The 72,089-nt window shown below is 37.5% G+C and overlaps 3 protein-coding genes across 6 annotated transcripts; 1 reads left to right on the top strand and 2 right to left on the bottom strand.

Moving 5' to 3' along the window:
• Positions 1–28,060: 28,060 nt before the first annotated feature.
• On the bottom strand, positions 28,061–34,365 carry LOC121994060 (serine/threonine-protein kinase BLUS1-like). The gene is made up of 20 exons (XM_042548236.1): positions 33,977–34,365; positions 33,196–33,450; positions 32,962–33,086; positions 32,833–32,877; positions 32,592–32,673; positions 32,415–32,483; positions 32,156–32,326; positions 31,999–32,064; positions 31,449–31,517; positions 31,243–31,371; positions 31,099–31,160; positions 30,261–30,494; positions 29,832–29,929; positions 29,606–29,703; positions 29,495–29,533; positions 29,235–29,351; positions 29,028–29,153; positions 28,550–28,611; positions 28,414–28,465; positions 28,061–28,329 (listed from the first exon to the last, which is right to left on the bottom strand). Exons 1-19 carry the CDS (start codon positions 34,148–34,150, stop codon positions 28,414–28,416), a joined length of 2,073 nt encoding a protein of 690 aa, XP_042404170.1. The 5' UTR covers positions 34,151–34,365; the 3' UTR covers positions 28,061–28,329.
• Positions 34,366–35,746: 1,381 nt separating this feature from the next.
• On the bottom strand, positions 35,747–40,620 carry LOC121996531 (vacuolar protein sorting-associated protein 22 homolog 1-like). Of its 3 annotated transcripts, none has more exons than XM_042550524.1 (8): positions 40,354–40,620; positions 39,544–39,598; positions 39,166–39,276; positions 38,362–38,497; positions 37,331–37,419; positions 37,048–37,155; positions 36,304–36,393; positions 35,747–36,233 (listed from the first exon to the last, which is right to left on the bottom strand). In XM_042550524.1, exons 2-8 carry the CDS (start codon positions 39,592–39,594, stop codon positions 36,123–36,125), a joined length of 696 nt encoding a protein of 231 aa, XP_042406458.1. In that variant the 5' UTR covers positions 39,595–39,598; positions 40,354–40,620; the 3' UTR covers positions 35,747–36,122. The 3 variants fall into 3 exon arrangements, with proteins under 3 accessions (XP_042406458.1, XP_042406457.1, XP_042406456.1); XM_042550523.1 differs by having other exon boundaries at positions 37,331–37,485; positions 40,359–40,614; XM_042550522.1 differs by having other exon boundaries at positions 37,331–37,485; positions 40,354–40,612.
• A 201-nt stretch (positions 40,621–40,821) lies between these two features.
• On the top strand, positions 40,822–50,548 carry LOC121996530. 2 transcript variants are annotated; one of them, XM_042550520.1, is made up of 5 exons: positions 40,822–40,982; positions 47,487–47,571; positions 49,306–49,419; positions 50,061–50,162; positions 50,242–50,548. In XM_042550520.1, the coding sequence occupies exons 1-5, from the start codon at positions 40,909–40,911 to the stop codon at positions 50,284–50,286; spliced, it is 420 nt and encodes a 139-aa protein (XP_042406454.1). In that variant the 5' UTR covers positions 40,822–40,908; the 3' UTR covers positions 50,287–50,548. The 2 variants fall into 2 exon arrangements, with proteins under 2 accessions (XP_042406454.1, XP_042406455.1); XM_042550521.1 differs by lacking the exon at positions 40,822–40,982 and adding an exon at positions 46,162–46,882.
• The last annotated feature ends 21,541 nt before the right edge of the window (positions 50,549–72,089 follow it).

The raw sequence follows: 72,089 nt of genomic DNA, 5'->3' as shown, positions 1-72,089 counted from the left end.
GGTTTATTGTAGAGAGGAATTTAGTGTTTAAAAAATTTCCACTTAATTTTGAAAAAAAATTCAAATTTATAACAGGTTTTGAAAGCTAACTTTTATAAAATAATTTCAAAGTTTAAAGTTTTAAAGTAGCTTCCAAGATATTTTCAAACTAACTTTTCAAAATATTTGATGATTGGGTTGCCAAATACATTTTAAAACAATTTTTTAAAATAAACTTTTTCAACTAAGAGAAAAAAATTTCTAAGAATTTGATAGAGATGTTTTCAAAATACTTTTAAACAAGATTTTTAACTTAGAAATATTTTTAAAATACCTTAAAAAAGAGTTTTTAACTTAAAAATATTTTCAAAATACTTTAAGTTACTTTGAGTAAAAAAAAATTCTAAGTAAAAAAATTTTAAAACAATTTTCAAATTCAAAAAATGAAAGTTTCAAAATATATTTTTAAAATTAAAATACTCTCCCCTGAACCTGATATTATTTAAGAAATATATTCATCTAATAATTGTCCTTAAATGTCTAACTGTTAGTTACTAACTAACTATCAGAAGATAGCAGTGTTCACTTGGTTAGTCAAGTTAAGTAAATGTATCCAGGTAGTGTTTGACTAAAATAGATTACTTAACCTGATCACTATCATTTTGGTATTTTTTCCCCAGACTTGTGTTGATACACTGATATAAGCATTTGAAATCTAGGTAATAGACCTATGCATTTCACACCGTTCTAAATTCGTGCATACACAATCAAGGTAGACCTATTATGTTTGTGAGATACTCGATTCCTAGATCTATAGGAACATACTTTCTATGGATTTGATCTAGACTAAGGCTAGAGTCAATTTTGAAATTCTAATGAATTTGTAAACCATTTGCAAAATTATTTTGAAAATGGAAGTCCTAGTTTAAAAACAAATTTCCCAGATTAATCAAATAAAAGTGACAAAGAGTAGCTAACTGTATGGATCAAGTTAACCAAATATATAATGTACAACAGTGTACTAAAATAATCAGATATGATCATCATCGACTGGAGGAGGTGGAGGCTGCTCAGGTGCTCGCAAGGCCCGAAGAATCTGCTGAAATCCGGTGGTCATCTCCTCCCGGAGAGATGAGAATTAGGTGGTCATCTCTCCCTGAATAGTGATGAATCTGTCCAAGATTGACTGTCAGATTTGAGCAGAAGACTCCTGAAGTCGACCAAGTCGGTCCTTGACAGATAGCGAAGTCGAGGGCTCGGAGAACATCTAAAGAGCTCCTCAACTGTAAATGTTAGTAACTCCTCCCCCTCGGCTGCCATGATAGGTGGAAAATCATCCTCGGCCTCACTTGGAACGTCTAGCTATGGTCCTACTCTCTAAGCTAGGCCCCTTGAGCGATGATGTCTATATGCACAAATGCAAGCTGATGCTGACCAATCTCATCATACGCACTAAGGGAAGTGGACGTACCTGGGGTCATATATACCCTTATGGTCGAAAATATTTACGTCAAAATGTGAAATATAACATATGAACCTATCACTTAGTGATGAGACTGGATGCATGAACGACATTCTGAAATATGTGTAATGCAATATCGATGTCTAGATGTTGGCATAATGCATACATGAAGGAGTGGGAGTGTCGCATTATCACAATATCATGAGGTGTGATTGGAAAAATGCAGGTGGTCAGGACTCGATACAAGACATAGTCCTGAATCCTAAGAGAGAGCGACCTAAAGTCAATCACAACAGGTAGTCTCTCCTCCCCAAAAAAGTACATGTGAATAGTATCCAATGTAATGTGGGAGTAGGGTTTATCAAATGGTAAATCCCTACTAGGGTAATATAAAAATGGGTAGACAGACCTCCTAAGTCCTAAGCTATCATACAATAGAGTGGGAGAGAAGCTAAAGTCCTTCCCACCAACTCTAGTGGAGTATGTCAGGTTGTTGATCTTAACTAGATTATTATAAAACTAGGCATACAAGTCTAAGTTTACTAAATGACTATAGTAAACTAACCTATCTAACTAGTAATAGTCAATGACCTCTATGATAGGGGCACGATATCGGGTGAAAAAAGGATCTACTAAAAAATCTAGACTTAAGTATAATATATGCATGCTATAGAAAATCCAGCCTAAGTCGCTCAATGGGAAATCTAGCATCAATAGATGGGGCATTGCTTAAGCAAGGAGTAACATTTCGCCATTTCCTAAAGTAGCATAGTAGTGTATACACACAAAAATTTACAAAAGAAATATATAAATAGCCAAAATTAACTAGATAGATTGAATTAGAGTGTGCTAAAGATGCATTGTTGAGGTTTGGAAGTAGAAAATTGGAGAAAAGGGTTTAACTTGTCGCTGGAAGGCTCCTTGAAAGGGAGAAATATGCGAACAAAGAAAGTCTCTGTTCGCTGTGAAAAGTAAGGTTGAAGGCGCCTTCAACCGGATGGAAGGCGCCTTCCATGTGCTATGGAGGGTGTCTTCAACTGACTGAAGGCGCCTTCAGTCGGTTGGGGCAAGAATTTTTCCGCCCTTCTGAGGGCACCTTCTAATGTTTAGGAGGTGCTTTCAGACCTTTTTTTTGGTTAAATTTATTTAAGTTTAAAATTTTAATTTGAGTTCTAATTTTAATTTTAAGTTAAGTTTAATTAAGTTTTAAAGTTAAAATTTTGTTTTAAGTTGATTTTTATTTTAATTTAATTAATTTGAATTTGATTTGAATTTAATTAATTTAAATTTATCATAATTTAATTAATTTGAATTTGATCTTAATCCTTATTCGTGTCACCCGATATATATTTTCAATCAAAAATCCGATAATTTTGTGAGATGAGTTAGATTGAATTTCAGGGTTTGATTTAACTTGTGATAGATTCAAGTTTAGCTTTGGGTTAAATAACCAGACATTCTTTGGATAAATTTTTAAGTTGTGGTGAGCCACCTGGATATCATTAGAGTAACCACGCCTTTAAAATTTTTCAAATAATCCTATCCACTGAACTTAATATAAAACTTTAGTCTAATCAGTTAGGATCAGTAAGAGATAGTTTCAGTAAGTTCCACTAAGCCAAAACACTAGGTCGAAACCATATCTTCCTAGATATGTATAGACAGAGCTTACCTAACCAACTATCATCCAAAACTTCTTCAATATCGTTTATCATGTTAAACTTTTGTCTCTATTTATCTTAGTCCTAATTACTAGTCGAGTAAGTTATTATTTTGGAGGTACCAACTAATTTGGAGCCTCCTCCTGATTTATTGGATTTTGAGTTTAGAATTTAGGTTTGTGTCGATTTGCTTTATAGTTATAATTAACTTGGTTATAGTTTGAGTTTACACTAATTTTGTCTAATTTGGGTTTATTTGATTTTAGGTTTGAATTTATTTTTAGAGGTTTAATTTTTGAGGTTGAGACTAATTTATTTGGATTTATATAGTGAATTTTATTCTTTGATATATAATACCGATTGAGTCTTACTTGCGTGGTTAGGCATGCTTTTGGAACCCACACTTTAGTTAATTTTGAATTTTGAGTTAAAGTTAAAAATGATTTAAATGTTGAGTTAGACTTGTATCCAAGTCCATATTTATTATGCACAGCTCTTTGGGATCCGAGTATCATATGTAGATACTTGGATCTTGAGGTAAACTTTTCCAACTGCCCTTTGAGCTTGTTGACTTGACTTTTTATGATAGAGTTTTCTTCCTCAAGTTTTACAACTTGAGTTGAATCTTTGTCTTGAACTTGACTAGTTATCGAGTTCATGTTTAGTTATTCCTTATGGATGTTATTTTCCTTTAGGAGTTGTTTAGCATGTTCCTCAATTTTAATTAATCTTTTATTCAGGCAAGAAATTATTCTAAAAGAATTTACACTGATAAAGAAATTTATCTAAGGTCGGCCTGGCCCGGATGATGGTTCGTGGTTTAACACATTTTTAGACTTGTCGTCTTGATTTGTTTCACCTCCGGTTGCCATCAGTTTGAGGTAGCTTTCTTGCTTCGGTTCTTCTGCTCCCGATCCATTCGAGGAATACTCATCCCAAGTCACCTTTAGTGCTTTCTTCTGCTTCTTGATTTTTTCTTTGTTTGGACATTCATATTTGAAGTGCCCCTTTTTGTTGCAGTCGCAACATGTTGTTAGTCCCTTTGGAGGCCGGCAAGAGGGGAGGGGTGAATTGCCCTACAAATTAAAACACGAACCTTTCTCGGATTTCAACTATATAATGAACACTTGTAATAAATAAATAAAAGAGACTAAGTAAAGGAAAACAGACACCAGAGTTTTACTTGGTTTGCAATCAGGGGATTGCTAATCCAAGGAGTGTAAGCGCACTATCTGATTCTCCTCTGGGCGGAGTAGCCTCTTACAGCGTTGAACGTACAAGAAGAAAAGTAAAGCACACAGAAGTTGATTACAAGTTCGTCGTTCTGATTAATTGATTTGCTTCTGGACCAAGGCTATATTTATAGCCTTGGTCGGGGCGCCTGGAAGGGTTCCGGGCGCCCTGGGGGGATAAAACTTTATCCCTCAACGTTCAGATCGAGTTTGACTCGATCTGGTCAAAAACCTCATTCCTTGCGCCCCGGATGGTTCCGGGCGCCCCGGAGGGGTTCGGGCGCCCCGGACCCCAAAAGTCAACTCTGGTTGACTTTTTCCGTCTGGTCGCTCCGCTTTAGCTCGTCTCGGTCCGGGTCTTCTGTTCCGGCTCCACTAGCTTGGGTGATCTCGGCCATCCGGAATAGAGCTCACCCGAACCCATGTTCCGGCCTTCTCCTCGAGCAGCCTTCCTTCCCGGTTTCTCGTCCCTCGAACGCCGCGCACGTTCTTCTCGTCCACCGGTGTACTCTTCCGCGGACACCTCGTCCCTCGGACGCACCGAGCCCGTCGGCTCTCTCCCGTGCCGTCCTTCTCGCTAGCCGCGTCTTCCGCTCGACTTCCTGTGTTCCTAAGTTCCTGCACACTTAGACACAAGGGTTAAACAACGCAGGACCTAACTTAACTTGTTTGATCACATCAAAACACCTCGGGGTTCCAACAATCTCCCCCTTTTTGATGTGAGCAACCCAAGTTAAGCTAGGATAAAACAGATGCAATAAAAACAATTTATTTGTAATTAAGTCCAAAGATATTTCATAAAAAAGTTTATATACCTCCCCCTAGACTTAACATTCTTCTCCCCCTTTGATCACATTAAAAATAGGGGTTCTTTAAACAAGTCTAAGGTAAAAAAAAAAAAAAAATTTAAGTGAATTTTCATAAAACTTTTTAAGGCAATTAATATTAATTTCTAAGGCAATGTTTCAAAAGAGAATATTTAGTAAAAAAAATTCTAAGTCAATATTCAGAAAATTTTAACGTGAATTTTTATAAAAGATTTCTAAGGCAATTTTCAAAGAAAAATGTCTAAGACAGTATTCAAAAAAAATTCCTAAGTTAAAAAAAATATCTAAGTTAATTTAAAAAGATTTAAGTCAATTTCCAAAAAGAATTTCTAAGTCAATTTTCAGAAAATTTCTAAGTCAATAATTTTCAGAAATTTTCTAAGTCAATTAAAAAAAATTTTAATTTAAAAAAATTATTATAAATTATATAAATTGAATAACTCTTTTAAAGCATTAGGTAAATTAAATTAATGCTTTTTCAGTTAGTCAATTAAACTTTTCATTTCGATACTTGGCTTCCAGGTCGTGGCGAGGCACTAGGCCTTCTTGGTTATTGGAGCAACAACCACTTCCTTAGACAAAGCCTCATAATGAAATTAGTCGTTTAATTTCCTTGCTGAAAATGCTAAGTTAAATTAAACAAGTTTTTGGAACCCAGTAGAGGTTCCTACCTACAGGGTTAACCAAGTATTTCCTAGGTACATAGATTTTTGATATATTTTTAATTTGACTTTGATGAAATCTATAATACTAATTTAAACATCTATAATTTCTAAAAGTAGAAATATTTGAACTTTTATATTTTTTCAATCTTTCTATTTCTTCTTTTAGTTTTTCATTGTGAATTTTCAATTTATCAAAATCCTCTATTAGACATGATTTTGCTAAAATTCCTTTTGTTTCCAAAATTTCATTTTTTAATTTGGCATTTTCTTTTTCTAATTTATACATGGATTTAGTCATTGCCTTAATGCCAGAGTAAAGTTGATCAGGGGGTAAGAGGCATACCTCACTTACCATGTCAAACTTAAAGCCTGAATCTCCCCCTGCTTCGCTGCCTTCATCCGAGGTCGCTCCCTCTTCATCGTTGCTCGATTCTGATATACTTTGTCCATCGTAGCTTGCCATCAATGCTATCCCGGCGTATTCTTGAGCTTCTGATTCAGATGAAGAAGTGTCATCCCAAGTTGCTTTTAGGTTGTGTTTCTTGGGAGACTTCCTTTTGTCCTTTTTGAGTTCTGGGCAGTCTTCTCTTATGTGTCCCTCCTTCTGACACTGGTAGCATCGCACCTTTCTTCCTCCTTTTTGATTCTTTTTATTCTGTATTTTAAATTTATTAGACCTAAAGAATTTTTTAAAATTTCTTACCATGTGCGCTTCTTGATCGTCTTCGGAGTCTGACTCGAGTTCATCCTTCTGAGTTGTGTTCAGCGCTATAGTCTGGGTTGTATCCTTTGTCGTTCCTGCACATCTAGTTTCGTATAATTCAAGAGTAGAAAAACATTCCTCTAATGTACTTACCTCCAGGTCCTTTGAGATGTAGTAGGCGTCGATGATTGACGTCCACTCTGGAGTTCTGGGAAAGGCGTTGAGTGCGTAGCGTAAGGCGTCCCGATTTGTTACCTTTTCACCGAGGTTCTCGAGACCAGTAACTAGTTCTTTTACCTTTGCATGTAGACCGGCTACTTTCTCACCTTTCTCCAAGCGGATGTTCATTAGTTTGTTTCGGAGGATGTCCCTTCTAGCGAGCTTCGCTTCGGATGTGCCTTCGTGGAGTTCTAGAAACTTCTTCCAAAGATCTTTAGCTGATGAGTAGCTTCCGATGCGGTTTACTTCCTGAGGCGGTAATACGCTTAGCAGGTGATGTTCCGCATGGCTGTTTGCTACGAACTCATTGTGCTCTTTTTTTGTCCAATTGCTTTCTTCTTTTTCTTCACCATTCTGATTTGTTGGAGCTACAAAACCGTATTTCATAATAAAATAAATTTCAATCTCGGTTTTTAGAAATACCTCCATACGACGCTTCCAGTTTGTGAAGTTCCCCTCGAATTTTGGTGGAACGATGCTTGGTCCGGCCATCTTTGTTGCTTCGATCGGCGGTTAGTCCTCCTGAAGCGTCCTTGCTCTGATACCACTTGTTAGTCCCTTTGGAGGCCGGCAAGAGGGGAGGGGTGAATTGCCCTACAAATTAAAACACGAACCTTTCTCGGATTTCAACTATATAATGAACACTTGTAATAAATAAATAAAAGAGACTAAGTAAAGGAAAACAGACACCAGAGTTTTACTTGGTTTGCAATCAGGGGATTGCTAATCCAAGGAGTGTAAGCGCACTATCTGATTCTCCTCTGGGCGGAGTAGCCTCTTACAGCGTTGAACGTACAAGAAGAAAAGTAAAGCACACAGAAGTTGATTACAAGTTCGTCGTTCTGATTAATTGATTTGCTTCTAGACCAAGGCTATATTTATAGCCTTGGTCGGGGCGCCTGGAAGGGTTCCGGGCGCCCTGGGGGGATAAAACTTTATCCCCCAACGTTCAGATCGAGTTTGACTCGATCTGGTCAAAAACCTCATTCCGGGCGCCCCGGAGGGGTCCGGGCGCCCCGGATGGTTCCGGGCGCCCCGGACCCCAAAAGTCAACTCTGGTTGACTTTTTCCGTCTGGTCGCTCCGCTTTAGCTCGTCTCGGTCCGGGTCTTCTGTTCCGGCTCCACTAGCTTGGGTGATCTCGGCCATCCGAATAGGGCTCACCCGAACCCATGTTCCGGCCTTCTCCTCGAGCAGCCTTCCTTCCCGGTTTCTCGTCCCTCGAACGCCGCGCACGTTCTTCTCGTCCACCGGTGTACTCTTCCGCGGACACCTCGTCCCTCGGACGCACCGAGCCCGTCGGCTCTCTCCCGTGCCGTCCTTCTCGCTAGCCGCGTCTTCCGCTCGACTTCCTGTGTTCCTAAGTTCCTGCACACTTAGACACAAGGGTTAAACAACGCAGGACCTAACTTAACTTGTTTGATCACATCAAAACACCTCGGGGTTCCAACACATGTGACATTTACCTTTGAGTTGTTGGATGCAGATGTGGACATCTTCTTCTTGCCGTGTTTGGTGAAACTTTTCTTGCATCTGGTGAACATCTTCTTTACCATGTTCACCAGTTTCTCTTCTTCGTCTAACTCTAATTTAGATTCAGTTTTAGCTTCGGGTTTAGATCCCTTCAAAGTACTGCAAGAAAAGTAATTCTTTTCTCAACCTTTTGGGCCGTTAGTTTGTTTGTGTAGTTCAAGTTCGTAAAATAGTTCATCTAATTTTAACTTGGAGAGGTTCCTCGAAACCTTATAGGCATCTATGATCAATGCCCATAGTACGTTTCAAGAGAACGAGTCAAGAGCATACCTTATTATGCCCCAATTTTTGAGCTGGTGTCCGATTAGGTGAAGGTTGTTGAGGATGTCCTTGATTCGAGCATGGAGCTGATTCACGGTCTCACCTTCCTACATTTTAATGTTGAATAATAAATTAAGAAGTAGGTCATGCTTCATTACCTTTGAATCAGGAGTTCTTTCATGTAGCTCGATGAGCTTGTCTCATAGTTCTTTTGTGTTCTCGTGCGTGCCAACTCGGTTGAGTTCTTCTTTTGTGAGTCCATACTGGATCGTGTTCAATGCTTTGGAGTCAATCTGGGCTTTCTTTTTTTATCTTCTAGACTCTATCTTTCTAGGTCGAGTGATACTTTTGTTGTTTCATCTATAGGCACCCGGTACCCTCATCGGATGGTGAACCATTGCTCGATGTCCATCTTCAAATAAACTTCCATCCTTTTCTTCCAATATGAAAAATCATTTCCATTGAAGAGAGGAGGATGAGTGGTGCTGAATTCCTCAAGTTGGGCTATTTGATTTGCTAAAAAAGAAAACTAGAAGAAGGTACCAAGACTTGGTCTTGGATTAGCAGTGTTTGAGAAAAAGAATTATGTCGATGGCTCGAGTGTCGTTGCACCAATTTACAATAAAAACTGAATGAGAAAGAATTATTTGAATAAGTAAATTTTACTAATTCAAATAAGCTACGAAAAATAGAAATTTGGAAAAAAATTAAAATCATTCGCTTGGCTTGATTGGTGGTTCCTCTAATTCAGAGCAGAACCTGCTCTAATACCACTTGTTGGATAAAGATGCACATGGGGGGGGGGTTGAATCACATGGTTTTAAAATGAACTTGTTTTTTGATTTTGAAATCAAAGTGCGCAGCGAAAAACTATGTAAGAAAGAAAAAAATAAGCAGAAGAACACGTGTTCAGTTTTATTTGGTTTGGGGTCTTTGACGACTCCTACTCCAAGACCCAAGTCCCATGGACCTATCGATGGGTAATCTACTAAATGTCTCTTCCAGAACCACTGGAAGAGGTGATCGATATAAGAGATAGGGATAGTGTAATAACCTATGTTAGTGCAAGGTGCACCAGAATCGAACCTGAGTTTTGATGTTGTCAAAAGTTCAAGTTAAGTCTTGTTGTGATCTAATAAGTTAACTAAGTTTGAAGATATTTACTCAATCAGGAAAGTCTTAGCAAATCGTGGAAGCCAAGCAGGAAGCCCAAGTGAGTCGAGAGGATCCGACACTTGGTAGTGAAGCTCGATAGATCTAGAGGACCGAAGATCAAGAGGAAGTCCTAGTGAGCCGATCTGATGTTAAGCGGCAAGTCTAAACAGGTTTGGAGGACCAATGTTTGGTAGGTAGGTTGAATTAAGCAACTGGAGAGGAGTGACAGTGAAGTTGTGTTCCTGAAAGGAACAAACCCTAGGTCGCTGATCCAACTGAAGAAACTAGGAAGGTTTTCAAGTTGAGATCAAGACAATTTTACTGTCATTTACTACTTATGCATCTTATATTACTGTCTTAACTTTGTTTTACAGGAATATTTTGTTGGTCCCTATGGTTATTTTGGTGTGATCAACCAAGTTAAAGTTAGGTCCTATTTTGTTTTGATCCATGTGTCTAAGTGTGCAGGAGCTTAGAAGAACAAGAAGTCGAGTGGAAGATGCAGCTAGCGAGAAGGATGGCACGGGAATGGAGTCGATAGGCTCGGTGCATTCGAGGGACGAAGTACTGCGGAAGAGTACACCGGTGGATGAGAAGGATGTGCGCGACGTTCGAGGGACAAGAAGTCGGAGCAGAAGCCTGCTCGAGGAGAAGGCCAAAAATTGGGTTCGGGTGAGCCCTATTTCGATTGGTCGCAATCACTCAGGCAATCAGAGTAGCGGAAGAGGTAAAGTGGAGCTATGGAGCTGTTAGAGGCGCCTTCAACAGGAGTTGAAGGTGCCTCCGCGACCTTTAGGCATAAAGCGTCTTCAATGGCTGAATGCGCCTTCAACCAGCCTTGGAAAGCACCTTCCATGGCCATGGAAGGCACCTTCGACCAGGCAATTTGACTATTTACGAAAAGGATAAAGTTTTATCCTTTGGCCACGCTGGAGGTGCCTTCCAGCCCTATGGAAGGCGCCTTCAACCTACGAATAAGTTTTTCCAAGGGCTATAAAAAGACCCCTGGATCTAGGAAAGAAGTATCAACTCTAGTTCTTATTTCCTAGCACATTCCTGAGCTGTTGAAAAGTGTAATAGGCTTCTCCGCCTACACGAAAGAGATCTTTTAGCGCTTTCCTTTATCTTGGATTAACAACCACCTAGGTTGTAACCAAGTAAGTCCTTTGTGTCTTTCTTTATTTATTAGTTGCTTAACGTCATTTATATAAGTATGCTACTAATCTAAGTTGAAATTTGAGGAAGGGTTTTATTTTTCTATTTTAGGCAATTCACCTCCCTCTTGCCGGCCTCGCTGCGCCAACATATTTTGTTTAACATTGTTTTGCAGGAATCGACCTAATCGGTCGATCGAACCCATGGATAGGTTGACCAAACTAGGTTAATATAGAATAGATATCAGATCGAGCCAAAATAGAAATGGAGTCAAGTTGATCGGTTAACTAAACAATAAAAGCATTAATGGCGAATTAATGTCAAATCTTGGCGAATAGGAAAAATGCTCTATTTGGTCCACCGAACAAGGGTCGATCGATCAATTAATGCTCACAAATGTGTGAAAATCAAATCTCAACGAAGAAGGAAAATAGGGTGATCAGTTAATCGATAGGAGAATTAGTCGACCGAACTGTTCAATCGACCGAACAACTTTTTGGTTGACCGAACAAGGCTTATATAAAGGAGCTCGAGATCCAAGGCAAAACAATTGAATTCCAGTTCACTCTGTGCCTAAAGCTCTCATTCGTGCTGCTATGCTATTAATCTTTAAGCAAGCTATTGCTCTGACAAAGTGCTGACAATCTTAATCGTTTTTCTTTTCGGTATGCTTTCATTTAGCTTGCACCGTACTTAATTTCAAAGAAGATAGTAGGCTGTTACTATCTTATACTTTGCATCAGTATGCATTGCTTCTTTCTGAAGGTTTTAGAAAGAAGAGTTCTAGTGAATTGCCAAACGGTACGATCATGGATCCTAGGTCTTGGAGTAGAAGTTAACATAGGCTCCGAACCAAGTAACCAACTGAGTCATCTGTATTGTTTTTTCTTTTATATTCCGCCGATGCTTTGATTCTTGTTTTATGAATCAATACAAAAAGAAAAAGTTTTTAATGAGCGAAATTCACCTCCCTTCTATCGCTTATCTTCGATCTATCAATTGGTATCAGAGCTTGATAGCTTTGAAGTAACTTAACAATTTCTTCAAGCAATTTCAAAAATCTTTTTCTTTTTCCTTAAAAATTTTTCTTTAATTCTTAAGTAATATTCTTCCATTCTTTATCTTGCACTGCTAATCCCAAGACGTGAGTCTTGGAATTTTTTTATTCTTTACTTACAAGAATGTCGAACTCCTACCAAAAGGGCTATAGCATTGTCCATCCACCACTGTTCAAAGGAGAAAACTTCATCTACTGCAAGAATAGAATGGAATGCTACCTCAAGTCCGACATCGAGTTTTGGTTCACTATAATTAAAGGGTACACACCTCCAATGGTAGATAGAAAGCCAATAGAACTAGAAGACTGGACTCCTCCGATGATCAAGAAGGCATAACTAAACTATAAGGCGATTAACACCATCCAATGCGGATTCACTATGAAGGAATTGAACCGAGTCGGGCCCTATGACAACACAAAAAAAAATTTGGGATCATCTGGTAAAATTACAAGAGGGAACCGATGAATCAAAGATAAATAAAAAATATTTTTTGTTAAACAGTTTATTTAATATTAAAATGCTTCTCGGAGATACGAACACCCAACTGTACTCATGACTCAAAGACATACTAAACGACCTCCACCTGATTGGACACCACTTGGAGAATCACGACAAAATAAGGTGCACTCTAAATGTCTTTCATCGGAATACTTTGTGGGCATCAATAGTAGATGCTTATAAAGTTTCTAAGGATCTTTCAATTTTTAAATTAGACAAATTATTTTGCGAATTAGAATTACACGAGCAATCTAACTTGAGCATAGTGGAGAAAGGAATTGCCTTGTATGTAGGATCAAGCAAGAAGACCAAATCAAGAACAAAAAATGAATCAGAAAATGAGTCAGACTCAGACTTAACAAATGAAGAAGAACTGGTCAACATAGTCCGAAGACTACTAACAAGGAAGAAGTTCAAGAGGAGCACCAAGAAGATACCAGTTAACCAGACTCAAAACAAATCAGAAATGATTTATTATGGATGCAACAAGAAGGGACATTTCAAACATGAATGCCCAAATTAGAAGGAGGAAAAGCCTAAATCGATAACAAGGAAGAAAGTCCTCCAAACAACGTAGGATGATTCATCCTTCAAGGAGGTCGACGCGGAAGAAATGAAGCACTCGGTCCATCTTGCCTTTATGAAAAAAACAAAGATTCCGAGTTTGAGGAAGAGTACGAGTCTGAGACCGACACCGAGTCAGAGAGAAGCCATGGATTCGTATCCATTTTCGAAGGTCCCAATATGATAACATTTTATTCCAAGTCAAATTTACGTAAAGTAGTTAAATGTTTGTTTAAAAAATTAACAAAATCTGAGAAATCAAAGAACTTACTACTTATGAAAATTGAGTAATTGACCACCTTAAGGAGAAAGTTAACTTTAGTCACTCAACTAACCAAGTTCAAGTTGGAACTTCAACACAAGTTGCAAAACTTGAGGAAGAAAATTCTAACTTGAAAGGTCAAGTGGATCAGAAAATATTGGAAAAGTTTGAATTGAGATCCAAGTGTCTAAATATGATACTTGGATCACAACAAGCCGTGTACAACAAATCTGGAATTGGCTATAACCCAAACAAAACCAGCAAATCATATCTATCATTAATTAGTAAAAAAGTTAGAAATTAAGTCTAAGCATGGATTCCTAAATCATGCTTAACCAAACCAATTAAACCAAACTAATATTTGATCCCTACGAGTCAAATTCATTTCTTAGATAGACCATATCTAAGCTATAACTCAGGGGGAGCAAATAGAAAAAATTGTTCAACCTACTTGATTAATCAAATATGCATGCATTAAATACTCCAATTATTACACTTAGACCTATTCGACTCTCATGGTATTAAATCATTAAATAGAAGTCTTTACTGCTTAGTTATAATTGATGATTATTCCAAATATACTTGGGTAAAATTCTTAACTCATAAAAATAAAACTTTTAAAATATTTAGTAATTTCTGCAAACAAATAGAAAATAAAAAATAAATCAAAATTAAGAAAATTAGAAGTCATAATTGAGGCGAGTTTAAAAATTAAAATTTTACAAACTTGTGTCTAGAAAATGGTTACCATCATGGATTTTCATGCCCTAAGACCCCACAACAAAATGAATTAGTAGAATGTAAAAAATAGAACCTTACAAGAAGCTGCAAGAATAACGTTAAATGAATATGATTTACCTAAATATTTTTGGGATGGAGCCATTAATAAGGCTTGTTAAAATAAAATTATAATAAACAAATTTCTAAGTAAAACATTGTATGAATTTATTTTAATAAAATTCTAAACATAAAATACTAACATATTTGGACATAATGTACATATTTTAAACCTTAAAGATTACTTAAAAAAATTTACCTTAAAAACCCAACAAGAAATTTTCCTAGGATATTCATCCACAAGTAGAGCATATATGGTTTATAATAAATCCACTCTAAAATTGAAGAAACACCAAATGTCATTTTTTATGAAAACAACAATTTAAATAATGAAAATATTAGTCTTGAGAAAACCAATAATCAATCTAATTCAATAAATCAAGAAGAAGAAGACCAACTACCACAAAATGAACATATAAATAAAATCAACCCAAGAACAATCTGAATAAACCCAGATCATCTAACAAGTCAAATCATAGGAAATCCTAAATTAAGAGTTCAAACTAGGTCAACTTTTAGGAATTTAAGTCAAATAGCCTTAATATCTAAAATTGAACCTAAAACAATAGATGATGCCTTATCTAAACCAGATTAGATATTTGTAATGTAAGAGGAGTTAGGTCAATTTGAAAGAAACCAAGTATGAAATCTAGTACCTCCACCCAAACATAAGTCAGTTATTAACACTAAATGGGTCTTTAGAAATAAATTAGATGACAAAAGCGAAATTGTAAGGAATAAAGCCCGTCTAGTTGCCAAAGATTTAGTAAAGTTGAAGGACTCGAATATGATGAGGCTTATGTTAGAATGTATACTAAAAACCTAACTTTTTGTAAACATTTATTTTGAAATAAAGAATCACATTGGTCAAATATCTATATTTATATGCTAAGTGTAGTTATTCAATTAATTTATATTGTAAATAACATGGTGTGTGGTGTCACACACAGAAGATCATGTTATCAGTTCCTTATAAATTATAAATCGTAGCTCACGACTAAGATGGATAGGAATAAACCATTGGAATAGTCGTAGCGTAATTTGGTATTAGTTTATCTTGACTATAAAATTACACTAGTACACTCTGAGTGTATTGAGCAGGACCATTTAAGGTAGTTTCTTTTTATACTGACTGCATAAAAGAACAAGACCTTTGTTATTATGGAAGTGTGTGCTCTTAATCCTGATATAATAACAAGCACATATATCTAGTATTTATTTCTTTGACTTATCAATGGGTGAGATTTAGCTTGATAAATTAATAGGCCTGATAAGTTGGAAAATAATATTATTTATAGTGTGTGTTGTTGATTATAGAAGGAAACTGTGTCCTACGAATCTAGGTTGATGATGTCCCCAAGAGGAGCTCATAAGGATTGTTATGTAAATCTTACAGGTGGACTTAGTCCGACATGACAATAATGTTGAGTGGTACTACTCTTGGAGTTAGATATTAATTAAGTGAGTTGTCAGTAACTCATTTAATTAGTGGACATTCGATATCTTAAACACAGGGAGATTAACACACTCATGATAACAAGGAACCCATATAGTAATATGGGATTGGTGTAGTAGTTCAATAATAACTTTTTAGTGGTATGAGTTATTATTGATGAACTCGAGTTGAGTGTTCGGGGCGAACACGGGAAGCTCAAGTTCATCGGGAGACCAAAACCAATTCCTCCTCTTGGTCCCTGTCGTAGCATCCTATTTATAAAGTCTTATATCCACCAAAAGCCCACCTTCTTACCCATCCTTAGGTGGTCGACCAAGCCAAGCTTGGAGCCCAGGCAAGGGTCGGCCAAGATAAGCCTTGGATGGATCAAGTGGTGGCCGACCTTAGCTTGGAGCCCAAGTAGGTGGCCGACCACAATAAAAATAAAAGGGATTTTAATTTTAAAATATTTCCTTATGTGGAAGCCATGATTTAAAAGAGAGTTTCAAAATTAAATCTTTCCTTTTATAGTTTCTACAAAGGATTAAGAGAAAAGTTTGATATATTTCCTTATTTGTAGTTAAAAGGAAGATTTTAATTTTGGAGAAAACTTTCCTTTTTTGTAATCATCCACATGTTTTAAAAGAGATATTTTAATTTATAAAAGTTTCCTTTTATAACCAACCATGAAGGGAATTTTAAAAGAGAAATTTTTATTTTAAAAAGTTTCAGAAACAAATTAGGAAGTTTTAATTTTGTGTTTAAAACTTTCCTTATTTGGAGGACTTGTAGGGGCCGACAACAAGATGGGTTAAGAGGAAATTTTAATTAAAATTTTCTTATTAGCCATTGGCAAGAAAAATAAGGAAGTTTTAATTATGTTTAAAACTTTCCTTATTTGCCAAGACCAAGGAATATAAAAGAGAGGATAGAGGTACCTCACCTCACAACAACACATCTATTATTCCTCTCTTCTCTTCCTTGGTGGTGGCCGACCCTCATCCTTCTTCGTCTCCTTTTCTTCTTCTTTGGTGGCCGGCAGCATCAACTCTTGGGGAGACTTTGGTGGTCGGATTTTGCTTAGAGAAGAATTAGAGAAAGGAGCTTTTGTTTCTTAGCATCCCTTGGAGCTTGGTTGTTGGTCGAAGTTCATCATCTGTAGGAGATTGTTGGTGGCCGAAACTTGCAAGGAGAAGAAGGAGGCTTATGTGGATTCTCGTCTCGATAGATCGTCGCCCACATGACGTCCAAGATAAGAAGAGGAATACGAGAGAAGATCGTGAGGTCTATAAGTTACAAAAGGTATAACTAGTTATTAGTTTCTGCATTATAACTAGTTCATCCTTTTGTTTAGATCTTGAAATACCAAACACAAGAGGCTAATGATTCTAGGCTATCAAATTTATATTTTGAGTTTGTGTTTCTTTTGTTTTTCGATCTTGTGATTCGATTATTCTTATTGGTTAAACCTAGGGTTACTATAAGGAGATTAAATATTGAATTTCGTTGAAAGGCTTTGTCTAGGAAGTGGTGGATGATCCCATACCGAAGAATGCCTAGTGCCTCACTATGTTTAATCTGGAAGCCAATCTCTGAAATAAATATTTAATCGAATTTGTAACATGGGTGAATTTGGATCAATAATGTTAAGCATCGTTTGTGATCCAAGTCTAAAACTCTAAGAATAGATAAGTTGAATTTGGAATCAATAAGGTTAAGTTCTGTTTGTGATTCCAAATTTAATTTCTAAAGAACACAATAGGTTGTTAGGAAAGGTTCAGGACTTGTATAAAATTTTTGTACAGGGGAACCAGTACGATAGTCCGAGTAACAACCAACAACTTATGCCTCGGTAGCTAGGCTTAAATCCATAAGGATGTTGCTGGCCTATAGAGTACACAAAGATTCAAGTTATATCAAATGGATGTTAAATCTGTATTCCTAAATGAGCAAATTAAAGAGGAGATCTATATAGGTCAACCACCAGGCTTTGAAAACGTAGAATACCCAAACCATATTTTTAAACTAAAAAAGACACTATATGGATTAAAACAAGCATATATGACTTAATATGAAAGACTGTCTAGTTTCTTAAATTTGAAAGGGTTTAATTAAAAAAGGTCAAATTGACACTTTTTATTAAAATCATTGACTCCGACATATTTATAGCCCAAGTATATGTAGACGACATAGTATTTTGGTCAACCAACTCAAAATTTTTAAAAGAATTCATAACTTTAATAGAAAATGAATTTAAATGAGTTTAGTTGGAGAATTAAACTATTTTTTAGGTTTACAAATTAAATAAACTATAGAAAAAACTATGTACATCAAAGTAAATACACAAAAGAGTTAATTAGAAAATTTGGTATGGAAAACTTGAAAGAACTAAAAATACCTATGACAAGTAACATAAATCTAGATAGTGACCTAAATGATAAATCAATTGCCTTAAAATACTATAGAAACATGATAGGTAGCTTACTATACTTAACTGCAAGCATACCTGACATATTATTTGCAGTGAGTATGTGTGCTCGATATCAAACATGTGCTAAAGAATCTCACCTATCTTTTGTTAAAAGAATAATTAAATATCTAAATGGAACCATAAATGTAGGAATTGTGGTATCCAAGAACATCACATTTTGAATTAGTTAGGTATTCTGATTTAGATTATGCTGGTTGTAAGTTAGATAGAAAGAGTACGAGTGGAGGATGTTAACTATTAGGATCTTTTTTAGTTAGCTGGTTTAGTAGAAAGTAATATTGTGTTGCCTTATCTACTACTGAAGCTGAATACATAGCAATGGACGAATACATAGCTCAATTGTTATGGATATCCCATACCTTAAAAGATTTTAATTTAGACTATAAAAATATGGAAGCCTACATTGATAATATAAGTTCCATAAACCTAACTAAAAATCTAGTACATCACTCTAGAACAAAACATATAGAACTTAAACATCACTTCATTAGAGATCATGTTACTAAAGGAAATATAGAACTTAACTATATTAAATCAAAATCTAACCTAGCTAATATATTTACTAAACTTTTACCTGAAACTAAATACAGTAACTTAGGAACACAATTAGGAATGTGCTTTATAGAGTAGTTTTCTTTATTTCATAATATGTTTTTAAGAAATTATTACTTATCAGTTTTAAAATTATTTTAAAAATTCCCCTGTCAAAATTTTTTCAAAATAGCTTTTAAAATATTTTATCTTTCTAGAGTAGCTTAGGATTTACCGTAGACTTACATGCTCTTATAATTTTAGCTTCCAACATCTCACAAGCATAGTAGGATACCTTGCTTGTGTATTTAGAAACATAGATCGGTGTGAGATGCTTAGAATTTCTCCAGTTATTTTATAAATTTCTACATTTTAAAATTTTTAAGTCTTCAAAATTTCAATGCTTAGAAATTTTATAACTATAACTCTACCCATGACGACCAGTCATGGCTAGTCCCAAGTCCGGATAAAGGAGGAGGGTTACGTTAGATTGTCAACCAGCGTTAAAACTGTGACAAATATTCAATGAATGGATCTATTAAATTATTGTACTAATGCTAGATTATTTTTCGGAAGGAACATGTTATAGGGTTTGACTGTAACATCTCATCATTGACTGCTATATCTCCAAAACTCGGGTGTAGTGATAAATATGCAAGAGTTCGCATTACAAGGTCTGACTATAATGTATCAGCAAGGACCGCTATATTTCCATGAGAACTTAGGGTGTAGTGTTAAACTGGTAAGAGTCCTCACACCATAGGTTGGATAAGAATAAATATGATAGGAAAATTAATAATCTAAGATTTAGAACATGAAACATAGGTGTAGGATCAAAAAGAATTTAGATATCTCCACAATGACATGATATTATCCACTTTGGGCCTAAGCTCTCATGGTTTTGCTTTTGGGTTCTTCTTAAAAGGCCTCATGCCAATGGAGATATCTTTTCTCTTATAAACCCATGATCTTTCTCATGTGTTTTCATTGTGGGACTATGTTTGCAACCTTGCAACCCTAACAATCCCCCCTCAAGCAAAGGACCACAGACTTCTCATGTCCGATCCTCGACCCACCAGGTCTTCCTGCCCCTCGGTCCACTCGACCTACTAGGACTTCCTGCCTGGTGTCTGGTTCTCTTGATCTGAACATAGAAGCCCCCACTTTTTTTGTTCAAGGTCAATATTATACCCACATGGCTCAATCAGACCATAGCTCTTGTGCATAGTCGGCGGTTAAACCTTCTGGCAGTCTGGGCTCTGATACCAATTGTAGGATCGAAAAGAATTTAGATATCTCCACAATGACATGATATTATCCACTTTGGGCCTAGGCCCTTATGACTTTGCTCTTGGGCTCTCCCTAAAAGGCCTAATGCCAATGGAGATATCTTTTCTTTTATAAACCCATGATCTTTCCCTTGTATTTTCAATGTGGGGCTATGTTTGCAACCTTACAACCCCGACAATAGGAACCCTCACTGGTAAATCAATAGAGGTAGTAGATACAATAATTAGAAGAAGAATTAGTATTTTGTGCGCACAAGAGACAAAATAGGTAGAAGAGAAGGCAAAGATGATAGAGAACTCAAGTTTTATGTTATGGTACACTGGAAAGAGTAAAGTAAAAAATGAAATGAGTATTATTCTAAATAGTTCATTAAAGGATGAAGTTGTAGGAGTAGTTGCCGGGGCGAACATAAATGTAAGCATTCACACTCATTGTCTTCTTCAATGTTGCTTTAAAATCAGGCAATTTCTCAATATCTTCTAAGATCAAGTCGACGCAGTGAGCAGCACAAGGAGTCCAATACAAGTGTGGTCTTTTTGCTTCTAATAATTTTCCTACAAAAGAACTTAGAAAAGTAGATAAGTTTAACATATATAAGAAAAAACATATTGATAAGAAAGAATTAAATAGATTCTTACCAGCAAGCACATTGTTACTTGCACTATCCGTAACAACTTGAATAACATTTACTTCTCCTACACGCTCCACAAATCAATCAAGCAACTGAAATATTTTCTCTCCAGTCTTTGCATAATCAGAAGCATCAACCGATTCGATGAAAACCAAACTTTTAGGAGAATTCACTAAAAAATTAATCAATGTTCTCTGCCTTTTGTCTATTCACCCATCTGCCATCAAACTACAATCATACTTGGCTCATTCTGTTTCACATGACTTAATGTAATCATTTGTCACACTATCAACAGTCTTTTTTAGAAAAGGAATCCGCATCTCATGATAACTAGGTCCTTTTAGACTTATACCATATTGGTCAACCAAGTCCAACATTCTTTTGAAGCTTGAATACTTAACGACATTAAAAGGAATTGCCGCATCATACATCCACTCAGTTATGGTCATACAAGCTTTTTCCCTCAATTCTTTCTTGTATGCCTCATTTATCGTAGTTTGTCTTTCTTTACCCTTTCTACTTTCAACATTTTTTTGTACATTAGGAGCAAAATACATATCCATTAGACCTATTTGTCTGGGTCTTTTTTGCATATTCACTGATTTAGAACTTGTACTTGTAGGCGGCGGCACAACTTTAGCTCCAATATCATCAATATCAATATCATCACCAAGAGGGTCTACATCCTCAAAGTCCAATGTCGCAAGTTTAGAAAGATTACTTTTCTCCGTCTTTTTCTCCATGAAATTTTTAATTTCTTCACGTACATGAGGTGGACATTTTTTGCAAGTCGTAGTATTTCGAAACCCCCTAACAAGATGTTGTGCACGATAGATATCCCTTTTTGTAACTTTTTGACAAAAGTTACAAATTAAATCATTTTTATTATTCGGATTAACTCTTTGAAAATAATTCCATCCCGAATCTTTTGATATATATGTTGGCGTATCACTACTACCTTCTATAATAAGTGAATAAGAAAATAATTAGAAAAATAAAAAATAAAAATTAAATCAATACGGTACCAGCAATAAAAAAAGCACTGTACAATCTGTACCAACAATTTAAAAGAAAAACTTGACCAATTCAGACATTGTACCTACAGCTTAAAAAACAAAAATCTACCAGCACGCCAACACCAATATTGGACAGCTCACAACAGTAAAGACAAACAAAAATGAAAAAATAGAAATGTTCATTTCAAAGCAAAACAAAAAGTAGTAAAGACAAACAAAAATGAAAAAATAGTAAAAAAATGAAATATTGGATAGCAGCATGCTAGCACCAATATAGCACCAATAAAAACAAAACAACAGTACCAAAAAATTCAAAATCGGACAGCAGTAGGAAGCAAAAACACAACCTGCAAAAATTAAAAAATAGGAAATCAAAACAAATAAAACCGGACAGCAGCACAGCAAGAACACGAACCGGACAGCAGCACAACAAAGAAAAGAAAATACAGAACTGCAGAAGAAAAGAAGATACAGAAAAGAAGAAGAAAAAGAAACGAAGAGACGGACATCAGCACAGAACACGAACCGGACAGCGGCACAACCAAGAAAAGAAACAGAACTGCAGAAGAAAAGAAGATACAGAAAAGAAGATACAAAAAAGGAGAAGAAAAAGAAACGAAGAGAAGAAGCGAAGAGAAGAAGAAGATGATAATAGACGAAAACGAAGAAGAAGATAAGAAGAAGAAGTGAAGAACAGAAAAAACAGAAAAAAGAAGGAAAACATACTTGGCGACGACGCAACTTAGCGATGGCGGCGGCAGACGGAAATGGGTTTAGGTTTCTTCCTCCCTTCCTGCGTTCTCTTCCTCTCTTCCTGCATTTTCTGCTGCGTTTCCTGCTCCTGTTTCCCGTGCCCTAATTCCAAACAACATTGATTTGGAATGTTTTTTTTTGTTTAAAATCCAAATTTGGTCACGATCGATCGCAGCGCCTCGATCGCGCCTTCGTTGAGGTGCAAAGGCGCACGAGGCCCGCCTAGGCGCGCGCTTGGCGAACAGCGCCCGCCTCGCGTGGGAAGAAGCGTTTTCCCTCGCGCCTTGCGCCTGGGGCGCGCCTTTAACAACACAACTCTTGATGCTTGAAAAGGGCAACAACACTTCTCTTCTAAACCCTCAAGAACTGGCGAAAACAATGATTTTGAGTCGTGCCTTCAAACTTTTGTGAAAATCCTTTTCGAAGGTTCACTCAACGCAACCAATCGATTCAACTTTTCCTAATCGATTGTCACGTTAGCCGACCATTTGAACCCTTGCAAAATTACTCTTTTTCAAATCTTGAATCAATTTGTGAGTCATATCGATCGATTCGACAGCTTCTAATTGATTGACCAATTGATTCATAAGCCTACTGTTCACTCGTAAGCTTTTACCAATAAATTAGGCAAACTCCCAATTGATCCAACCTCTTTGCAAACTACTCAATCGATCTGGCACCTTCCCAATCGATTCAAAACACTATGTTTTGCGAAAAATCACATTCCAATCAATTACCCAATCCATTGGAGATGATATTGATTGATTACCTAATTGATCCATAACCTTTCTGTTTCGTGAGGAAACACTCCCAATCGATCAATTGGCTTTGACCTTGATTGATTACCCAATTGATCTAGAACCCTTTTATTTCATGAGGAAAAGCTCCCAATCGATCACCTGATCGATTGGCTTTAGACTTGATTGATTATCCCATCGATTTCTCAGAGCTAATCCCCTAAATATGGTTTTAGGGTTCCTTTACCCAACCCAAAGCCTTCCATGACTTGTTGGGACTTTTCGTTGCCTAACATATAGTCAACCTTGACCTGCCAAGACTTTTATACCAAGTGTCCGTTTAACCCTTAACCAACTTGGACTTTCCATCTTGTGCCAACTTTTCATTGAACTTTCAATCACCAAGTGCGGTCCTTCTTGATCCACTTAGATTTTTCTCTTACTTAACTTCTAGTTAGGACTAGTCGCTCGGTAGACTTCCACCTTACCTAACCTCAGTTAGAGCTTTCCCTTGACTAACCGCAGTCAGGACTTTCCTTTACCAAAGTACGATCCTCCTTGACCCACTTGGATTTTTCTTTACCCAACGTTAGTTAGAGCTAGTCACATATATTTTCATCTTGCCTAATCTCCCGTTCAGGTTTTCCCTTTCTTGATCCCGCTATGATTTTCACACCAAGTATTCGATCCTTCTTGACCTACTTGGAGTTTCCTCTTGCCAACCTTTCTGTTGGACTTCCTCTTACCTAACCTTCAATTAGGACTTTTCCTAATCAAGTATTCGATCTTTTATGATTTACTTGACTTCTATTTAACATATTGTCAAACATCAAAACTTAAGCTTAAGTCCATTCAAACTTAATCAACTTGTTCAACCTTAATCCGAGAAAGATTGCACCAACACAAATAATAACACGGATCGTGAAATGTCGATAGTGGCTGCTATGCAACACCGCAGAGAATTATGAGTTGCATAATATGAAATGCCAAGAGGCTTGGGAAGCCCTAGGCATTCTATGAGTTCCAACAGTTAATCATTGATAAGAGCCCATCACCCCTTTTTTGAGTGAGACAAAAGTTCGAGGTAGATTCTGCGAAAGGTGGACATAGTCTATGGGTTACAAGGGTGCATTCTAGTAGATTGTTGTGGCAGAAGTGAGGGTTTGTTACTCCTATGGATTGATCAACTAGACGTCTCTATACGATCCTATTCTAAAGGACACATTGATTGCATCATAAGTGACGGGGATAAGAGACGGTTCACAGGTTTCTACGGGAACTCTAAAACACACATGCAACCCCAATTTTTGGAGCTTCTTCGATGACTTAATCATCTTCCCGAGCTTATTATCTTGCCTTGTCTTGTTGGTGAAGATTTCAATGAAATTTGCTATGACATCGAGAAGCTTGGAGGGAGATTGTGCATCTCATCTCAAATGTAGTGCTTCCGTGATGCACTAACACACTGTAATCGTCAGGATATTCATTGTGGAGGGGAATTCTTATTGTGGGTTAACGGACACTCAAATCCCGACATAATTTTTGAACATCTTGACCGTTATGTGGGGAATATTGAATGCCACCTATTGTATTCCGTAGCATATGCCACTTCTCTGGAGTTCTACAACTCTAGCCACCGCCCAATTTTACTTAATTTTAAGATGCTGCAGAGCCCTTGCAACACGAAGAAGCTAAGTTTCAGTTTCGATTTGACGCATGTTGTCGCATGAAGATTTTGAGAGGGCAGTAGAAACAACATGGTCAAGTCTAGAGAGCACCACCCCCCTTAACAATGTTAATTAAGAAGACCCAAAAAGAACTCCATGTTTGGGAAGCAAATCGGTTCAGAGATATTCCGAGGCAGATTAAAGAGAAACGAAACACACTAAATAAAATTAAATTGACATAAAACTGGGCGACGGCCTTGAACCAGATTCTGTTCTTAGAATAGGAAATTGAAAACTTGAAGCCTGGGAAGAGAAGAAGTTGTTTAAGGGCGCTAGAATAGCCAATAGGTGTCCTTCTATATCATACCTATTCTTCGTGGAGGATAGTTTAGTGTTTTTCACAGCAACCAGGGAGGATGCCATGAGCATTAGGCAGTGTTTAAGATACTATGAAATGGCCTCGGAACAACTCATAAATTTTAAAAAATTGGTTCTTTCGTTTAACCCCAACACGAAGCTAGATATGATCAACAATATGAAGGACATGCCTACTATTCCGACTGTTCAAGGGCATCAGGTATATTTGGGTTTGCCTATTTATTCGATTAGAAGCAAGAAGCTCCAATTTCGGTGCTTTGTGGATAAAGTGGCCAAGCTGATACAGGCATAGAACACACAATTTTTCTCAATGGCCGATAGGGAAGTACTCATTAAATCTTGTACTATATATGTTGTAGAAGCTATCCCCACTTATGCAATGACATGTTTCTGCCTACCTAAATCGAGAATGCTCAAACTTTTAGTGGGGTACGGAGAATGGACATAAACGTATGCATTGAACATCTTGGAAGGAATTATGTAATCCAAAAGGAATGGGAGGAATGAGATTCCGTAAGATTGAAACTTTTAACAAAACTATGTTGGCTAAACAAATATGACAAATTATGCGCGAGCCCAACTCGCTCATGACTCGAGCATTGAAGGCTAGATATTTCAAATTTACAGATATTATAGTAGCCCCTATTGGTAATAACCCATCCTTTATTTGTCAATCTTTAATTTGGAGTCTAGCGTTGATTGAGAAAGGGTTATACTGGCAGGTAGGAAATGGTCTTAACATAAGAACTTATGAAGACAAATGGATTCCCACCTTGGACAATCGTGTTGCTCCAAACGATATCTCTATCCGGTCGGACTTGAAAGTATGTGACTTTATTACGGGACAAGAATGGGATAGCCAATTGATTTGATCCACCTTCCTTACCCACATAGTAGAATCCATCTTGACAATCCCTCTCTTCTGACTTGAGATACAGAGGATTTTCGATTTTGAAGGTTTGATACATAGGGGAAGTACTCTGTGCGAGAGGGATATATATTGGAGATGGGCTGCTATGATCCACCAGTGCATACCTCGGAGCCGACCCTAAAGAAATGGTGGGACTTTATCTCGTCTCTATCACTTTCGTCAAAAATTAGGATCTTTTGGTGGCATGTCGCAAAAGATATTATACCAACTAATGGGAACCTACGAGCACATCATGTTCTGAGGGATGAGGGATGCCCACTTTGTACCTCATGCTAGTTAAAATGCTGGGAAGCAGGTTACAATTTTTAAAAGATGGGACGACATGCTAGTTAATATTTTGTAGATTTGCTTATGGGCTCAATCCCATCGGGATAGAAGGCATTTAAACGTTTTGCGGTGTTTATTTGGTATTATGGAAAGAATGACTCCACTTGATCCATGATAATGATGGACGGTTAGAACCCGGGGAATTGATTGGTGTTTCTCGTATCTTAATGAGTTTAGGACTGCATGATTGGGAACTCCAAAGCAAGCAGGTTCTAGTTTGGAAACGAGCCCACGTTTATGATCTGCACATCCTTTTGGAAGGTTAAGGTTGGACATTGATGCATACTTTAATGAAAGGAGAAATTAATTTGGCATTGAAGGAATTGTTCGTGATCATAATGGTCACAATGTGATAGTGTTTGGGAGAGCTATTCCTAAATCAGCATCAGTGTTGCATGGAGGGTTAATTGTCGTTGAAGCGGGAGTTAGATTGTTGCATGAACATCATCTTCATCAGGCCCATGCCACTTCTGATTCGCTCTTGGTGGTCTGAGCAGCTACTAATTCTAGAGATGATACAGGTTACAATGGCAATTTGGCGAAGGACATCTATGATCTGATAACGCAACTAGTTGTATCTCATTTTAGTTATTTTAGACAATTAACGAATGTAGTCGTACATGATTTAACTCTTTTTGCTTCTTCTTCCCCTTCCCGTTTTGTTTGGGTAAGTGAAGATTTTCCATCTTAGTTGTACGATTTGTATCTTAAGAATGACTTTACCGGATTGAATAAAGCAAACAAGTTTACTATAAAAAAAACTAACATGAACACGTAGACACACAAATATTAGAAACCAAATTTATAAATCTACATTATTAAAGATATATTTTTTTAAAGAAAAAGTGTTTATGTAAAATGTAATTTAAACAAATTATATTTTTTAAAAAATATTCAAGGGAATTACCAAAGAATTATTATTCATAAAAATAATCCTTTAACTATATTAAATTTTCAAATAAAAAATAATATTTCAAGTACACTGGATTGTAATTATAAAATTAGTTTAGAAGTGTGTGTATATATATATATATATATATATATATAAATGTTATTAACTAAAATTAAATTATTTTTAAAATAAGAGTTTATAATTTTTAATAGAAAATGTCTAAAATTTTTAATTTGAAAACTCCTATTCTATGTAAAATTTCAAAATAAAGTTGTAAAATCCTTTAGTATTAATATTTGATTAAAAAAATAAATGTTGGAGCATGTAATGTTTAAATTTATGAAATTACACTCTAATTTTATATGTAACATTAAGGGTTTCTAAATTAATAATATTGCTTCTTCAAAATATATAATTAATATTTCAAAATAATTCTTTTAGAATTTCAAATATGTATTTTGAATTTATTTTAAAAAATAGAATATTATGTTCAAATATAAATTTAATAGAAAATGTTGAAAATGAAGTTGATTGGCAATTATCATAGTTAAATTGGACTAACTTGAGAAGTTTTTTTTAAGGAAAAAAAATCGATGAGTAGTTTTAATTATAGTTTAATACTTATTTATAAAGGCCGTTATATCAATATTTAAATCATATATCATCTATGTTGTTGAAATTAATCATTAGATAATTTATTTTTCTATAAAATGATGAAAAAAATAAAATCCTATTCAGTTGCAATGTACATTATAAGTTCCTTTGACTAATCATTCATACATGTAAAACCAATGTTTTAAGAAAATGTCTTGTCTACTAAAACATGCAAATCATATCCAATTTTTTTTTCAAAAATTTATAAACAATTTTGTAAAAAGAATATCTTCTTTAAAGTCTTTATGAATTAATTGATTACACAAATATTGAGGATTATGATGAACAATGGCACCTTTTACCAAACTAATTCAACTCTGAGGCATTTCTTAGCATAACATCTCAGGTCCTTATTGTTGGAGCAGTAGAGCCTTTCTACTGGCATTTGTTTTGAACTAAAACAAAACATTAGAAAAAAGGAAATATAATCCTACATTTTACATTTCCATCTTCATTCTTTGTAGTGCTAAGGAAGAATTACGATTTGCTGTATCATAGTCGAGAAAGCTATTGTTCAAACATCTACCTGAGTAAGCCAACGGTTGTCAAAAATTAGATTTGCAGGCTATCCTATGCAAGTACTTGTCGAAGTTAGTCAAAAGATGCAAACCTAGTCATTCCTCATTTTAAGTTTTTGTAGTTCATCTTGCATGGATGCTAATCTGTAAGACAAGTGAAATAATATATATCTTAGAGTGTGTTCTGTGCATATGCTTATAAATCGAGTGAAGTCATAAAATTATTACTTCCAATGCAGTTCAGCTATCTCTTGCAACAGTTCCTTCTCCCTTTCGTGAGCTACTTCAAGCTATCAAGGAAGAATGAAATAAATAAGATTATGTTTTACTACTAAATAAACAATAAACATTTTTTCCATGAGAAAGATTATGTCTTGAAACCTCCTGATTCAAAATTCACGTTCCTAAGGTTTCTGAAAGACTAATTGATTCTCCAATATATGGTGAATTTACAAACTTTTTACATTATATCAAAAAATTGATAATTCCTTAACAACTATCAAGTTTTTTGTAGTCAAGGAATCTCTTTCCCTTTCAAGTGTATTTCTAAACATACTATGTTGAATTGAACTAGATATAGCTAGGTCAATTGAAAACTGCACTTTTCATATTTGTCTAACTTGTACTTGTTTCATTGAAATTCATGAAATAACATTTTAATTTTGCATTACTAAAAACATGTTGGTAGCATAAGTAGAAGCAATACCAAGGACTTCTCGTTCATAGTTGTTTGTCCAGATGAGGACACGTCAGTCGCACGGCCAGATAGAACATTGGAAATTGGTGATGAATCACCTGTGCTCAATTGTCTCATCATAGAAAGGATATTATCCTATGAAAAGAAGGTATGGCATGTTAGATAGAGTTAAAACAAAATTAAAGCTACAAAATCTAAACCTATATTTGATCTTACCTTTTGAACCATATTTGTTTGTAACATCTGATGCAATTGTGACAACATAGAACATCCTAAAGTTGGAGCAGAATCGATAGTTGATTGCATAGTTGGTGAAGAAAGATGAGTAAACACCTAATTTTCTCAAATTCAAAAGAAAAGATATCATGGTAAGACATTTCACAATCCTAAAGCTAAAGCTGTATTTTTCAAAGAGCCGCGATCTAGCATGCATTTCGATATTCAAAGTGTATATTAAATGTAGATAGTTCACTAACCAGCATACTTTGACTCTTCTGAAGGCAAGGTGCAGAAGTCTGAAAAATAGAAGATGTACATTAGAATACAATATTAGGTGAATTTACATGTTAATTATGTATCATTCTCACTTTATCTAAATCAACACTTTCTGATGTCACTTTAAAGCGACCCTTTTGCTGCACAAGTGGAGACTTTGATTTGTCATCAATTTCATCACAAGATGATGCTGTACCATGAAACATTTAAGAATGATAAATGATGGTTATATCATAATCATAATATCTAATAAGATTATTTTCTGAAAGATTAGAGAAAACACAACTAAACATGTAAGATACAAGTTAAGGTTACTACCTGTGCATGTTGATTTTATTGAATCAATTAATGGCGGCGCTAAACCTCCATTGCAATTTTCCATATTTTGGAGCTCGTTTTGGGGCTTCTGAGCCAGACTGAAATGTGCAATGTGTAGTTAGCTAATGAAGAGCATATGGGATATTCTGTCAATATTATATGAAGGAATTCAAAAGTATTATTCCAAATATCCTTTATAGAGTAGAATTAATAGAGGTCATATACAAGACACATTGCAACTTTTCAATCAGACAAAACCATTATGTGCAACTTCTTTTGACAATCTACAAAAAAATGGTATATGGTGCACGATCAAGACGTAAAATGACACATTACAAACATAAAGATGACACCTTTCAAGTATGAAATCCTACACGGAAGCACTATAAACACATGCAATATGCAGTTTACAAAAATATATTAGCTAACCTTTCAGGCTTGGATGAGGGAAGAACTTCTAATGAGGATGAACTTGTAGAAGCCTTTGGTTCATGGCTTTCACATAAAGTATTTTCCTTTTGATTTTGATCAACTTCTGTTGCACAATTTCTGTTAGCATCAAATGTTGTCTCATTTTGGTTTAAAACAAAGCCAAAATGGACAACATTTTGATCGCTTATATCTGCCAACTTAAGCTCATTGTCCAAGACTTCAACTTTAATTCTGAAGAAAAAATTAGTTATGATTAGAAGATATTATAAGCAAATGTACCCTATTGTTAAAATTATTCATTCTAAACCAAAATACTTGATATATTGGGGTGTGGCAAACCACCTTAGTAGAGGCATGCATATGACATATTTAATTATCGCCAATTTCATATTTGATAATTTGATCGATTAAATTAAGTATTGATAATCTTAACCTAAAATTTGGAGATTCTAATATTTCATAATTTTCATTGTCAAGCCCAAATAAAAGGTATTGTATTATCTCATCATAAAGTGTCATGCAACCTTCTTGGTTTAAGTAATTAGTGGTAAGTTGGTGCTGATAGATAATGACTATACGCTTTACAAAGTTAATAACACATATATGAATTTGATAAAAATGAAAGTTCATTCGAGTCCAAAATGCATATTAGATTAACCATTAATCCATGTTTATCCTTCTATGGCCTATAGCTATCTCACAAATGGAATAAAAACTTGGTGATTTTGAAATTCTAAAAGAGAGCATCAGCTAATCCTTATACAGTAAAAAAACTTGAACAAAAGCATGCTTCATAGGTACATACATACAAGATTTTAACCTTCTTGCTCATTACCTCTGATTACATGGATTTTTATCAGGCAACGAGGGATTTAATTTGCTCGAGAATGCATCTTCCTGAAAGTGTCACATGCTGTCAGAAAGAAGCTTAGTTGTATACTTCTTAATTAAAATTGCAGACAAAAGGAACTATACATACAAATTGATCATCATCCTTAAGTGTAAAACTGGAACAAGAGGACATGGATTCTGGGTTTCTTTCTTGCAAAGTATCAATCTCGAATATTTGACAACCATTTGACTCTTTATTTTCATCATTTTCTGAAATCTGGTAGAAGCTTGAAATTAGCACGACAATACAACAAATTAAGAATGAGAAGAGAGAGATGAGGTTAAGATCCTTACCAAGGAAGCTTGATATTTCAAGTCTTCAGTATCAAAGTTCCAACCACTGATTCCTCTTTTGTACTCGTTCTACGTACATAGACAAAAGAAATCAAATCAAGATCTTTTAAAGCATCAACCAGAAAACCCATGATCTGCTGTTAAATACAAATACATCAGAAGCGGAAAATTATCACATGATTAGAATTCACTTCTCAAAAAGTCAATTTTTTCCAGTCCACTTTGAGTTTATGAGGTGGTTATTGATTATTATTTGGTTTTGCATCATCTTGCAAACACATTACCTATGAATAACGCCAACAACCAATATATACCTTGCCTTCAATGTCACAACCAGTCTTATAGTTAGATGAAAAACCATTTTTCCAACCGCAAGAGCAGAAGCAATCAATTCACAGAATGCATGAGTTGGAAAAATCAAGTATATGTGCACTTAAAATATACCTCAATAAAACATAATTCTTTGGAACACTTTCTGACATATAAATAATATCCCAAACTTTTATTAGAATCTAATATTTTGGAAATTTTCTTTGCTAATTTGATCTACCTGAGATATTTCCTCCTTCTTGCCATAGGGCATCTTCTTTTGAGCAAGTAAGTCTTCTTCTTTGGCCTATAATAAGCCAAGTTTATTTCATCATAAAGGGTGGCAAAACAAAAGATGATTGGCAAGCAACACTGAGAAAATAAGAAGACATGATGACCTTCAAAGCTTGATGACGATCACCAAGAGTAGGCAAGCCCTCCAAAATTTTTCGCACTAGATAATCATGTGACTTGGCTTGCTTGAAGAAAGGTTGTTTTAATAGCTTCTGTGCTGAAGGTCTTTTTGATGGATCTTTTACTAAACATGTAGCGATCATATGTTTGAAACTCTAATAAAAAAAATTAGAATTTGTAAAGATAAGTTGGGCATTTGTTCTTTTAGGAAGAATGTAGGACTCAGAACAAGATTGAGGGTACCCTTGAGAATTTCTTGTCTCTCTCATAGTCAAGGCTTGGAGGAGCATTTTGCAAGGTCATGAGAAGAACCTAACAAGTGAAAATGATTCAATCAAGATTCTCAATTAGAAAATATTTTACTTATATGAGATCAAGATGATAAAGTTGATAGTACAAATTTATAGAAACAACTATTACCTTCATTGGAGGATATTTTGAAAATGGAGCATGACCATGAGCAAGCTCCAAAGCAGTAATTCCAAATGACCATATGTCAGCTCTGCGAACGTTTTTCAAGAATATTTTCACTAAGTAAAATTCATTAAAAACTAAATGGAGGCAAAGAAATTAGTCCATTGAATAAACTTGTTAAGACAAGAAAATCTAAGTTATATTTTTTAGCTATTGATCAAACAGAACTAAAGTGAAGTAGACCAACTTGAAATCATAACCATGTAATTGCTCCATCACCTCAGGTGCCATCCTATTTAAGAAGGAAAAATGGACTCCAATTATTAAATCTTTAAACACAATTCTATCAGAAAGATCAATAATAAAGCTTATGCACCAGCAAGGTGTTCCGACAAAGGTATTCCTTGTGCGCTGTCGGTCGCCTGAATCAAATAGACAAGCAGAAACCCCAAAATCCCCTAATTTTATGGCACCTCGTGTGTCAACTAAAATGTTTCCAGCCTGTAGAAAGATATTCATCAGAATAACAAGTTTATATTGATAAAATAAAATTTTATCCGCTTATTAAAATGTAATCAACATGAATCATGAAAATGCAATATCAATTAACCTTCACATCACGGTGTATATGCCCATGGTGATGGAGATATTCCAAACCTTTCAGAACATCTTTTAGTATTGTCGCTATCACAGTTTCCTCAAATCCATGGGGGTACACAGATTTCATTATGTGAAGGCAAGAACCACCCGCCATGTAAGGCATGACAACCCACAAGTTATGACCATTCACAAACGAACAATGTGCCCGGAGAACATTCGGGTGGTCGATCAAGATCATAGTTTGTGCCTCCCTGGAGATATTACTCTGAACAAAAAACATTAGAAAAACAAAAAATAACAGAGGAAAACAATGAAATTGTTCTATTTTCTCTTGAACGAATTTGCAGGATTTAATTCTCTTCTGTTTCAAGTTAGAAAATTTACAGAAGATAGCATACCAAATCACTATTACTCTGAATTATTAAAAACATGGCAAAAAGAAAATATTGTTGACGAAAATAACGTAATATATTCTTCTCTCTTCCACAGAAAAAAATCACGGGATTTTAATTCCGCCCGTTTCAAGTAAGGAAATTTACAAAAAAGATAAAAGATTGATGCTGAACTCACAAGCAACCAAATCGAGGTTCTCTGAACAAAAACATGAGAAAAACAAAACATTGTAGAGGAAAACAATGTAATATTCTTCTTCTTATTCTTCACTCTCCCTCTCTCTTTTTCTAAAACGAATTCAAGAATATCAATCACTGTTAGTCCGAACAAAAAAAAAGAAAAGAAACAAAATATTATAGAAGAAAATAATGTAGATTAATTCTTGAAGCAAGCATTACCAAATCGCTGTTGTTCCTCTCGAAATCCAGGATCTTGATGGCGACGGTATCGTCCAAGGGGATGCAGCGGGCTCGGTAGACCTGCGCGCTGACGCCCTGCCCCACTACCTCGAACAGCTCGTAGTCTTCCGCCCGGATCGGATACTTCTTCCTCTCCATCTTCCCGTCCACCATTGTCGCCGCGGCCCACCGCAAAGAGACGGCCCCGATCCCCAAACGACAGCAACTACAATCGTAAAGGGGAAAATGTGGGATTTGGATCGCGAGAGAGTAGCTAGATTTGGAGGGGAATAGGAGGAGGAGGGTTTCTCGCTCTGTGCATGGTCATCTCATCCTCGTGGCGAGATCGCAATTGGAGACTTGCGCGCTCATCGGTGCAATTTGGAATGGGAGGAGGTCCCCAGCCTCTGCTTTTTTACCGGCCTTCGTTGTAGGTTGTCCAATGAATAGACGGGTAAGATAAGAAGAGGCCCAACAAAAGTGACAATAAATGTTTCCTCATCGACGAATATTAGAATGGAGAAATTTCACTTTACCACCTCGAAGTTTACATTCTTTTCCCAATTTATACCTAAGAGTTATAAAATTTACAAACTCAGGTCATATATTTAAAACAAAATAAAATTTATCATATAAATGTTTAGTATTTATTGTTATTGGGAATTTTTTTTAATAAATTTAAATTAGAATGTATATATAAATATTAAATAATTGTTTAGTTTATTTGTGAGTTAGCTAAATTTAGAAGGTTTTTAGCCAAAAGCCAAGAGTTTAAATTGTCATAATAATAACTAAATCATCCAAAAATAATGTTATTATTATCATAGCCCACTCTTAAAAAAGATGCCCTTTATGAAGAATATCTACATTAAAGAATCATTTAAAACCTATTTATTATGTGACGTGGCAGTTTACAAATATTGCAAATGACGACTAATTAGCTTTTAGGTTTACTCTTAAACAATATTCTTAAATCTATTTAGATCATTCCAAAGACTTACATAAATGTTGTTACGTTGTGTTTTGCATGATCAAATTAAGTGGAAAAGAAAAGGAAAATATAGTTTTTGTTGTGTTTTCTTTGTTTTCCGTATTAAATTTTTGGAATGAGAGAAAATCATTTCAATTTTGTGGCTTTGAGAGGAAAATGGCAAACTAGCAGGGTCTTGATTTTTATCACTCTTTAGTGAATTCATATGGAGTCAAATTTTGATAAGTAACTATTTAGTAGAAGATAAATTTGCTAAATCATTGAACTTGAAATAGATGTAGTTTTTTTTCCCCCTTGTGCATGTTCTAAGCTTAGTTGTGCACTTCATACTCGATAAAGATTTCTTAAAGTGATTGCAAGGTCATAATTTTCATATTTTTTTGGTTTCAAGCGTATGGTTATTGTCTGAAAAACTCACACTTATGAGTTTATATTTTGTTCTATTGATTTTTCTTGCTTTCTTCTTCCCTTCTATCCCTTTCGGAGCTTATTGACATCAAGTTGATGCTATCGCGCTGCTAATATGAGTATTCATGGATGAGTATCAAAGCCACAAAGTTCATGCTTCATCAAGAGAACATTGAACCCAACAATTATTCACGACACAAGATCAAACTATAGATGATGCAAAAATCATAAAACTGGCTTAAAATGAACCAAGATGCAAAGTTGGTGTATGGCAATAACATTCTTGATTCGGATCAGAATCAGGTATGTCACAGAACTCCCATTTCCAAGATGAGTCTTGTGTCATGCGAGTGAACCATTGGGACCGTATCAAAGCGCCAAAGTCCATGCATCATCAAGAGGACATCAAACACAACAGTATTGAAGCTACACAATCTTTAAATGTTTGGGTGGAGCAAGTTGGTTCAATTGATAATGCAAGAAAACATTGGAATAGCTTGAGTCAAATCAATAGCAAAGTTGGTATATGGTATTAGCAACTTTGCTGGAAGTCGACCAAATAGTACAACTAGCTTGCTCTCCCATCCAGGTTCTGACCAAATTGATGTTGCTGCAAGCTTCAGCATCTATACACCGTAGAAAAAGATGGCATGTTTCCACTAGAAGTCGATTTCTCAATTAAGCAGGGGGGAAGAACCAAGCTTCTATACTTTGCAAGGTTGAATGTTCTTTTGGTGATGGATGATTTTATGGTTTGAAACCATCAGATCCAGAGGCTGAAAAAATGGAAGCCACGCAGGGAAACCAATACCGACGCTTCCCATCTTTATGACCGTCGTCGATCATGGCAAGGCCTTCCTGAAATATCCACCACGAGAAATCATTAAGCAAGGATTGATATTAGCATTCACAAGTAACTAGGACTTACTTTTAGAAGAGTCTCAAGTGCATCAATTGCACGACCGGAGGACCATGAAAGTCTCTTCTCAAGTTCTTCGATAGTAACATATCCATGAGCCTGCATGAACATAGATCCACCAATGATGTATCATTACTCTCATTTAAGCTAGCTAAACTATCAATTTATTTACCAACGACGTATACTAATTAATAGTACTGCATAATAAAAGATACAGAGATGTAATTCCCAGCCAAATTATATATGCCGGAAATTGCCTGGAAGATGTGAGCTTTAAACTTCTGTACCAGAGCTAAAGGCAATTGCTTGTTCCAAGAACGCTCTTACAATCTTGTTTCTCTGGTGTTGATTTCAAGTTATATATTTCTAAGGGTTGTGGTTCAGTAGATGGGCGGCGAGCTGGAGTTCCTTCCATAGTATGTTTATTCGTTGGTTTACTTGAAGAAATGTGAATGACTTCACTAGGCGCCTATTCACCTTGTGCCAAAAAGAGTAAACAATCATGCATAATTAAACAAATATCGACCATAAACAAACCACTGTGGTGATTTGAGGTAGCAGTCATAGAGGTCAACAAGGGCTATAAGAATTTGCCTAGCAATATCACCTGGGGTCTATGTTCAAACATTAGTTGGGGACTAGTAAAGGCATCGTTAAAGAACCAAAAAGAAAATTAACATATAAGTCTGTAAAATTAACGAATAATCAAAACAATATAAAAAACAACACAAATATGAGAAACAGACTACAAACCTGAGCCACTTCAAGTATTTCATTATGATCTTTGTTCAACTCAGTTGGAACTGATCGCACTAGTTTTTTCTTGCCAACTGATATAACTTCAAAACCACTACCAAGAACCTAAAAGTTTGGTAAACGAGTACAAATCATGCCCAGCCAAAATTATATGCTGCAAACTAAATTAAAACATGCCCATAAACACATCATCTCCACCTATATTACCAATAATGTGTGCGACATAGACAATCCTGAGAACCAAGCTACATGAGACACTCTATGATCAATAGTTCAGTACCTTTAGCTTGCTTATAGCACGAAGGCAATCATCTTCAGAAACTGACTCACGAGCACCCTTCCGCCTTTGACAAAGGAGATCACATAGTTCTTGCAAGTTGATTAAACCTCCGTTGTGAGATCTAGTTGACAAGCAAATATCGACAATCTGAACTCCTGCCTTACCATTCAGGTTATGTTGGAAACTTATCATAGAACAATTTAGAATGAAAAAAGAAATAATTTCATATGGATTATAGAGAACAACTGGTATTCCAAATCTAAAGGTAATGCAAATACTGAAAAGATTTCTTTTACACAGCTAAGAAGAAATGACAGATCTTTTCTGGGCTAGATGGGCATTGAGGAAATCTGTCATTCTTCACTAAGATATTCTGTTTCAGCTAACATTAATTAAACATTCTATTTGTGGACATATACGGTGAAAGTTATTCTTTAAAACCATTCTTTTTTTAAAATTAATCAGCAGATCCCCTAGCTAATATCTCCGTAAAAAAGTGAACATCGAAGATGTAAGAATGCCATCATCAACTAGTATATTACTTGTAGTAACAGAGGCATGGAGTGGATCATACGTATTGGTTTCAATACCAACTAATTAGGTAACTGAAGCCATACATGTACTAAATGATCAACATAGAAGGTAGATTATCCCAATAGCATAGTTCTATAGGGTGTGTAACTCATACAAAGAAGATTACATAAAATCCTTTTGCCATGAAACAAGTCTCTTCACCATCTTCAATAAAGAAGTTTAAAATTGTTTGGCACCAAAACTTTGCACTAATGAAACACAAGCAATTGCACTGCGCATGATGCTATTCTAGGAAACATAAACAAAAAATATGCACAGACGAAGAGAAAGATTATCTAAAGAGGCTGAATGCTTTTATGAAAATGTAGCATAAAAGACATGCGAGCATTGGTGAAAACTTGTATGTCGTCTAAAAACTATCTACAGATCTTGTTTTACAAATTATCTAGATGGAAACAGAAAAAATATGTCAACATAAAAAAATAACAAATACACACCAAGCTCATAATAGAAATCACCAATCCCTAATAACTCTGCCCAAAATCCCTTGTTCGAGGCTAGGGGATCAACTCCAACTTTGGAACACATCTCATGGAATTGTGATCTGAATACGGGGTTTTTACGGATGTCATTCTGCAACCAAGACAATTGTGGCATAATATGTAAATTTAGGAGGATGTAAGAGTAATAATAATTAAGTACTGATTAACTTACAAATCAAAAACGTTGCTTCCTAACAAATACAGTTTATTTAAATTACATTATTGACAGGTTAACATTTAACATATAGAGTAAGTTGCATAAAAAAATAAAGATAATATTCAATGATAGTTCTTCAGGCAACAAACTTAGAAAATGGAATTCACCAGTTTCAGACAATCCATCAGTTGCTAGTAGACTCATAAAGATGGTTGCAATTGGAACCATGAATAAAATCACCATCAAGCAATAGAAAAAGGTGGAGAAAGAATACTGAAGATAGATGACACAAACATTTGCTTCTAATTACCAAGACATATCTAAATTATTGTTGCAAAAGCTAAAAAAGACTAGCTCTAGTAAAAGATCCCAAATGAAAGTATGAAACAACAATAGTTTGAAGCATAAAACATAAGCATTCATTTAAAAAAAAAAATCAAGAACAACTAAGAAAACAACAAAAACAAAGATAAAAAACCATGCCATAAAACATTCAAGATCAACAACATGGATTTTGGAATGCCATATCAATTCATATGCACAAATATTAAGAAGATAATTGGATAGCTCAAAACTGAGGCAAATAGTGGACATTAGTAAACCTTGTGTTTGCGAGCAAATTCCTCTAGTTGTGATCGAAATGTGGTAAGTTGTTCCTTCATGAGATCTGTCCGGATCCTAGCAACATTTTCACCAACTTGTCGATATTGTTCCTATTAATAAAACAAGAACAATAATACAAATAATACTGAAGGAATAATGAAATAACTAAAAGGCATACCGAGAATTAGAGAGCAAAACATGGACTTAATGTTAAGCTAATGAAAAAAAAACATCACAAAGGGAGTATTTGGCTGTGAAAGTGAAATATGAGCCAGTTACCAAGGAATACACAAAAACATGAATAATAAAACAATGTAACGTGAGTTTCAACTCACACAAATAACTGCAAATACAACGAAATGAAGGGAGAATAGTACCCGGGAAGCAGCTGCACTCTGCAGACCAGCAATCCCAGGCCGCCTTCTCATGCTTCTGAAGAAAAACAACAGATTCCAATTACTTTGATTATATATGATCAGCATTGAAAAGGTAATTAGAAAATTTGGAAGATTAATTACCACATAAAAAAGTAAGATCACACTTGTATTATATGCAATCTGAGTCTTCAAAATAAATTTTTTTATTCAAGTTATTGGAATTCCAAAATTACCCAAAAGTAGGCCTATCTAATAATTGGAAACTGTAATGGGATTCAAACAATTGCCAGATTACGGCGAAGAGTGAGGATAAGTCACTCTAGGTTTAAATTAGCTTCTTAAACAGCTGAAGCTCAAAAACATAGTATCCTTCACAAGATGATATCTCAGCTTTCATGTTAATACTTCAGTTCACAATTTACAATTTCGCTATCAATTTCTTAATTTGGCATTCAACAATCATCAAATAAAAAAATTCAGCATAATTGGAAGCATAAAGACCAAAGTATCACTTGGATTTCTCTCTCGGAAAGACCAATGTTTTTATCCAAGAAATCATAGACCCGCCATATAAAACCGAAGGAACATCCAAATTATCTGAATCCATTTGAAAATTGACCAGAAGTGAAATTTTCCTAATATCAGAAAAAAAAAATTGGATGCAAAGGAAGATTTTTCAGAAACTCAGACGATCCCGCTACCAATCGAGTCAATAGAAAGTTAGAAACATGGCATCCTGAATTTGAAAAGTCTTTAATGGGGGAAGACTCCAAAGGAAAAACAAGGGGTAATCAAAGCAAGAAGAAGAACCTCACTGTTCGAACTATGATACAGGCCTAGGTACAGGATCGTGTCGACGGCCGATTTGGTCTTTCTTCGGGCTCGGCAGCGATGGAGGAAGTATCGCGAGCCGCACGAGGCTGAAGGAAGATGCGCTTATTCCTCGGTTTGGGAAAGGAAATATGGGAAAGATAGGCGAACGAGAGACGCCGGCGAATCGCAGATTACTTCCAGATCTTGCCGATGCACTCCAGCGGCGAAGAATGCGACGAAGGAAACTAACATTATGCCTGCCGCGGCTCAGCTGGACCGCTCGGGCCGCTGCGTCCGGTCCGAATGTGTTGCCCGGCTCGATTTGTCTATCCGAAATTTCAGAAACATTTTTTACTTTAAAAAGTAAATTAGTGAAAATTTTAATAAATTTAAAAATGAAAAATAATTCGTATTCCTTGTGATAATATTTATCTTAATGGGACTCAATAAATTATAAATACCACAGTAGAATAACTAATCAATGAAAGAGCACGAAGTCTACCACATCCACATCCCGCAACCATCATCGCCGCTCGCCGCTCGCCGCTGACGATGTTGTCTCTTCCGATCTCCGGCGGCCCTCCGTTCACCAACTACGTTTCTTCCGCATCCAGAGCATCCCGCAGGTGAACGTCCCCAACTCACTCCCTCTTGCATACATATTTGCAAGTAACCGATGCCTTCTAGCCATCAAGGTGGGATTTTTCAGTGTCTATCCCTCCCAAGATGAAAATTTTCGATTCGAAAAGGGGCGTATGATCAAACCGGAGATTTCCTAGAGTATTAACGATGAAGGAACTTTTTTGTGGACTTGAATTTTCTAGTCCCTTCCCTGTTTGGTCTTATGCCTCAGTGGACTCCCTGTTCAGAATTCAACGGTGTTAATCTCCCTCTCTCTCTCTCTCTCTCTCTCGGAGAACTTATCTTCTATTGTTTGTCTGCCGTCTTGTTCTTCAACAATTGCTGATTCCCAACCATGGGGATTATATCTATATGCCTTTTTTTTTATCGATTATAAGTTTATATCCCTCTCTAGATATCCTAGTTGTAGTGTTATTTTGTTCTAATGCAACGAATTAAATATGTTCCTGTATTAATTTTGCTCACTTTGACACTTGCTTAGGGATGCATCACCTCAACCGAACTCATCTGCCCCTCTTGTCGCCTCAGCCATAGTCATGGCTCTCTGGAACGGTCGCAGTGGCCTTCACGGACACTACCATTTTAGTTCCAATATCATTTCACGAATGGTCGCGGCGTGGATTTATAAAAAAATAGAGAACTAGTAATAAAAAAAATAAAATACATGAAGCCATACAAAATCAATACATCAATACATAGTTATCATACAATAATATAACATAATGAGAAAAATACAATGATAATTATACCTTATCAGAGCTAATACCACAGAGTGACGGGGGGAGCAAATCTTCATTATATTCTCCTTGAGTATCATGTTGATTAAAATGATCTCCAACATATGGGTGTTGATATAATTTAGCATTAAATTGTCCATATGGATATTCATTTGATTGAGTTTGATGAAAGATGTTTAGAATTAGATAATTGATTTTGTAATAATGTTTCATCACGACGATTGTAATATCCAAAACCTTGCTATCCAATATTACTCCCAAGAGACGTCGAATAATCAGGAATTACATTCTTTGCATTATCAAAATGACTCTCAAATTCATAATGTCTAATTCCACTTGTATATGATGGTGAATAAATAGATGACCTATCAGATGATCATATCGGGGTTGATTGCTACCATAGTATCCTATCCGCCTCATTGACATCAAATTGGACCATGCCCAATATCTTGAGTTTCCCAATTATAACTTCTTGATCCATAATCATCTCTTATGGGAATTCATTGGTTCCCTCTCAAAATCAAATATTTCATATATTCTTCAACACTCATATGTTGTCATGAAGATCCAATAGAATGTTCTTTATCATCGGCATTAGGATATTCTAATAAACTTGCAAAAAAGTGATGTTGTTTCTCTATACCGGGCTGATACCCATGATTAGTATCTTGTGTTGCGTAATAATCTTCATGACCTTGTGCTCATGTCATACCTGTGTCATGTTGTTCATCTTGATGACTTTGATGAACATGATGTTCACCATGACTTTGTTGATTATTTCCATCATTTTAATCATCACTGTCGTCACTATCTTCACTACCATCTCTTCATAAAACTTCTTTCTTTTCAATTGTGTTGACTTTTCTACATTATTCTTCTTTCTTGAATGACTTTGAACGCTTGTAGTTGTGTTGTGTAGCATCTGATGCTCAAAGTGTTTGATCTAACCATGCCAAATCATCATCTTCTAAAATTGGTGGTTCATTATCTTTTGTCCATTCATTTAAGATGTCATTATCATGAAAAACGTGATTGAGGTCTATTGGGCTGTAAAAATCATCATCTTCTTTTTTGTGAATCATGTTTCGTACCCTAAGCCATATATTGTAGTGAACATAGACTAATTTGTGCAGCTTTTTGATAGCCAAGCGATTACGAAGCTTTGTGTGTATAAGAGACCATGTACTCCAATTTCTTTCACATCCCGAAGACGAGCATGTTTGACTTAGAAATTTTATTGCAATTTTCCGAAGGTGTGGGGCATCTTCACCGTAATCGCTCCACCATTTAGCTAATACAAAAAACTCAATATTGCATATATTTTTTAATTATAAATATTTATAAAATTTAAATTACAAGCTTAGGAGACTTTTTTTAACTTCCATTTTTGCTAGTGGAGACCCAAATTCACATATCTGGTCCATGAATAATTTAATATGAAAATTATAAGAAAAAACAAATAATTATTGTTATGTTTGGAAAAAAAAGTATAGGAATATAAAAAAATACCTCACTTCTGGCTGAAACTTGTGCGTTTAAGTCTGGCTCCAATATCTTAATTACAACCTTTAATCCTCGTTTAATTTAATCATTATAAACACGAGTTCTGGAATTGAAGTAACGGGTTTAGGAAATATGCTGAAATATCAATAAGATAATAAGAAATTAGAAATGAGAAATTTGTAAACGATTTTGATGACATACTTTGTACTCTACAATTTAAACAAATAAATTATATGATTACCTACAACATGTAGATGTTGGTGTAATTGATTGTACCATCGATTATCAATAATATCCCAATATGATTGCAAATCTCCGGTATTATCTTTTATTGCCATTTTCACTCTATCCATTGCTTCATAGATAATTAACATTGTTGGTTTTTGATCTTTGTCAACTAATTTCAAAACTTTACTAATGGTTCAATTACAACACAAATATCACGAGCCCTCTTCCAAAATCTTCCATCCATTATGATGCCCAATTTTTTCTGCATCTTTCCTTCTTTTGCTTGTGTTGTTGTATGCTTCCCGATCACTAGAAGTGTACATTAGTTTTAAATCTGTAGAATGCCGAACAAGATTTTCAATTGAAATAAATTCTGTCACAAATCGGGTTATTCCTGATCTCAATAATTCACTATCATTTGTAAATATTTTCATCAAATTCACAACTTTATCACTATTATATATGAAGCTCATTATTTGCTTGGTTTTCTCAACACACTTTTTTTTACTTTTGACGTCTTGCTAATATCTTCTAGCATGAGATCGATACAATGTGATGCACAAGGAGACCAAAACAAATGTTGTCTTTCTATCATCAATTTGGCACCAACAGCCTTATTTGCACCTTCACTATTTGTGACCACATGCACAAATATTTTCTCGCCCGATTTCGTCAATAACTTTATTTAACAAAGATAAAATAAAATCAGTTGTCTTTGCTTTATTGGTGCAATTAACGAAACTATGAAATACCATGTTGCGCTGATAATATATTATAAAATTTATGATTGGATGTTTGTTGTGTGTGCTTCTAACCATCACACATTATTGTACATCCATACTTTGGCCATTTTGATTTTAAAGTATTTAAATATCCATTTATCTCATCCACCTCCTCTTGTAAATAAACACTACCAATTTGGCGTCCTATGGGACCTTTTATTCCTGTTTTGGCCTCAACAATGGTGTTTATCATGGATTAATAGTATGGATCACTATCTGCTGCATTAAATGGAATAACATTATATATGAACCATCAACCATTTTAATATTGCCTTACCAACATCTTTTACTTTTTCAGCAACAAACTAGTTTTTGAGACTCTTATGTTTCGTTGGAAACATAAAAGACATAAGAGTCTATTCCTTTTGATGGTAATCGAGAACCCTCTTTTACACTAAAGCTTTGAGACATCCTTTTTTTAAACCGGGATCTAAGCCAAATGAAGAACAGAAAATCCTACAATTATAAAATTTAGAGTAGTTAAGTACATTAAATTAATAAGACATATACACACACAAATTTAAAATATTATTTATATATTTTACCTTGACCATAGCGATTACGCATCTCCTCTTCAATGGCTCTTGTTTTACAGCTTCTTTGATGACTTTTTGTAATTCTCGATTTTCTACATCTTCGATGTCATCTCCATCACTATTACCACTTTCTGATACATGTATATTTTGTATAATTGAATCCTAGGCTATTTGTTTTTTTCTTTGCATTGAACTTCTACTTGTCTTAGAGTCTTGAAGATGTTTTCTTAACATTGATGATATTTCCTTAGGCGCTTTGTGACATTTCGAGTAACATGTGCAATATGCAGTCATAATTCCTCCGTTTATAACTTTTTCACTAAATTGGCATCGTACTATTTTACGATGATCACCCACCGTTTGACCAAATTGCTAACCAATATCAGGGTTTGATGCCATTTTAAAAAAATAAATAATAATGAATAATTTTGACTTAATGATAATATAAAAATCATGATAATGAGAATGAAGCACATAAAAATAAATAATTCTTAATAACTTAATATATTAAACTAAAAAATTAGAAAACTTACCTATTTGCGAATATAATGGAAATAATAGAAGAAATCAATTAATCAACAAAGGTGCTGAGAACGATAGCCAAAAGATGTAAATACTCAAATTAATGGTAGATGTTTAATTAATAGAATTAGAGGGTACTCATGCAGTCATGCATTATTAGCAAAGGACTGGGAAAAAAATGATGTGAGTAACTTAGTATATTAAACTAAAAAATTAGAAAATTTAGAGCGTGTTTGGTTATCCCTGTTTCCATTTTCATTTTTTGGAAAACACGTATTTTCTAAAAAAAATAGAAAATGAGTTTTAGACATTCTAAAACAAATGTGGAAAATGCAAACCAAACACTATTTTTTAAAAAATGCGCGTTTTTCAAAAAATGAAAATGAAAGACATGTAAACCAAATACTCCCTTACTATTTTGCAAATATAATGGAAATGATAAAAGAAATCAATTAATCAAATGAAGGAGTCGTGAGTCAAAAGATGCATATGCTCAAATTTATGGTAGATGCTCAATTAATAGAACAACAACAATAATCAAGCTTTAACTCACTGGCTCAATTAATAGAACTGTATGAAACATTAGAAAACTTACCTTGTTTGCAAATATGATGGAAATGATAGAAGAAATCAATTAATTAGATGAAAAGAGCGGATGAAGTAGCCAAAAAAATGCAAATGTTCAAATTAATGGTAGAGGCTCAATTAATAAAAGTGGAGGGTAACTTAATTAAACTTAATTAATTAAACTTAATTAATTACACTTAATTTAATTCAAACTTGATTAATCCTATTTATTTAATTAAGGTTAGATTAAATTAATAATTAAGTGTTAATTATTTAAGTTAAGTTTTATTAGAATTTGAGTTTAATTTAAAATTACTTAAGTAACTTAAACTTAATTAAACCTAAAGCTTTAAATCTAGAAATTAACTTCATCTAGCTTATAATTAACTTAAAAGTTTATTAATTATTTCAACTTAATCAATCCATTTAATTAAGTGAACGGGTATTAAATAATTTTAAATTAAACTCAAATTCTAATAAAACATAACTTAAATAATTAACACTTAATTATTAATTTAATCTAACCTTAATATCATACATTATTGGCAAAGGGCTAAAAAAAATGATGTGATAGTGATGTGATGTTTTTTTTCAATACAGATAAAACATTAAAAGATTGAATGAAAAGCAAAGTTTGTAAAAAATAGAATTCAAAGCTTCTTATCAATTAATAAAGGCATCTGTTGAATGAAAAGTAAAGTCAAATCGTAAAAAATGGAATCCAAGGCTTCTTAATCAATTAATCAAGCCTTCGGTTGAATGAAAAGCAATGTCAAATGTAAAAAAATTGGAATCCAAAGTTTCTTAATCAATCAATCAATCAATCAAGATGTTTGTTTGGCCGTTTTGACCATTATAACGTTGAAGAACGACGTCCCAAAGCAAACCATGTTATTTGTCGGAACTTTGGAATGATGTGGGGTGTTCCGTACTGAAACACTCATTCCGGTCGTTCCATGTCCATTCCGATGAACTATGGTCAAAGTCTCCCATACTTCAACCAAACTCGGTGAGTCACGACCACCTCAGCCAAGCATTGGTCCACCTTGGGTGAATTGTACTAATATTTCTGGGTTTGTTTCAACTGAGCTTGATTTGTATTCCTCTGACTCATTTGGTTGGTTCGAGCCAAATTAATGTAGGAATACATTTGGCACACCACATTTAATCTGTGTGTATTATACTGTAATATATTTGTTTTTAAAGTTAGTCAAAATAATGTGCTCTACCTTGCTGTTACTAAGGATGCAACATTTAGGCTGATTCATAATGAATGCTAAGTTTGGTACTTATGTGATTAGTACCCAGCAACAACTTTTTTCTTAAGCAATCACATGAACTTTCTTTAACAGCCTACTTTTGTACTCTATTTGCTTTTTGAGCCACAATTTCAACTGATGGTGTAGTTACTTTGAGAAAATTTGGGGAGAAAAGAAGGGAAAAGAACAAATTTGTCATTTTTTCCATGTTTGCTTTGAAGGAAGAGGAGTGGGTGGAGGAATTCAATTCCTTTCTTCTTCTGGCAGACTTTTGAATTTATTATGAACAAATATTGATATCCTACCCTCAACTGTGAATCTTAATTTCCTTTTTTTCCTCCCTTTTTCTTCTAGCCGGATTTTGCAAAGCAGACAACAGGCAAATATGGTACTGTGGATAAGCAAAAAACAAAGGTTACTGGCTTTTGTAAATGCAAATGTATGCACCGGGCCTTCTCATATGGTTCTTGTACTGTTTCAGCTTAACTTAATCATGATTTGATTGGAAAACATCTCCCGGGGTTATATAGATGCTTAGTATGCTGGAAAACATCGGTAGTTCTGCATGTAACAAAGTGAAACCAAGAAAACATTAGTCAATGTTATTAGGGATAAAGATTCATATAACCCACCTCAAATAGTTGAGGCAAATACAGTTTGACCGTAAAGATGATGAAAGTAATTTTGCAAGTGACTATGTCAAATACAATGGTGTGTGATCGTAGAATCATAAGTTGTTCTTGTTATAGATTACAATCATCTTTTGAACTTGGAGAAGTTAGAAATACCTTCATTGCATTTTTTTTAACAATGTCCTTCCTAGAATTTCAATTAACTCCATGAGCTATTCTTTAAATTCCAATTACTTTATGCACAAGTCTACACAAATTTTTTTGCCATAGCATCATAAGTTTATTCTACTTGTACTAGTGCTACATACGCTTGAATATGACATTGTAGCAATTGATACAAATCACGCTGCTCTTCAACACAAAAAGCCCAAGCTCCCAATGATATTTCACATCAATTTCCTTTATTCACCAAAATCCATTCATTCAAGAGCCAATCCCAAGTCTTAGGTGTAAATCTTACCTCCATAGCTTTGAAGGTTCCGGATGTCATATTTTCTATGAGAAAGGATGACATAAGGGAAAATTCTCCGATGCAAGTCCCAACTCCTAAGAATTGTTGAAGGCTCAGAGATGTACTAGATTTTGGTCAACCTACATAAAAGATGTCGTAAACTTTGGTAGCTTGGTTCGTAGCTCTTAAGTGATGTAGGAATAACATAGTTGGAATTAATATAGTTTGTTGGCGTTAATAATACTGTAATGGCTACATAAGAGACAAACTGAAATTATATGATTGAGTTGCGCGTGCTTCAGCTCCAAATGTAGATGCCCTTCCAGCTCCATACCCTTGTTGCTCACATTGATCCATGCCTATTACACCTTTGCAACCCAAGAAACCTTGCTTCTCACTTCAGACCTATCATTATTGTTTTTTGCTAAAGCATTGCCGCTTTCCTCAAACTTTCATGACTTAGCCTGCTCAATGAATTATTAGGTGTTAAGAAGGTGTGCACTGTTCCATAACTATATCATGTCAAAGTTCTAGTGAAGCACTCAGTTTCCTACCCTAGTAGGTTCTGACCCCCTGGCTAAGTTTCGATCATACTCTCTATACAGAAGGTGATTGAAGACAAAAAATTGATCATGATTCTTGATCCAGTAAAGTAAGTTTCCATCTTCTTGATTTAGATTTACTTGTTTAATTTGGTTTATTTCTTGCAATCAATGCCCATTCTGATTTTTTTAAAACACAATAGTGATATGAGAAACAAAATTACAGTTAATTGGAATGTAGAGTTGGAATAGTGTGCCAGTGGATAGAGTAAAAGAATAACAACTATCTCTTTATGTGAACTGATTTCTCGTGGCTATGGAGCTTACTAGGAATTCTTGTGCTTTAAGAATTAAGTGTATCAAATATATTTCTTGACTCTCTCTCTAAACATTTTTATACTCTCATGTAATAATGATATTAGAAAGGTTAGATTGGGAGATTACATGTTTCCAGCCTGGCTTTTCTGCCTCAAGTGTTGTTTGTATAATACTTGATTCTTTTTTCATTTCTTCTTCTCACACGAGATGTACATGCTTCAATCATGTAGACATCACAGGGAAAAGGAAGTTTTGATGATCCGGTCATAATGGTTGATCCTGTAGAAGCCAAACGATTAGCAGCAAAACAGATGCAAGAAATCAAAGCCAAAGAGAAACTAAAAGTAAGATATCACGGAATGGTATTCTTATTGTTGAATGCGGTTGACTTTTGAACATTTATGAAGGATGATCAATGAGTGCGATCGTTTTGCTGACAGATTTCTACCAGTAGGTTCCTTTTTTTTTACACTTTGGTTCTCGTTTTGTCAAAAAGTAGTCATTTTATAGAGGCTTAAATCTAGGCCGGATGTGGCTGCCAAGGGTCCTCTAGCAAATTTTATAGAAGACTTCACAGCACGTGTGTTCTTCACTTGCCCATGGCTCAAAAGCCATCTTCGAGCAATTAGGTAGAGTACACTACTGGAAGTGGCCTAGCAATTTCCATGTCACATCTTTAAGGGCTCTCTTAAGTTGAGAGAAACAACAGGTGGAGAGCAAATAAGGAGGATTGCTAATACATCCAAGTAAATATGGTTGGGATCTATTAAACTACATTTATAACTTTCTGCCAGAAAAGTGTAGAACAAATATGCATCAACAGACCAGCAGCTCAAGAATTTAGACAAATAACAATCATACAAGTGAACATGAATGCACCTCTCGTATGAATTAGAGCAGAATATTGATACATTGGATATTGGGATCCAATCATAGCCATTTCAACATATCGGCCTAGTATCTGATTCATGCATCCTGTTTTCAGAGACGCCGCCAAGCTGAAGCGATAAATGGGGCACTCGCGATGATCGGCCTCACGGCAGGGTTGGTTATTGAAGGACAGACCGGAAAAGGGATACTAGGCCAGGTAACAGAATACTAAACACCTCTTGTTTTTTATTGCTGCATTGTGACTTATGAGCAATACTACTGCTGTTTCCCTACAGCTTGCTGGATACTTGGCGACCTTCGTAAGCTTGTTCATTCAATAGCATTATTTGCCAAACTCAGATTGGAAAAAAAAAGCGAGGCTCTTACTTTCTTGACTTGCAAGTGAATTGATGGAACTTTAAAGAGGATGTTAAAGTTTGTTTTCTTTTGGAATAGCAAGTGAGCCAATGTAACACTCAAGGAGAACATGAAATTGGTGTTCACCGAGAGTTATCGGGCAGGCTAACAATATTGTATAAACGCAAAAAAAAAAAAACTCTCATATACCCGTATCCATTATTCACATGATTGAGAAATTGCTCATGAACTGCTATTTGACTAGACAAAGTTAAGTTTGGGGTTGATCTCATATGCTTTTGTAAGAATATTCACATCAAATTCTCTATTTAAAATTTAAAATTTAGGGTATAGGAACTATTTTATTAAATTTGGATATCTACTTTTTACTATACAATACATCAACTTTTCTAAAATTTATCCTATCTTTATTTTTTATTATTTTTTTCTCTCCTTGTGCAATATCTACATTTTATTACTAATCAATTTTTTTTTTATTTTAGAGAATAAATATGGTAGCTAATGTAAAAGATTCTTCTTACATAAAATATAAAATTTAAGATAAATTTTGTGTTTAGGAAAGTTGATATGAATGTTTTAAGTTTGGAGACGTTTGGTTTAGGGACGTTTGGTTAAATGATGGGAATTACTATGGGTATGGGTTTGATAGTAGGGTGGAATGAGAATAGGAATGAAAATGAAACTCATCAAGTTATATGAGTTTGGTTGATTCCCATAAATTTAGTAATCATTCCCAAAATATCATTTCCAAACCCACAATTCAAACACTATCTTTTACTATCATTCCATTCCCTTATTCCCAAACTCATCAATCAAATACCCCCTAAGTTAAACATTTCATTACTTTTTAAATTTAAGAGGGTGCAATGGAACGGTCAACAAACTTTTACGCGACAAAGTGAAATTTTTCTCTAAAACTTAATTCGAGTACACGTGAATGACTGGAACTTTATGCAGGTCGGATGACATTGAATCAGCTGGGAGGAAATTGGACTGGAACAAGGGAACGAACCCCATGTAAAGGGATTGATTCCTATGTAGACAAAAAAAAAATATATGTTTAGGATAAATGACTGCAACGTTAGGAAGATGAAGAGATGTCCATTTATCTTCATCTTCCTCCAATGAATGTCATCAAGACATCGGTTTGTAACCGATGCTTACTTCCTATTTATAATGGCATCGAAGAGCAATGAGCAAGGAAGGTGAGACAGTGATCAGTGTGCACAGTGGATGCGACGATGGACAAAGGAGAACATCTGAAGAGGAAAGGGATTTGGCTCCGACGACAACGACAAAACTCTTAGAGGAGAACTCTAAGAGTTTTCCGGTTCATCTGTGATCGCACTTCCGATGACAACGACATCCAATGACTTCTTTGATTTCTTTTCGAAAGATCATCGTGAGTTGTTATCGCTTTATCTTATGTTTGTTTCATGGTATAAAAACAACTACAGTATACATATGTGTGCTTATGCGTACATGTTTGCATCTAACGGTTGATTGTATTGCATATTCTCCACATATATCACTTTAACTCACTACTTCCATTTTCTTTTTTATTGTCTCAGGTTATCTTGTGTCAGTCAGGTAAATAAACAGTATGTGCTTATCATAACTGTCTCTCAATAAATAAATGCCTCAGTTTTTCCTTGGACCTTTAAATAAATCATGTTCTGCTGTTACCAATTCATGGTCGAACATTTATTTTTTGCATGGTGTATCCTTGATTTTCGAGTTTCTACCAAAATTCAAGTGCAAGTTTGATTTGCGAATTAGCGTGCGGCATTTTTTTTTTTTTTGGACAATAATTAGAGATTTGAGTTCCTCCCAACTAAGATGATTATTTTGCAATAACTTAAGAGCGTGTTTGGTTGAGGATTATCCTTGATAATTTTAATTATCCATCCAAGGTTATCAATAAAAATCTTATTTGATTTAGATAATCGAAGATTCCCGAGTAATGTTCCATGCCCGATACGTTAATAAAAGGGGCATGCAATTTTCTTGATTCCGGGTTAACGAAATTTTTTTATCCAAAATATCTTCGAATAAGAGAAAAATGTAAAGGAAAAAATAAAAAATATATAAAATAAAATAAAAAACTTTTATAAAAATAAAAAATGTAAAAAAAATTAAAAAATATAAAAAACATTTAAAAAATTTAAAAATAATTTTAAAATGAGAAAAAATTTTAAAAAAACATAAAAAATAGAAAAAATGTAAAAAAAAATTAAAAAAATAAAAATAAAAACATTAAAAAAATTAAAAATATATATAAAAATAGAAAAAAAATTAAAAAAACATTAAAAAAATAGAAAAAATTAAAAAAAATTAAAAAACTTTTAAAAAATTAAAAATATATATAAAAAAATTTTAAAAATGAAAAGAAATAAAAAATAAAAAAATAAAAAAAAAACATAAAAATAAAGAAAAATATGAAAAAGTTAAAAAAAATAAATAATAAAAATAATAATATATGATTTGTTTTGTAACTAAGGATAATATAGTAAAATATTAAACTAGGTTATTTATTAAAACCTTCAAACAAACATTTTTTTATTGCATTATTTAAGTTGAACCAAACAATATTTAATTATATTTTATTTCACATAATCTAGATTATGTAATTATTTAGTAATCACATAATCAAAATTATATATGATAATTTAAACTAAACACATCCTAAAGTTTAAGTCGGCAAGTTCATTTGTTGGTGAATAAAGGCAAGAAAAAAAAATCTATAAGTTGTGCTTGTGGTACGATTTTAAACAACAACAAAAAAAAAAAAAAAAAAAAAAAAAAAAAATAGATCGATATTTGAGTCTTCTCCAACCTAAGGTGATTATTTCTGTATTCTCACACCTTACTTTTGGATTAACTTGGGGATTTAACTTTGCAAGCTGATCTTGCCCGTTTGCTTGCATGGTAAAAGAACAACAAAATGGTGGTATGCTAGTTGAGTTGTAAATCAACTTGTGCATTTTTGGACAAAAATTATGTCATTTTAGGACCTCATACACCTTTAAATTTGCATAAATTTGAGGTTTTAACTTTAACCCAACGAGTTAATATCTGAATTGGTGTCAAAACACTAAGTATATGTGATACGGTATATAAAGGTGGGGTCTGATAAGACCAGACAGTCAGAAGTCAAGGGGACATAACAGTAAAGGACAGTCCAAAGTCAAGAAAATGTGACGGTCAGAAGTCAAAGAAACATGACAATCAACAGTTAGAAGGGGAAAGAAGGAGTTAGACCGCTTGACATCATCGACCGCATAATTCCAGGTCGGGTGCATACAGGTCAGGGTCCCAGATCTGAGACATAAAATGTAGCCTGGAATAATACTTGACCTGCCCGGACTGGTCGGGTTTCCTCAGCAGAGTCCGCATAGCCAGACCTGGCACTTTCAGTAAGACAGTTTCCGATCGGCCCTTCAGTGATCCAGGCGTGAAAGATAAGACCCTCGCCACAGCTCGTCTCCCTCACCAAGACTCGAGCTAGGTGTCACACCTGAACGATTATCCCGAGCTATCCGTAACTAAACCCGGGCAGACAGAAAGCACTAGGCGACAGCAATGTCAAGGAATTGTAACCTCCTGTTAGGGAATAACTGTCATACGTCAGGGAATATTCCAATGGTCTACTATCATCTGTGAATAGAACTTTCACTCAACCAATAAGAGGGAACCACGTGTCCTCCATCACCCGACAGGACCTAACATCGGTCAAGCTCCAGAGGTATGCATTGCCATACAAAAAGGGAGATCCTCTCCCTTGAGCAAGTACGCACACATTTGCACTCATCTTCTACAGTTCTTTTTTCTTTCATACACTGTTCTTCTAGGGAAAAGTACCTAACTTGAGTGTCGGAGGGCCTACATTGGGGACTTTTTCCCTAGTTTCTGGTCTCTAATGTTTCGTATGCTTGTTGGAATGTGTGCAGAGCCTAAGTACCACTGATCTCGTTACCACCGTCCTTGAGCTCCACTTGGGGGGTCCGTCTTTCCAGTGCACATACGATAGGTGTGTCCAAGTCGCCTCTCTGTCAACATCGACGTCATCTCAGCCGGCCTTCATCTGACTCAGATTCCTAATAGGATCAATTTGGCGCCATCTGTGGGAACTTCTTTCATCTGTCTGGAGCATGATGATGGAGGATACCGGAAGGATCAACGTCACCATGACAGCAGGAGAGTATGAATTGTTCAAGGAGGCCAAGAGGCGAATGGCTTCCGAAAACACACCACTGCTTCACACCCACACAAGATGTTCGCTTCAAAGGACCAGACCCATGTTTCTGACAGGGGGTCTAAGAGGAAACAGCCCAAGGATTTCCCTCAAGCCTTCTATCGTGAGCCCTGTCCGGACTATTATAACAAGGGCTCGGACTATTATAATAAGAAAGATCAACCGCAGGCCTCCATGGCCGAGAGTTCCCCGTCCAAAGATTCAAAGAATAGGAAAGTCATAGTCCTCCAAGAAGAGCCGAGGGAGATGCCCGAGGAGCAGGTGCCCTTCTCTCTAAGGGTACTCGAGGAAAAGCTACCGAAGGGGTACAAGACCCCAGCAATTGGAGAATATGATGGTAGCAAAGATCCAGAAGATCATCTCCGAAAATTTTAGAATGCTGCATTGTTGCACCAGTATAGCGACTCCATCAAGTGTCGAGTGTTCTTAAACACTCTATCTGGTTCGGCACAAAAGTGGTTCGATGGATTGCCGACCGGGTCCATCACCTGCTTTCAAGACTTCAAGAATGTTTTCCTGTGTCATTTCGTTAGTAGCAGGAAGTATCAGAAAACAAACCACTGTCTCTTCGCCCTCAAGCAAGGGTCTGTGGAACCCTTAAGAAGTTATATCAAATGCTTCAACCAGGTAGCCCAGGACGTCCCGTCCGTTACCTGAGAGATCTTGATGAGCGCCTTCTCCCACGGTCCGATGGAAGTGGAGTTCTTTTGAGCTCTCATACGGGAGTCAGTAAAGAATTTTGATGAGATGTTATGGAAGGCAACCAGCTACATCAATGTAAAAAAGCTCAGGCGGCTCGGTGGAAAGCAGACAAGGCACCTGCTTATGCCAACAAATCGGAGAAAAGACTGCCCCAACCTCCAGCTCGACCCTTTCCCCGTTCCAAGGATGCCCGACTAGGATTTTTGCCCGGTCAGGATTCTAGGGCGGCGCAACAGGTAGAAACTGTCCAAATCCCCAGACCCGGTCAGTAGGGACCCTGTTATTGCACCTACCATAAGTCTCATACTTATTCCACTGGAGATTGCATCCAGTTCGCTTGAGATTCTCGGAGGGCGGTTGAACTAGACTTGCCTCCGCCTGAGATCGCGCCCAAGCTTCAGAAGTTGTTAGCCAATTCGCCTACTATCGCAGGGCAATCAGGTAAACCCCTGCCCGATAATGCAGGTCAGGGAACCCAACAGTCAGGTTGGGGCAAGGAGCTGATGGAATCCCCCAAGAGAATAGGAGAAATATCGCCCTCCCGAGGGATCGACATGATCTCCGGGGGGCCCGCTAATGGAGACTTCACCCAGGCCTGAAAGTCCCATGAGCGCCGCTTGGAGATATATGCGGTAGGGTGTAGCCAGGAACAAGCTGCAGGACCCATAATCAACATTGGACCACAATACCTAGAGGGAGTTAAGCTCCCTCATGATGATGCCCTCATAATCAAAGCTGTCATCGCCAATAGCCGCTTGGCTAGAGTTTTTGTTGACACCGGAAGCTCACTCTGTCAACGTGTTGTTCAAGAATGTATTTGATGGCATGCATATCGATGCTAGTGAGCTCCAACTCGTAGCTACTTCCTTGTATGGGTTCACTGGTAATGAGGTGCGACCAAATAGGTCAAATTAAGCTAGCCATCTCTTTAGATAATGAACCATTGGTGAGGACGCAGAGAAGCACCTTCATCGTAGTAGATTCTCTATCCTCTTACAATGTCATCCTGGGGAGACTCGCACTACACGAGTTCCGAGCGGTAGTGATGTGCGTAGATTATATACACTTTTATGCATACTTTGACGCACATCTACTTATATTTCATTAGCATAATCTATGTTTGTTACACTCTATTTCATTATAATGTCATACTTCCATTATATTTTGTTTGGAAATCTGCTCTTTGTTTATTTTAATTGATAGGACATGATTTAGAGCGGAAATGGAGCAAAAATACACACGGGAGCAACTTCGAAAGAAATCTAGCTTGGGTCGTGTATGCCACACGGCCGTGTGACCATTTTATTGCTTTGGCTGTGCCAATTGGCACAATCGTGCCAATGTTCTAGAGGCAAGGAGGACCACGGCCGTGTGACCCACACGGTCGTGTCAACAATCCAGAGATAGAGCAAGGCAAGGTCGTGCTAAACGGCATGACCGTGCCACTTCTCCAGAGGTCGTGTCAGTATCCCGTGGCCAAGCAGCACACGGCCGTGCCAAATGGCACGACCGTGCCAACATTCCAGTGGCGAGAAGGCCACGGCTGTGTGAATCCACATGACCGTGTGATTTTGGTAGAGGAGAAGAAAGTCATGGCCGTGCGAATCCACACGGTCGTGTAACCTTGACAGAGCAGAAGAAGCACACGCCCATGTGAGCCACACAGTCGTGTAGGCCATCTAGTGTTGAAGCAGCACATGGCCGTGTGAATCTACACGACCGTGTCACCTTCGCCTAGAGGAAGATACACATGACCGTGTGAAGTCCACACAACCGTGTCATGGCCCGTGCGGAGGCCACACCTTGCTCTATAAAAGGAGGTTTTCTCCCCTTTTTAAATGATCTGGGGGGTTTGGGAATTCGTCCCTCTCCTTGGGAAAAGGGTTCTCCCCTTAGGGGGAAACCCTAGAGCTTCATTCTCCTCCGTTTCTTGAAGATTCGTCCATCTCCGGTGCAAGGAGGCATCCCCAAGACATCAGAATCATTGGCAAACATTTCTTCTTTCCCTTCTTCTCATATCTAGGGTTGTAAGTATACTTTTCTTTATATTTTGGAGTTGTTCTTCCTTTGCAATGGAGTAGATCTCTAGATCTAGGATGGAGGGAGTATTTGTGATGTAAATTGATGTAAGATTCATGGATTTGTCATCTTCTTGATTCAAAGATGTTGATATGTTTTGTATCAATCAATCTTGTATGGATTGTTATGTTTTGTGCCCTAATACCATTCTTGATTGGTTGTTTGTGTTTCTTGTGGAATCTTTTAAAAGAATTCTTTAGATTGTATTACCGCGGGGTGTCGTGACAGGGTTGCCCCATTAAACGGACATTTAGGGGATTGCTTTGAGAGGGTGAAGCAGGAATCTACAAAGTATGATAGATTGATGTGCTGAATTCTATATCTTAATGTGGATTGATTAGTGATGCTTTTCTATGTTGTATGACTTCGGGACGTCGTGACAGGGCTGCCCCATTAAACGGGCTTCATAAGGATCATAACTATTTGATTTCTTAAGGTTTAGATAAGAGTCTTTGATCGTTGTTTTCTGCAGGAAATAACGGGTGGCTTCTTACAAATACATTTCAATTAAGGATAGGATTAGTAGATCGATTTACATTAATGAGTATCACAAAGAAATCGAAATCCTAGAATCTATCATCTACCATCCTCTTGCTCAACCCCTCTCAAGATCATTCTCTCTCTTTCCTCTTTTATTTCTCTTGTTTTCTTTCCCAATCACTTTTATGTTTGTTTAGATAATTCGTCATGCGAAGTTAACTAGTTCTTGATCAACAGTCCCTGTGAATATGATATCTTTTATTATTACTGACGACGTAACCGTACACTTGCGGTGACGTAACAGGTAGTCTCCACCTTCCATCAGAAAATTAAATTTCCTATGGGAGATTAGGTCAGGGAAGTCAAAGGCGAGCAACTGGTCTCTCACAGGTGTTACGTCGACATGGTGAAGGTTGAGGCTCACAAAGCTCAAAGAACCCAGGATGGAAGAATTCATATCATCCAAGAGGAGCCTCTGCCTATAGAAGAGGAACTCATTCCTTGGGAGGAGGTCCAGCTCTATCTTGAGCGTCCGGAGAGCATCACCCGCATATCAGACGACCTGTCGATCAAAATCAACACAAATCTAGTCAAATGCCTGACACGCAATAGAGACGTCTTCGCTTGGTCCCTCGAGGAGCTACTCGGAGTCAAGCCTGAGGTAGCTGAGCACAAGCTACATCACCTGCCTGACTCCTGACCGGTCAAGCAGAAGAAGTGGAACTTCTCGGCCGAACAAAATAAAATCATCTGAGCTGAAGTTGATCAGATCTTAAAAGCAGGACATGTTAGAGAAGTCCAATTTCCGCCCTGGCTCTCTAACGTGATTCTGGTATCCAAACCTAATAATAAGTGAAGGGTATGTATCAACTTCTGAGACCTCAACCGAGCTAGCCCTAAGGACTGTTACCCGCTATCAAGAATTGACTAGATGGGACTTAGCCTCGGGCTAGGAGAGGATCTGCATGCTTGACACTTATCAAGGATACCACCAGATCCCTCTCGCCCAGGAAGATTAGGAGAATGTTAGTTTCATCACAATCGACGGTACTTTCTGTTACACAATTATGTCGTTCGATCTATGCAATGTAGGAGCTATTTATCAGTGGATGATGGACAAAATCTTCCAGCAAATCGGGCGAAACGTGGAAGTTTATGTAGACGACATCCTCATCAAGTCCACTGTAGCAACAAACCTTATCGTCAATGTGGAGGAAACCTGTGGCATGCTGTGGTAGTATGGCTTAAAGTTAAACCCACTAAAATGCTTGTTCGGAGTCCGAGGGGGAAAATTCCTATAGTACCTCGTTACTGAGCGCGGAATTAAAGCCTACCTGGAGAAGGTTCAGGCCCTCCGAGACATGCAAGCGCCCAGGAATCTGAAAGAAGTACAGAAGTTGGTGGGCAGGATTACGACACTCTCCAGGTTCATATCTCGATCTGTAGATCGAGTGCTCCCTTTCTTCAAGGTACTAAGAAGGGCTACTAAGTTTCAGTGGGATGAAGAGTGCAGCAAAGCTTTTGAGGAACTGAAGCAACACCTGGAGACGTTGCCTTATTGTTTAAACCTATCGTTGGAGAGCCGCTCTGGGTATATCTATCAGCTACCTCTGAGGTCGTGGGGCTAGTGTTGGTAAAAGAGTAGGACGATGTATAGCAGCTAGTGTATTTCTTCAACCACCTATTGAAAGGGGTCGAGTCTCGATACACGGCCCTGGAAAAGTTAGTTTACGGATTGATTCTCATGGCTCGCCGCTTAAGACCTTACTTCCTAACACACCCAATTACTGTCATAACCAATAGTACCATGGAGAAGACCTTTACCAACATAGTGATAGTAGGCCACCTCATCAAATGGGTCACCATGTTGGGAGAATATGATATACAGTATCAGCCTCGAACAGTGATCAAAGCACAAGCCCTGGCCGACTTCCTAACAAAAATCCATCAAGGTGATGCTGAGGAAACATGGAAAATATATGTTGATGGGTCATCCACTCAGCAAGGAAGCAGAGTGGGGATACTCTTTATATCCCCTCAAGAAGATTTTATGCAATTAGCTGTCCAGCTAAACTTCAAAGCTACCAACAATGAGGCGGAGTATGAGACACTACTAGATGGATTGTAGGCAGTTCGACATGTAGGGACAACCCGAGTAATCATTTATTCAGATTCTCAACTGGTGGCTCAACAAGTGGCTAGTAACTTTAAAGACAATAATGAGAACCTGCAGCTATACAAAGAAGCATATGAGAAAATGAAGGAGGGCTTCAAGAAAGTTATAGTGACAACGATTCCCTGAGCGGACAACCAGAGAGCAGATGAACTAGCCAAAATAGCCAGTTCTTTGACAACTTAAGTGTTTGATAAGTTGATAGCTCAGAGCTTCCTGATAGCTCAAATTGACCTATAGAATAATTTGGATGAACCAATCGACTGGAGAGCGTCAATGATCATTTATCTTTAGCAAGGAGCTTTGCCTGCTGATGCTGAAGAAGCCAGATCAATTAGGAAGAGAGCCCATGCATACACACTGATCGGGGATCAATTATACAAGTAAACATTCTCTCAACCACTGTTCAAATGCCTAGGTTCGGATGAAGCGGAGTATGCCCTGTAAGAAATTCACCAAGGATGTTGCGGTAGCCATGTAGGAGGAAGGATGCTAGCTCGAAAAGTACTCCTGGCCGAGTATTTTTGGCCTATTTTATAGAGATGTTCAACGGTTGGTGGACACTTGCCTCTCCTGCCAAAAGCATCAAAACTTGATCCATCGGCCGATCAAAATTTTGAAGACCTCAATAGTCTGTTGTCCCTTTGACCAATAAGATATGGACATCGTGAGACCTTTCCACATGGCTCTCGGGTAGAGGCATTTTTTACTCATTGTGGTGGATTACTTCTCTAAGTGGGTAGAGGTAAAAGTCCTAGCCAGGATGCAAAAGTCCTAGCCAGGATAACGGAAGGACTGTCATCTAGTTCTTATGGAAGAACATCTTGTGCCGATTCAAAATCTCTCACAAGTTAGACTCAGACAATGGTCGACAGTTCTAAAGGCGCAGGATCCAATAATGGTGTCAAGGGTTTGGCATCACCTAGGTCTTCACTTTCATGGCGTATCCAGATAGCAATGGACAGACTGAAGTCACTAACAGAGAGATAGTGTGCGGGTTGAAGGTCAAGCTGAACCATGTAAGCGATAATTGGGTGGAAGAGCTTCCCAGCATCCTGTGGGAGTACCGAATGACTCCTCAGGAAAGTACAGTGTTCACTTCCTTTCATCTCGTCTACGATAATAAGGCAGTCGTGCCAGTCGTGGTTGGGGTTCCATCCATCTGGCATTTATTGTATGACCCTGAGAATGATGCATGAGCGACGACTTCTAGAGCTAGATCTTATCAATGAAACTCGTGAGAGGACGGTCACCCGATTAACCACCTACTGATAGAGGATGCGGCAAAACTATGATAAGAAGGTGATCCCCCATTTCTTCGAAGAAGGGGACCTAGTATGGAAGAGGATTAGACCAATAGGAGAGGTAACTAAGTTAGCATCTCAGTGGGATAACCCATATAAGGCCATTAAGAAACTAAGGTCCGGTACCTATTATCTGCAGGACGCTCAGGGTAGAAAATTGTATCGTCCATGGAGTGTTAATTACCTTCATCCTTACCATGTCTAAGGGGGTTACTCTTTGTAATAATAGTTGTTTGAGAGAAAGATCTAAGGCCAGGGAATGAGCACTATAGGTATATGGACAAAAAACCCGATTGGGTAATACTAACTTGGATTAAGCTTAATTCTTCCAACGAGGCACTTCAGAAGTCCTCAAGATACAGATGCGGGACTTAGTTAAGTCCTACTACACTCCTTGTGCAAGCCTCAAACAAAGCTCTTCTAATTCTTGGCTGACTGCCCCGGCCAGGACAAGTAAAGATCTAAAAGATCTCTCACAGTAAAGTCTTTTGGCTCTTAGCTTAACGAGTTTTGCCTCACTTACACACACAGATCCAACCTAAGGAAAGTAAGAAAATCCCAGTAGAGAGCAGAAACTAAGGGGCCATAGACAAGCTTTTATAAACAGGGAAAGTAAAAAAGAAAACAAGACAATAAATGTGCTAGGCAAAGAATCACTTAAATTCGGAAAAAACATCACTAGGCATTTCTTTAATGATCCGATGATGATCTAGGAAATCCTCAGGGGGGTCGGATGACAAGTACCCTCCCTCTTGGAGTTGTTGGATTGCTCCTATTGCTCCATAGGCTAGCGATCGGATGAACCAATCTCCTACTTGAGAGCCGAACTACGAAGAGAACAGGTATTCTACCCGATTGGCCAAGCAGCGCTCGTACTTCCCCGCCTTATAAGTTTCCAAGGCCTAGGCTAAGTGAGACAAGGCAGATCGCACTTGAGATAGCTCTGTCTGAAAAGAGCCTAGCTCTGCAGCTTGAGATTCCAGATCCCTTCTATGCATGGTCTATGATGAGCACGTCCTTGGAGTTAAGTTTCTTGGTCAGGCGATCCATCTCTTATTTGTGCATGAGCTTGAAGTTCTCTAGGGCTACAGTTTTTTGAGCCAGCTCTAACTAGGCCTTTTCCTTGAGGGTCAACTCCTCCTGATACTTAGCATTAGCTGATTGATGGAGGGCCTCAAACTTCTTCTTGTCATCCCTTAACTATCGAGCCTCTAGTAAGACCTCATTGAGGAGTTGTTCATGGGAAGCATTTAGTATTTTTAAAGATGCCACCTCCACCTGTAGTTGACGCGGCTCTAGAGGGGGGTCAGAAGGAGGAGACTCCAGCTCTTCAATGCGCTCTTTCAAGATCTTATTCTGCTGATGCATGTCCATGGCTGTCTGACTCAAGCACAACATCGTGGCATAAAGTTGGCCATAGAAGAGGACAATCAGAATTGGAAGGGAGGAACAATCAAAGAAGTCAAGGACTTACCACAGTAGCATCTTCAGTGAACATGTCCGCCAGGCCATGAATTGGGACAGAATCTATCTGATTCATGGAGTCTTGCCAGGCCATTGCCAGTTTCCCCCATAGTAGGATGGTACCAGCATGAGAAGAATAATCATGGCGTATCCCCCGTTCGGAAGGTACATTGGCATGAAAGTGGAACACCCGGGAACTAGAAGGTCCAAGAGCGATCTCGCTGCGGGTAGGACGAGTGGAGGTGGATGGTCGAGGAGAGGAAGACCCCGACGAGGCAGTTGGTATGGATCTCCCCTCCGAATCAATCTCTTCTTTAATGACAAGGGTTTTCCCTCGGTCCAGTCTCGATTGAGCATCTGAAGGAATGGAAGGGTCGCCCTGGGATTGTAGTTCTAGAACAGAGGCTGCCACTGACCGGGGCACCTAGGTTGCACTGGAGGCCCTGGTCCTAGGGCCGACCTTAGCAGGCTTGTGCCTCGGCCGATGCAAAAGTGGCTGATCATCTGAGTTTGACCCCTCTTCCGAAGGAAGAGGGCGACTAGTGGGAGGAACACGAGAAGTTTGCTAAGTAGGTTTAGGGATAGAGCTACCAGGATGTGTCATGGGAGGGACGGCAGGACAAGATGAAGTACTATCCACAGCCATCCGAGAGCGTTCAGATTGGAAGATGAGGGGCATCGCCTACTTAAGATTGTTCGCCCTTGACGATTTATCTCCAGAGCACTTAGTGGAAAGGGTCTTATCAAAGACACTCTGGCCAAAGTGTCCGCTGTAGTAAAGTAAAGGTCAGGATAGGAAAGCAAAAGTAAATTAGGATAAGGGTAATACTTACCAAGGGAATGTGGAAGCTCCGAAAGAACGACGCTCAGCCTAAATAGGTACAACACATCCTCCTTCAATAGCATGCGAAGGTCAAAGCGCCAGCCCACCAGTTGTGCCTCTGCTTCCATAAACATAGGGTCTGCGCGATAATTGCTCAAGAAAGGTGATGAAGGAAGCAAGGACCTTTGCTCAGTGGGCCATTCTACGACGGAAGGAAAGAAAAGGAAGAAGTACTTTGCTTTCCACTGTGACCCTTAAGAGGGCAAGGGAGAGAAAAGAGTGGTCCTGAGGCGGGCCTGGAGGCGAAAAAATCTCTCGATAGGGCGTCAAAGGGAAAAGAAGTAGTGGAACAGACGAGGGGTCCAATACAGGTCACATAATTCACAAACAAGAATGAACCGACACAGAATCGGATGGAATTAGGGATAAGCTAACAAAGGGGAATGCCGAAATAACGACTCACTTCAGAGATGAAAGGGTGAATAGAAAAATGGAGGCTAGTTATAATCTGTTCTTTGAAAAAAGTCACATAACCCTGAGAAGGCTGGGAGAGTTGATGAACCTCAGAGAGTATGATGATGGACAGTTCGTAGTTGAAGCGAAGATTGTCCAGATCTACGTCGCTAAAGGTCGACACGCCAAGAGCAAACCTAGGTGTTGAAGGATCCATGGAGAACAAAAGGAAGGCAAGAACGCGGAAAGAAGAAGAGAAGGGAGGAGGGCTCAAGCTAGTAGTAAGGAGTTCGAAGGAAATGTAAAGTAGGCTATTTATAGCTGTCAGGAGGGACGCCAGAAGAAATGCCTCAATATTAGCGTCAATCATGCAATCCGTAAACAATGTGTGTGGCGATAGGGGTAGGCGCGTAAGGGATGTAGGTCGTTGGATCACCTTATAAAATCATGCAGAAGGGTCTTGTCAGAAAAAGTTGGGTCGAAAGACACGTGATGAAGAGGAGTTGGAAGCCTTTATGACAATGGAGGCAGGCGATGCTACAGTAATCCCTGCTTAGGCATGTGAGAGGACCCTGTAGTCTCTGTGGCTCGCGACCGGTCGAGTAGTTATACTACGTAACTCATTCGGAGAGATAGAGTGGCTAGTAAGGATTAAAGTCCGAGCAGGTGAAAGGACCCTTGCTGATGTCTACCCTGGTGATAAGCCGACCAGGCATTCATGAAGAGGTCAAATAATTAACAGGGCACTTAAGCATACAAGGTGAAATGTCTAAGGGTCATGGACAGGCATAGTAGACATTTAAACACCACATTGCACACTGATAACATGTTCATTTACACAACACTTACACAACATATTAAAAAAATTTCATGTTCAAAGTCACAGAGAGGTGCAAAACCTTACATATCATCATTCAAAATGGAGGAAGATAGTTACAAAGGAACACAGACTATTTAAAGGTAGGGAAGACTTTGTCAGGAAGCTCATTGAAGAGACGAGTCCGATCCAAGAAGTTTTCAGGAGGAGTCGACCGGAGCAAGCCTTTCTCTTGCAGCTGAAATAAAGCCCCTGTGCCACCATAACAAAGCATCTGGTCGATGAGGTGACCTATCTTAGCTCCAAAATCTGTGGAAGCTAGGAAGTGTTGGAGCAATCCTAATGGTCCGTGTGACCATGTGTTTTGGTGTTTGGGCAAAGAGTTTAAGTTAGGTTTACCCTTGTTATTTGATATGTGTATATGAGTGTGCAGATTTGTAGGATACACATATGACTCGGCTTGATGGCTACAGGTCCGGTGAAGGATGGAGCATCCGAGGGACCGTGGACAATACAGTAAGGACAAGGGCCGAGGGAAGTGACTTTAAAGCATACACGAAGGATGAAATTGGGGACGAGCCGTGAGCTTGGATGCATCCAAGGGACGAGGGCCAAAGGAAGTAGGCTTGAAGGCAAGATGTCAAGGCTGCAAAGAAGAGTCAAGTGAGTCGTGAGGGTACGAGTGCATGAGAGATTGTACTCAGGGAAAAATTGGAGGGGGGGTACTGTAGCAGTCGACTGGTGCACTGTAGCAGTCGACTGGTAGAGAGCCATTGGGCTGATACCAGTCGACTGGTGCAAGGACCAGTCGACTAATAACGGTAAAATAGTAGGGCTATTTTCTTCCAAGCTCTATAAGAAGGAGCTTGGGATGGCCAACCAAGGTGACGAAATTTGACTTGGTTAAAGCCTAATTAGTAGTCACTAAGTGCTCAAGATTTCCCTTGTGTCAAAGTGTTTTGGTGAGTGTTGTGGTGAGGTTTTTCCACTCACAAGGAGGTTTGAGCTAGCCGGAGTTTTCGGGAACTAATCCACCGACGGATTGAGGGATCGTCCACCTTACGGACAACCGTGGAATAGGAGCAAGTTATCTCCGAACCACGTTACATCGACGTGTATTGGTTTGCATTTCTTTCTTGTTTATGTTTGTATTTGTATTTGTTATTATATTTCCGCTTGCGCACTAACGAATACGTAGAAAGCAATTGAATTGGGGGTACCATCTATCCAACCCCCCCTTCTAGCAGGTCACCGATCCCCAACAGGAAGGAGGTCTTATGAGTTGCTAGACGAGAGGCCTCGCCCGCCTGGTAATCCTTCAGCTCTTCCCGAGTCTGGTCTGTATTGTCCCATGACTTAGCCAACTCCTGGCGAGCAACCCCTATCTCTGGCTTGGCTGTTGAGGGCTCCACCTGCACAGACTTGAGGGTAGCCTGAGTCGCATCCACCTGCTTTTGAAGAGCAGCCTCCCTATCGGTGTTGGCCGACAGGTCTATCCTCAGGGAGGCATGTGCCTCTTGGAGCTCCCGCAGCTGTGAGGAGAGGTTGGTAACCTCTATGTCCCTCGCCTCCAAGTTGGCCAGGATTTGAACTCGCCTCATGCCCTCAGACTTAAGCTTGGACTCCCTGGTCTTCGGGGCAGTTTTCAAGGACTACACCTTCTCTGACTCCGCGTGAGCCAAGTCCTGAGCAGTTTGAGGTTATTTCTTCGCCATTTGCAAGTGAGACTGAATCAGGCTCTCAGGGGTCGTTAGGTCAAAGGCACGGCTCAGGGATGCAGGATATGCTAGCTCTTGAATTCAAGCCCTCAAAGATTCGTTCTCCCAATACAAACCGGCTACATACTAGGAGAGGCTCAATCCCACGATACAGGTTTGCACAAAATGAAGGATCAACTATGTCTTAATGGCATGGAGAGGAAGCAGATAAAACTTACTGACACTAGTCGTTGAGAGAATTGGCCGGCAAGATCCAGTTGGGGCCACTTTAAAATCTGGTCAGCAGTGCTCTTCCAGGAATCGACCAGGGCACCATAAAGTTGTACCTGACCGCAGTTGGTAGCAATGTTGGAGGAAGGGTGGGGACCTAGCACTTGGAAGGATGGCAGTTGAAATGAAGAAGTGAAGGCATACCACCCTTTGAGTCGCTCCTTAAGACGAGAAGAGGAAGCAAGAGCCAAAGGTCGTTGCTGGCTTGAGGATGGAGGAGCAGAGGGCGTAGAAATCCCTGGCTGGCCTCTTACTCGGGAGGTTGTCTGCTCCTGGACTGGGGCAGGGACAAGAGAGGAGGCTGCAGCCTCCAATGAAGTGGGAGCGCTTACCCGAGTAGGAGTTTTAGCCTTAGAGGATGCCCACGACATAGGAGGCCTCTAGGGGAAGATTGGACTGATGGAGTAACGCACCATCTCTTACGTTGAAGATGCAAGCACTGCTCGGGAATCGGAGAGGAAGCCTGCTCACCGGAAGTTGCCTCAGTGGGAATTGATTCATCTTCGAGGACCTCAGGGTCCCTCGACTGTGAGAGGAGGCCCCTGCTGAGGCGTTGACCTGGGGAACCTCCTGGCCAGACATAATCTCTCTGCCTCGCTTCCGTAGGATTTCACTGGGTATCGCAGAGGAGTCGAGGGTGAATGGTTGGAACATGACGACTTCTGCAGGAAAAAGAAAATACCTCAGTTAGTGAAGATATGAAAGGTGAGTCGGGTAATCTTACCAAAAGGTGCACTCAAAGGTGTCTGGATGGGGCTCAGCCCGAAAGTGTACAACACGTTCTCCCGTAGCAAAAAAGAGAACTAAAGTTGCACTCCATCCAATTTCTCAGAAGCAGTGAAACATGCAGGTCGATGCTGATGATCACTCAACTCAAAAGGAGATGGGAGATTTGGACACCATTCAATAGGCTAAGACACAGACACAGACTTAGACAAATGGACATAGAAGAAGCGAGACTTTCAGCCCTTATTGGAAGTAGACATGCCCTCGAAAAACTTATAGCCAGTCCTACATTACACCATGAAAACACCCGACTCTGATTACTTAAGGGAATAGAAATGGTGAAAAAGCTGATGAGTCAAAGGAATCTCATACAGGCGACATAGAATTATCATTCCACACATTGCGCGAAAGACATTGGGGGCAAACTAGGATAAGGGGACACTAAAATATTGACTCAAGGAGGAAAAGAAGGAAGAGATAGGAAAGAGGAGACTGCCGAGAAGCTGGTCTTTGAAGAAGATAACGAATCCAGTGGGAGGAGGACAAGGATGGTTGTCGGGTCCCGGAAGGTGAAGCTGGTATGCTTTAAAAAGCTACAAGCTATTGGAACCCCAAGGTAATTTTAATGTGATCAAACTAGCTAAGTTAAGTCCTGTTGTATTTAACCCTGTGTCTAAGTATGTAGGAACTTAGGAGCACAGTGCGTCGAGCAAAAGACGCAGCTAGCGAGAAGGACGGCACGGGAGACAGCCGATGGGTTCGATGCATCTGAGGGATGAGGTGCTGTGGAAGAGTACGCGAGTGGACGAGAAGGGGGCACACGATGTTTCCGAGGGATGAGAAGCTGGGGAGCAGAAGCTTGCTTGAGAAGGCTGGAAGTTGAGTTCAGGTGAGCCCTATTCTAGATGGTTGAAATCAACTAAGTGAGCGGAGCCGGAGCGAAAGACCCGGACCAAAGCAAATGGAGCCGAAACTGGAGGCCTAGAGTGAAAGTAAACAAAATGTTGACTTTCACCCTTCGGGGCGCCCAGACCTGGTCAAGGCGCACGGATCAGTCCTGGGCGCTCGAAACCTAAATCTTAGCCAAATTCGACGTGGCGTGAAATGTTGCATCGGGGATAAATTTTTATCCCATTCCAAGCGCCTGGAACCCTTCCAGGCGCCCCGAGCAGGGCTATATAAGCAGCCCTGCTCCCAGAATATAATAACAACGAAGAATAGTTTGAAACAATACTTGTACACTTCTAGTTTTTGTTTATCTTTGTCTTTTGAGCTTTGAATGTTGTAAGAGGCTTCTCCACCTGAAGGAGAATTTTAGTGTGCTTTAACTTCCTTAGATTAACAACCTCCCCGGTTGTAACCAAGTAAAATCTTGGTGCCTCTTCCTTTCAGTTTCTTTATTATTTCTTATGCAAGTGTTTATTTTGTTTAAGTTATAAGTTGAGAAAGGTTCGTTTGCTTTATTTTTTGCAAGGGTCATTCCCCCCCCCCCCCCCCCTCTAGCCGGCCGCCAAGGGTCCTAACAAATGGTATTAGAACAAGGATGATTCAGGAGGACTAACCACCAAACGAAGCACACGAGATGACTGGACCAAGCATCTATTCATCAAAGTTTGAGGGGAAGTTCGCAAGCTGGAAAAAGAAAATGGAGGTATTCTTTAAAACCGATTTTGAATTACTTTTAATAATGAAATTCAGTTTTGTAGCACCCGAAGGCAAGGAAGAATACCAGTGGACGAAGAAGGAGCAGGCCGACTTCGTGGTAAACTGCAAATCAGAGTTCCATTTGTTGAGCATCTTACCGCCACAAGAAGTCAACTGGATTGGCGCCTATGACTCAGCAAAGGAGCTTTGGGTGAAGTTCCTTTAGCTACACGAAGGGACATCCAAAGCCAAGCTCGCGAGACGGGATCTGCTAAGGAATCAGCTGAGCAACATAAAATTGTAAGCAAAAGAAACCATTGCACATCTTCACTCGAGAATGAAAGAACTAATCATTGGACTCACGAATCTCAGAGAAAAGGTAAGCAACCGAGATTCACTAAGGTACACGCTTAATGCATTTCCTAGAACTACCGAGTGAGCATCATTAATAGATGCTTACTATATATCTAAAGATTTAGAATCTATTACCTTAAAAGAAATATTTTCAACATTTGAAGTCCATGAAATAAGATATGCAAATACGAAGGAGCCGAAGCACAACATTATCCTTAAGGCAAAGATGGACGAACAGGATTCAAAATCCTCTCTCGACAACGATGAAATAGTAATGATGGTAAGATGATTTAAAAAATTATTTAAATCTAGAAAAACTAATCTTATGCAGGGTAGAAATAAAAGAAAAATCAAATGCTACCACTGTAATGAAGAAGGGCACGTTAAAGACAACTGCCCCAAGTTGAAGAACAAAGACAAGGGTAAGAACAAGAAGCCCGTTCAAAAGGACAAAAATAAGACTCTAAAGGCGACGTGGGACGAAACATCGTTCTAATCGAAAATTGAAACCATCCCTCGACTTGTGTTAGTGGCAAGCATCAAAAAGACGAAAATGAAGCAAGTTCATCCGAAATGAGCATCGAGAGCATTGATGAAGGGGGAGCTACATCGGAAGAAAGCAGCAGTTCAGGGGAAGCTACGGGTAACGACATCGACAAGGTACGTCAGGTACGATCTCTTTCTCCTGATAAGTTATTTAAATTTGTTAAGTTATTATCTAAAGACTGTTGCAAATTAGAAAAAAGAAATAAAGAATTAAAGTTAATTTTAGCCAAATCTTGCTTATTAGAAGATTTTGAAAAATTAAAATTGGAAAATGATAAATTGAAGACACAAGTTAAAAACTTGAAAAACCATACATGTTTAACTATTCAAACTCAAAATTTTAAAAGACTAAGCTGGTATCTTAGATTTCACAAGGGTCAAATTAGAAAAATTCTCAAAAGTTATGTGTCCCCAAAATTTCTGATTAATCCTGTAAGAAGGAACTTATATTGGGTTCCAAAAACTTGTATAAATTAAAGTTTAATTGAACTTAGTGCTTTCAGATAGTAGATTAAATGTTTGATTTCCTTAATAGACTTTGTCTAGAAAGTGATTGTTGCCCCAATAACCAAGAAGGCCTAGTGTCTCGCCACAGCCTGAAAGTCAATTAATGAAATAAAATGTTTAATTGACTAACTGATAAAGTATTTAATTATAATTAATACTTTAAAATAGTTACTCAAATATTTTTTTATTTAGATTTTTTTTCAAAACTTAAAGTCTTTAAAATTATTGTAATTTTTTTTTAAGTAATATCAATTTTTTTCAAAGTTTTTAAAAACTTGATAAGTTTTTCAAATTTTTAAAAGTCTCTAAAACTTTCTAATTTTTAATACTTACCCTTATATTTTTTTTGGTACCCCATTTTTTATGTGATCAAAGAAGAAGAAGGGAAGATTAAGTCTAGGGAGAGGTAGCTTAACATTTTTCAAATTTTTACATTTTAATTGCAAATTTATTGACTTTACTTAATGTTATTTTACCCTAACTTAACTTGAGTTGCTCACATAAAAAAGGGGGAGATTGTTAGAACTCCAAGGTAATTTTGATGTGATCAAATAAGATAATTTAGGTTCTGTTGTGTTTAATCCTATGTCTAAGTGTGCAAGAACTTAGGAGCACAAGGCGTCGAGCAAAAGACGCAGCTAGTGAGAAGGACGACACGGGAGAGAGTCGACGGGCTTGGTGCATCTGAGGGACGAGGTGCTGCAGAAGAGTACGCGGACAGACGAGAAGGAGGCGCGCGATATTTTCGAGGGACGAGAAACTAGAGCAGAAGCTTGCTCGAAAAGGCCAGAAGTTGGGTTTGAGTGAGTCCTATTCCGAATGGCTGAAATCACCCAAGCAAGCGGAGTCGGTGCAGAAGTTCCGGACCAAAGCAAATGGAGGCGAAGCTGGAGACCCGGAGTGAAAGTCAACAAAATGCTATCTTTCACCCTTCAGGGCACCCGGACTTGGTCGGGGAGCTCGGAACCCTTCCGGGCGCCGGAACCCAAATCTTAGCCAAATTCAACGTGGCATGAAACATTACATCAGGGATAAATTTTTATCCCATTCCAGGTGCTTGGAACCCTTCCAGGCGCCCTGAGCATGATTTATATAAGCAGCTCTACTCTGAGAAGCTAAGAACAATGAAGAATAGCTTGAAACAACACTTGTACACTTCCTAGTTCTTGTTTAGCTTTGTCTTGTGAGCTTTGAATGCTGTAAAAGGCTTCTCCGCCTGAAGGAGAATTTTAGTACGCTTTAACTTCCTTGGATTAACAATCTCCCCGGTTGTAACCAAGTAAAATCTCGGTGTCTCTTCCTTTCAATTTATTTATTATTTCTTATGCAAGTGTTTATTTTGTTTAAATTTTAAGCCGAGAAAGGTTTGTTTGCTTTATTTTGTGTAGGGATTTTTCACCCCCTCTAGCCGGCCGCAAAGGGTCCTAACATAAGATAGATTGTACCGACCC

The sequence above is a fragment of the Zingiber officinale genome, chromosome 6A, assembly GCF_018446385.1.
Source record: "Zingiber officinale cultivar Zhangliang chromosome 6A, Zo_v1.1, whole genome shotgun sequence".
Classification (NCBI taxonomy): Eukaryota; Viridiplantae; Streptophyta; class Magnoliopsida; order Zingiberales; family Zingiberaceae; genus Zingiber; species Zingiber officinale.
Note: the sequence above shows the minus strand (reverse complement) of the source record. Positions and strands in the feature narration are given on the sequence as shown.

Coding starts and splice junctions, on each gene's coding strand:
- LOC121996530 (XM_042550520.1), top strand. CDS start 40,909: ATGTTGTCTCTTCCGATCTCCGGCGGCCCTCCGTTCACCAACTACGTT. Junction 49,420..50,060: donor AAGCCAAAGAGAAACTAAAA/GTAAGATATCAC, acceptor TCCTGTTTTCAG/AGACGCCGCCAAGCTGAAGC. Junction 50,163..50,241: donor GAAAAGGGATACTAGGCCAG/GTAACAGAATAC, acceptor GTTTCCCTACAG/CTTGCTGGATACTTGGCGAC.
- LOC121996531 (XM_042550523.1), bottom strand. CDS start 39,594: ATGAGAAGGCGGCCTGGGATTGCTGGTCTGCAGAGTGCAGCTGCTTCC. Junction 38,498..39,165: donor AATTTGCTCGCAAACACAAG/GTTTACTAATGT, acceptor TCTTGGTTGCAG/AATGACATCCGTAAAAACCC. Junction 36,234..36,303: donor CACTTGAGACTCTTCTAAAA/GTAAGTCCTAGT, acceptor TGGATATTTCAG/GAAGGCCTTGCCATGATCGA.
- LOC121994060 (XM_042548236.1), bottom strand. CDS start 34,150: ATGGTGGACGGGAAGATGGAGAGGAAGAAGTATCCGATCCGGGCGGAA. Junction 33,087..33,195: donor ATATACACCGTGATGTGAAG/GTTAATTGATAT, acceptor ATCTTTCTACAG/GCTGGAAACATTTTAGTTGA. Junction 29,930..30,260: donor CCCTCATCCAAGCCTGAAAG/GTTAGCTAATAT, acceptor TGCACATTTCAG/TCTGGCTCAGAAGCCCCAAA.